We start from the raw sequence: 72,089 nt of genomic DNA on the forward strand, positions 1-72,089 counted from the left end.
ATAGGTGGGTAGTAGTGTCATTCAGAAAGTAGGTTTTAGAGACAAGATTTGGCCCCAAGACAATTAGTGGAAATAGTGCTCTTTCCATTGAATCATATAGCAAGATTTTCTCCCTTATATCTTCACTCTGTGGTCTTTAGAGAGAATTCAGGGGGCCTGTGATTTATGTTTAAATATTTTGATAACTATTTCAATACAAATGCTTTCTTTTGTGATACAACATATTCTATTTTTATGCATTTAAGAACATTGTTCTAAGAAGAGGTTCTTATTTGTTGCTGTCCAGTTTCATCATGCTTAACTTTCAGAGACCCTGTTTTGTTTTCTTGACAAAGATGCTGGAATGGTTCCCCATTTCCTTCACCAGTTCCTTTTACAAATTAGGAAATTGAGGCCAAATGGGATTAAGTGACTTGCCGAAGATCACATATCGTGTTTCCCTGATAATAAGACACTGTCTTATTAATTTTTTTGGACAGAAAAACACCAGAGGGCTTATTTTCAGGGGAGGGCTTATTTTAATGAATATTGACAGCAATTTTAATAAACAGGTAAATGTGAACAAAAAAAAGTACCTTTATTCAATAATGATCATGTCATCTTCTTCAACAACATCGTCATAAGTGTCCATACCCTGAATTCTGTCCTGGATGTCTTGCGCCTCTATTTCCTTCAGAAGGAGTGGACCCAATCTGTCATGTCCAGCACTATAGCTCTCTTTAAATGAACATGTCCAGGTAACCTGCTCATAGTGCCTTGGCGACACAGCTGTCAGTAATTTTATCCCATGACTTCTTCACCCAAGTCACGACTTCTTACATACAGGGCTTCACAAAGTTTCCACGCTGATTTCTTTCCATTCTATTTTCAGTGTAGTCATTGACTTCCATGCGCAAATGGTCCTTAAAAGGCTTGTTTATTGCAATATCAAGGGTCTGGAGATAGGCAGTCATTCCTGTAGGAATCATTACTTGATCTATTCTTCTCTCTGCAAGGAAGTTCTTCATTTCTTTAGTGTGGTGAGTGCTGGCTGAGTTCTTCTTTTATCCTCCATCATGCGCCTTTTATCCTCCATCATGCCCCCTCACTCCCGCTTACATACCAGGTTTTTATGTTGTCCTGCCTCAGCTCTCCTCTGTGGCACTGCTCTCAATGGCGCCAGCAAACAAATCACTTGGGAAGAACAGGATGACGCGCTCACTGCTGCAGCTCTGATTGGATGCAGCTTGGAGCGCGGCGTGCATTTCACCGGGGTGGGGCTGAGAGGGGGGGGAGGACGGGACGGTACATACAGAGGGTACCGTAATGTAGCGTGTAGCATAGAGGATCACCTTCACTACAGTAGCAATCTCAATAGGGCTTATTTTCGGGGGAGGGCTTATTTTCGAGGAATCTTACACAGTAAGGGGAGGGCTTATTTTTGGGATAGGTCTTATTATCAGGGAAACACAGTAGTTAGTAAGTGTCTGAGGCTACATTTGAACTCAGGTCTTGATTCTCAGCCCATGGCTCTATCTATTATGCTACTTTCCCAAAGGAGATCTGTTGGATTTACCCAAATATCAAAGAGACCTAGGAAACAAAAAAGATTAAAAAGTCCTACTCCCAGGCTAATCATTTTAAGTGTAACCCAAGTCACTCTGCTACTGATATGAGGATGTGATGAGGGCATAAACTATATTCAATCACATTTTCAAGATCTTGTCAATTTAAAATCTATAACGTGTCTTGCTCTCCTTTCTCATAGACACCACCTCAGTTCACCTGTTGCTTGAATTATTACAATAATCACCTAATTATCCCTCTGGTTACATACATGATCTCTGCTTCCCATCCTCTTCTTAACCTGCCATCTCATCTCACTTGCTTCTGAATCTAGCTTCCAACTTCATCACTGATTGAAACTGTTCTCTCAAAAGTCATCAATGATCTTCAAATTACCAAATGTAATAGATTTCTCAACTGTCATCCTTTTCAAACTCTATAACTCCAAGAAACTGTAGAATATGTATTGGCCACATCCCGGTAAAACCATCTTGGTAGATGAGCTAAACCAGTTTGAGAATAACCAACAGCCTTAGACCTGCTGGTGAGTTCACATCCCAAGAATGTGAAGACATCCTCCAGCAGAATAGGAGGATGATGAAAATCATTTGATCCAATGGTCATAAAGGTGGTTGAGGCAGATCCTGTAGAGTACTTAGAGTTTGGTCAGATGTCAAAGATGCCACAGTTATCCAAGGCACCCCAGGTCACTGCAAGGTGTCCTGACTTTTGTCCTGCCCCTAGACTTTGATGAGAGAATGAGGTTGATGACTTCATGCAACTCTGTCTTACTAAAATCAAATTCATTCCTAAGTCAAGACATCACCCATGATGCCATTGATCTTCTTTGAAAATGAAGAAACAGCAGCAACATTTAACAAGGCTAAACACTCTTATTCAAGATAGTTTCTTTTCTAGGTTTTCACAATATTCTTCACTTTAGGTTCTCCTCAAGAGAGCTGAAACCCATCAGAACTGCTGATGGGAAATGGAGAGTCTCCTGGAAAGTTGTAATCTGAGAACTCTATAAATGAAGGCTTTGGGAGGGATTTAGTGCTCTTTCCTGCAGTCCTCCAATCAGAGGGAAAAAGGCATTGAGGGAGTTGAAAAGGTATTAAGTATCAAAAACTGAGCCTATTTATGATCTGTGTCTTTACACTGGACTTTATTCCTTACTAATCTTTAGTTCTTAGTATTCTTATTTTCCTTCATGACTCAACTTAAGCATAACATTCTACATGAAGCTTTTTCTAATCCTTCTAGATGCCAATGTTATCTCCCCTCAAAAATTTTATCTATTTAAATTTATTTATTTAAATAGTTCTTGTCCTCAAGGAGTTTATATTCTTTCGGAGAAGACAATATGTTTATGAATGTGTGGGTGCATGTATGTATATTGTGTGTAAAGGTACACGGGTATACTCACATATACACATGTGTGCATACATACCATATGCATATACATATATAATGGAAAAAGGGGAAGGAAGAAGGAAAGGAAGGGGGAAAGGAAGAAAGAGAGGAAAAAGGAAAGAAAGACAAAAGGAAGGAAGGAAAGAAGGAAGGAGAGAGGGAGGGAGGGAGGGAAGAAGAAAAGAAGGAAAGAAAAATTCCCAGTATTTATAACTACTTTTTCTTCCTTCCCTATCTTAGAGAAACAAAAAGAAGTGTCACTATTCCTAAGGACAGTCCTTCTTGTGCATGTATCCTTAATCCCATCTTCTTCTACCTCATCCAATAGTCTGTTTATCTGTTTCTTTCTTTCTCTTTCACACATACACACACACACACACACACATACACTCACACACACACACACACACACACAGTATTGACCTATTCAATTCAGTAAATATCCATTAAGCATTTATCATGAACAAAACACTCTGTTAGCTACTGAGAATATAAAAATGTCTAGACAGCGTCCCAGTCCCAAAGGAGCTTACAATCTCATGGGGGACTAGAAGGAAGGGGAGCATACAGTATATATACAAATAAACATGACACAACATGGAATGTGAGAGAGGAAGTAGAGATCTAGACAAAGTGTTCTTGGGAAAATGGAGAAGAGAGAGAACTACCTTTCATTGGTAAAGTGAAAGATGACTTCATGGAATAGGTGATATTCAAAATGAGCCTTCAAGGAATATTTCAGTGGACAAAGGAGAGAACAGAATATATTCTGAGCATTCAACTCTACCTGTATGGATGAATGGATATAGGAGATGGAAGGATTATATCAAAGAATAATTTAGCATTTCATTTTGGCAGAAAGGAAAAAATTCAAAAGGATAAAATATGAAATATGGTACAGAAGGGTGAAGCCAGAGAATGGAAGCTCTAAATGCAAAACTAAAAAGTTTATATGATATACTAAAAGCAAAATGGAGTAATTGGAGAGTTTTGCAAAGGGGAATGACATTATTAAAGTTGCATATTTGAAAAATAATTTTTCAACTACCATCTCCTTGTTTGCATTGCCAAATTTCTTTTTTTATTTCTTTATAAGCTTTTTATTTTCAAAATATATGCAGAGCCAAGAGAGTAGAGAGGACACATATTTTCTTCTGACCTTTTCCTATAACCCTCAGACTAATTAGCAAGTCCAGCCTCTGAATTAATTCTGAATTGACAGAACCCACAAATATTGGGAATGCAACAAATTACTATTAGAAGATAATTTCAATGATCTCCAGAAAAGATCTCTTTCAATCAAGCATGGAGGGAGACAGGACAAGCACAAGCAGGCCAGCACAGATGCCAGTGCAGGCAGCAAAAATATCCATTATTTATGTATATGTATGTGGGTTCTGTGTGCCAGAAAATCTATGGGAAGAAAATATGGGGAGGTATTGGCTACTCTGACCTGGATGCAAGCCAGTAGATCAGCAGAGAAGTTATAAAACATCCAAAACAAACACAAAAGGTAAACAGTGAACCCCCAAATGCCAGAATTTCATGGGACCTGGTCATACCTATCCAGCCCTGGAAGTGAGTCAGCACTAATTAAGTGCACCCACTGCTACTTATAAAGGAAGTTTGGACAATCTCCCTTGCCCTAAAAGCAGATCTCAACTTTTAAAAAATGAGTAAAAAAGCAAAAAGAACTCTGACCATAGATACCGTGTTTCCCTGATAATAAGACTTATCCCGAAAATAAGCCCTCCCCTTACTGTGTAAGATTCCTCTAAAATAACCCCTCCCCCGAAAATAAGCCCTATTGAGATTGTTACTGTAGTGAAGGTGATCCCCTGCACTACACGCTATATTATGGTACCCTCTGTATGCACCGTCCCCCCACCCCGGGTGAAATGCACGCCGCGCTCCGAGCTGCATCCAATCAGAGCTGCAGCAGTGAGTGTGTCATCCTGTTCTTCCCCAGTGATTTGCTTGCTGGCACCATTGAGAGCAGTGCCGCGGAGGAGAGCTGAGGCAGGACAACATAAAAACCTGGTATGTAAGCGGGAGTGAGGGGGCATGATGGAGGATAAAAGGCGCATGATGGAGGATAAAAGAAGAACTCAGCCAGCACTCACCACACTAAAGAAATGAAGAACTTCCTTGCAGAGAGAAGAATAGATCAAGTAATGATTCCTACAGGAACGACTGCCTATCTCCAGACCCTTGATATTGCAATAAACAAGCCTTTTAAAGACCACTTGTGCATGGAAGTCAATGACTACATTGAAAATAGAATGGAAAGAAATCAGCGTGGAAACTTTGTGAAGCCCTGTATGCAAGAAGTCGTGACTTGGGTGAAGAAGTCATAGGATAAAATTACTGACAGCTGTGTCGCCAAGGCACTATGAGCAGGTTACCTGGACAAGACATGTTCATTTAAAGAGAGCTATAGTGCTGGATATGACAGATTGGGTCCACTCCTTCTGAAGGAAATAGAGGCGCAAGACATCCAGGACAGAATTCAGGGTATGGACACTTATGACGATGTTATTGAAGAAGATGACATGATCATTATTGAATAAAGGTACTTTTTTTGTTCACATTTACCTGTTTATTAAAATTGCTGTCAATGTTCATTAAAATAAGCCCTCCCCTGAAAATAAGCCCTCTGGTGTTTTTCTGTCCAAAAAAAATAATAAGACAGTGTTTTATTATTGGGGAAACATGGTAGTTTTTATGGGGAAAGAGAAGAACAGATTTCAAACCCTGAGGTGACTAAAAGCAGATCATCTCCAGATGAAGCTCCAAAGGATCATATAAATTGGTCCTCATCACACAAGGCTCCCCTAGAAAAAATTATAAAAGATCTTAGAAAAGAGCTGGAAGAAAAATGGGGAAAAGAAATGAGAACTTTACAAGAGGGTTTGAAAAAGAAAACACAGAAATTATCTGAAGGAAATTCATTACAAAATAGATTTAGTGAACTGGAAAAAACATATAACTCCTTCAAAAAAATAGATTTGACAAAATGGAAAAAGAAACAACTCCCTGAAAAACAGAATTTGTGAAATAGAAAAAAAAAATCCATAGAACAAAACAACTCATTTAAAAATTCAGTTATATAAATACAAGACAATCTAAAAAAAGTAAATGAAGAAAATAATTCATTAAAAATTAGAACTGAACAAATGAAAATCAATGACTCAATGAAATATCAAGAATCAGTCAAGCAAAACCAAAAAAAGAAAAAATAGAAGAAAATGTAAAATACCTACTTGGGAAAAAAACTGACCTGGAAAATAGATCTAGGAGAGACAACTTAAGAATTATTGAACTTCCTGAAAACCATGATGAAAAAAAGAACCTAGATATTATTTTTCAGGAAATCATCAAAAACTGTCCTGATGTCATAGAATCAGAAGGTAAAAACAGCCATTAAAAAAATTCACCAAACACTTCCTGAAAGAGATTCCAAAATTATAGCTCCAAGGAATATCATGGCTAAATTTCAGAACTATTGGACCAAGGAAAAAATATTGCAAGCAGCCAGAAAAAAAATCATATGCTGAGAAGCCACAATAAGCATTGTGGACCTAGCAGCTTAAATGATTGAAGGGCCTGGAATTTGATATTCCAAAAGGCAAAAGAATTTGGAATGCATCCCCCCCCCAAAAAAAAAAACTTGCCCCACTAACCTGAACATTTTCTTTCAGGAAAGAAGATGGGCATTCAAGGAAACAGGTGAATTCCAGTTATTTCTGATGAAAAGACCAGAGCTGAACAAAAAATTTGACTTCCAAATATAGAACTCAAGAGAAAGATAAAAAATAATAAGAAAAGAACTCTTGAGAGCTGTATCTCTGTTGTGGGTATACATAGATAGTACATGTATAATTTGATTTTATTGTTATAATATAAAAGAGAAACTAGAAGTAGAAAGGGGATTATGCCCAAAAAAGGGGAAAGTGGAGGCAAAGAAAACCTATTATAATTGAGGGAAAGAAGAGAGGGGGATGAACATTGTGTGAATCTTAGTCTCATCAGATTTGGCTCAAACAGAATATTAGGTATATTTGGTTACACAGAAAACCTTCTCTCATAGGAAAGTGGGAGCAAAAAGAGGAAAAGGGAAGGGGTAGGCTAATAGAAGCAAAAACAAAAATAATAAGGGAAAAGTATAAGAAAGGGAGAAGGGCCCTAAAGAGGAATGGCTACTTGAGGCAAGTGATTCTCATAAGTAAAATATTGGGGAGGAGGGAAAGGGGAAAAGGAAAGAGAAAAATATAATTTGGGATAAATAATATGACAGGAAATACAGAATTAGTAGTTTTAATGTGAATGTGAATTGGGGTGAACTCTCCAATACAGCAGAAACAGATAGCAGACTGGATTAAAAGCCAGAACCCTACAATATGTTGTTTACAAGAAACACAGTTAAAGCAGAGTGATACACACAAAGTAAAGGTAAAAGGCTAGAGCACAATCTATTGTTTCAGATGAAGTAAAAAAAAAAAAATCAGGGATAGCCATCCTGATCTCAGATCAAGCAAAAGCAAAAATTGATCTAATTCAGAGATAAGGAAGGAAACTATATTTTACTAAAGAGTACCATAGATAATGAAGTAATATCAATACTAAACATATATGCACCAAGTGATATAGTATCTAAATTTCTAAAGGAGAATTTAAGAGAGCTGCAAAAAGAAATAGAGAGGAAAACTATAATGGTGGAAGATCTCAACTTTGCTCTCTCAGAACTAGATAAATCAAACCACAAAATAAATGAGAAAGAAGTTAAAGAGGTAAATAGAATACTAGAAAAGTTAGGTATGATAGATCTTTGGAGAAAACTGAATGAAGACAGAAAGGCGTACACTTTCTTCTTGGAATTTCATGGAACCAATACAAAACTGACCATATATTAGGACATAAAGACCTCAAAATCAAATGTAGAAAGGTAGAAATAGTAAATGCATTTTTCCAGAACACAATGCAATAAAAATTACGTTCAATAGAAGGCTAGGGGAAAATAACCAAAAAGTAATTGGAAACTAAATAATCTCATCCTAACGAATGAATGGGTGAAACAGCAAATCATAGATAAAATCAATAATTTCACCCAAGAGAATGACAATAATGAGACAACATACCAAAATCTGTGGGATGCAGCACACAAGCACACAAAGCTGCAAGAAGGGAAATTTTTTGTTTTCTAGATGCTTACTTGCATAAAATAGAGAAAGAGAAGATAATTGAATTAGGCTTGCAACTAAAAAACTTAGGAAAAGAACAAATTAAAATCCCCCCAATCAAATATTAACTTTGAAATTCTAAAAATAAAAGGAGAGATTAATAAAAGTTGCAAGTTAAAAAAACCCTAATGAATTAATAAATAAAACTAAAAGTTGGTTTTATGAAAAAACCAACAAAATAGATAACCTTTAGTTAATTTGATTAGAAAAATCAAATTATTAGTCTCAAAAATGAAAAGGGAGAACTTTCCATGAACAAAGAGGACATTAAAGCAACAATTAGGAGTTATTCCTAAGAAAAAAAAATTCCCAGGATCAGATGGATTTACATGTGAATTCTACCAAACATTTAAAGAACAATTAACTCCAATACTATTTAAACTATATGAAAAAATAGGGAATGGAGGACTCCTACCAAATTTCTTTTATGACACAGACATGGTACTGATACCTAAACCAGATAGGATGAAAACAGAGAAAGAAATTATAGACCAATCTCTCTAATGAATATTGATGCAAAAATCTTAAATAAAATATTAATAAAGAGATTGCAGACAATCATCCCCAGAATAATACACCACAACCAAGTAGGATTTATACCAAGAATGTAGGGCTGGTTCAATATTAGGGAAACTATTAGCATAATTGACTAGGTCAATAACCAAATTAACAAAAACCACATGGTTATCTCAATAGATGTAGGAAAAGCATTTGGTAAAAAAAAATATAGGAATAAATGGGCTTTTCCTTAGGATAGTCAGTAACATCTATTTAAAACCATCAGCAAGTATGTAATGGGGATAAACTAGAACAATTCCCAATAAGATCAGGGATGAAACAAGGTTGCTCACTATTGCCATTGCTATTCAATATTGTATTAGAAATGCTAGACTTGGCAATAAGAGAAGAAAAGAAGATTAAAGGAATTAGAGTAGGTAATGAGAAAACCTAATTATCACTCTGCAGATGATATGATGGTATACTTAGAGAACCCCAGAGAATCAACTAAAAAGCTATTAGAAATAACCCACAATTTTAGCAAAATTGCAGGATACAAAATAAATCCACATCAATCATCAGCATTCTTATATATCACTAATATATTAACATATAATATATATATAATATAATATGACATATCACAAAATTCAATAGCAAGAGATACAAAGAGAAATTCCATTTAAAATAACTGTCTATAGGATAAAATATTTGGGAATACATCTGCAAAGGAGGATCAGGAAGTGTATGAGCAAAACTACAAAACACTTTCCACATAAATAAAATCAGATTTAAACAACTGGAAAAATATCAAGTGCTCTTGGATAGGTCAAGTGAATATAAGAAAGATGACAATATTACTTAAACTCATCTATTTATTTAGCGCTGTACCCATCAAACTCCCAAGAGACTATGTTACTGACCTAGAAAAAGTAACAAAATTATCTGGAAGAACATAAGGTCAAGAATTTCAAGGGAATTAATGAAAAGAAAAGCAAATGAAGGTGGCCTACCTGTACCAGATCTAAAACTATATTATAAAGTAGCAGTCATCAAAACCATTTGGTATTGGCTAAGAAATAGAGCAGTTGATCAGTGGAATAGATTAGGTTCACAGAACAAAATAGTTAATGACTATTAACAATCTAGTATTTGACAAACCCAAACACCTCAGCTTTTGGGATAAGAACTCACTATTTGACAAAAACTGTTGGGAAAATTGGAAGCTAGTATGGCAGAAAGTAGGCATTAACCCACATCTAACACTATATACCAAGATAAAGTTGAAATGGCTTCATGATCTAGATATAAAGAATGATATTATCAACAAATTAGAAGAACATAGGATAGTTTACTTCTGAAATCTGTGGAGGAGAAAGTAATTTGTGACAAAAGAAGAACTGGAGATCATTATTGATCACAAAATAGATAATTTTGATTATATTAAGTTTAAAAAGTTTCTGTATAAACAAAATCAATGCAGACAAGATTAGAAGGAAAGCATTAAATTGGGGAAAATTTTTTACATTCAAAGGTTCTAATAAAAGCCTCATTTCTAAAATACATAGAGAATTGGCTCAAATTTATAAGGATTCAAGCCATTCTCCAATTGACAAATGGTCAAAGGATATGAACAGACAATTTTCAGATGAAGAAATTGAAAGTATTTCTAGTTATATGAAAAGGTGCTCTAAATCACTATGGATCAGAGAAATGCAAATTAAGACAACTCTGAGATACCACTACAAACCTCTCAGATTGGCTAAGATGACAGGAAAAGATAATGATAAATGTTGGAGGGGATATGAAAAAACTGGGACACTGATATATTGTTGGTGAAACTTTGAATGGATCCAACCATTCTGGAGAACAATTTGGAACTATACTCAAAAAGTTATCAAACAGTGTTTCAACTGGGCTTCTATCCCAAAGTGATCTTAAAGGAGGGAAAGGGATCCACATGTGCAAAAATGTTTGTGGCAGCCCTTTTTGTAGTGACAAGAAACTGAAAATGAATGGATGCCCATCAATTAGAGAATGGCTAAATAAATTATGGTATATGGATGTTATGGAATATTATTATTCCATAAGAAATGACCAACACAATGATTTCAGAGAAGCCTGGAGAGACTTACATGAGGTGATGTTAAGTGAAATGAGCAGAACCAGGAGATCATTATACACAACAACAATAAAATTATACAATGATAAATTCTGATAGACATTGCTTTTTTCAACAATGAGATGATCCAAACTAGTTCCAATTGTTGAGTAATGAAGAGAAAACTGTGGGAACTGAGAATGTTCACAACATAGCATTTTCACTCTTTTTGTTATTGTTCGCTTGCATTTTATTTTGCTTCTCTTTGTGTGTGTGTGGCATGATAAGTAAATAAATATGTATATATATATATATATATATATATATATATATATATATATTTCTATCATGTTTAACACATATTGGACTGCTTGCCATCTAAGGGTGGGCATGGGGGAAGGAAGGGGAAATTGGAACCACAGGGTTTTGCAAGGGCTAATGTTGAAGAATTGTCCACGCATATGGTTTGAAAAATAAAAAGCTTTAATAAAAAAGAATATTTTGCATTTTTTAGTAAGGATTGATTTCAAATATACATTGAATTTATATTAATAAAATTAATAAGGATTTTATGAAAACAGAAACCTGATCATAATTTCCATTATCTATTGATTATACTTTAAAATAAAAATGACTATTTTAATAGCAATATATATATACATAAATATATGTAATATATGTGTGTGTATGTGTGCATATATATATACATATATATATAATATGCGCATAGTTTTCAACATTCACCCTTACTAAACCTCATGTTCTGAATTTTTTCCTCCCTCCCTTCCCCCTACCCTCTCCCTTATGTAGCAAGTAATCCCATATATGTTAAACATGTGCAATTCTTCTACACATTTTCCCACAATTATCATACTGCACAAGAAAAATCAGATCAAAAAGAAAAAAAATGAGAAAGAAAACAAAAAACAAGCAAACAAAAAAAAAAGTGAAAATACCATATTGTAGTCCACACTCAGGCCCCACAGTCTTGTCTTTGAATGCAGATGTCTCTTTACATCATAAATCCATTGGAACTTGTAAGAGATGTTTCTCTCTCTCTGAAATTGCCATGTATGCCATGTCAGCTGGTAGGGCGGGCCCAGGAGGTAAAAAGAGGCTTAGCCTCTGAAGGAGGAGTTTGTGTCTTACAGGTATTAAAAGAACTGCTAATAGGTTCCGTGAGATGGCAAGGGGGTGTGTCCTTTTGTTAGATCCCTACCTAGGATGCTGCTTTAACTCCAGGTGCCTCCCTTCTGTGGTCCTACCTAAGCAATACTGAGAGGGCTAGGCATGGGATAATCCTGGAAGAGAGTAAATATAATAGCTAACTTTGAGCCAAACTTGGAGAGAGATGCAGATATATATATATATGCAAACTTGCTCTTGCACTCTCTTGCTCTTGCTTCCTGCTAACCCCTGCTGAGATTACTAATAAAGAAAGACTATTTTGCACTTCAAGATTGGCTCATCTTCATGTGTATCCGGGAATATCCTGAGACTGGTATATATGGCCCTGACAGTCTAGAATAGTGTGCTCTAGAATAGTGTGCACAGATGGTCTGGTACAAGTGGCTCCTAAACGTGGAGTAGGATTGGCCAGGGACTCTGTGAGTTTGGCTGGTCCAATCATGAGAAAGAAGATGAGACCCCAAGACTGATAGTAGGTCTGGGATGGAAGATGGGACAGGTTTCTGTTAGGGTCCTGGATAGAGAGGTGCTATGGAAAGAAGTTTATAGAATAGTACAGCAAATCGAAATTAGATGTGACATCACAGGAAGAAGTACTGAGGAAGAAGCAGCATGTGAACATAAAGAATCAAGAAATATGAAACAGGAGGAGGCAGGAAAAATGAGGAATGAGGAAGTAAACAGAGGGAGGTATGAAGAAATAGACTGGGCCATGGGAGGAGGTAGGGATAAGATCAGGGAGGAGAAGGTGAACAGAGGGAAGGTTGCCTCCGAGGCATGGCCTACTTCCCTGCCCCCTCCCCCTTCCCTGACCTGACCTTCTGCTCTTTATGTGCCCTCTTGTGGAGGATTTGGAAATTTACAGACAGAATTAGGACATATGTTACAGAAGGCAGCAAATGAAGGGGACCAGGAAGCAAAGATTTGGCTAGACACTTGTCCCATGTTTGATGGCCCCCAGGGAAGAATTGTGGCCCCATTAGAGTGGAAGAAATTTAAGGAACTGAAAGAGGCAGTTAATACTTAAGAGGTTGAATCTCCATATGTTAAGAAGCTGTTGGCTCTCCTAGACTCTACCAATATACCAACTCTGAATGATTGGAAGACTATTGCTTAAGTCTGCCTTACACCTGGGGAGTCTCTGTAATGGATAACTCTGTTTGCAGACTTAGCAAAAAATTTTGTAAGAGACATGCAGAGTCATATCCCTCAAGATGATTTCACAAAATAGTAGAAGTTGGAAGGTATGAAAGAAATGAGACCAAAAGCATTATGACGCAAGCAGTGTATGCAGCTGTGTCCCAATGTGCCCAATGAGCATTTAGCAAAATTTAGGCTTCTGGAAAGCAGAGGCCCTCAATGACTAAAATTAAATGGGGACTAGATGAACTTTTCCCTGATTTTGTGTCTCCCTTCTGCAGATCCACCTACACAGTACTGAGTGAGCTAGGCACAGGGTAATCTTGGAAGAGAGTAAGTATAAACAGCTAACTTTGAGTCAAACTTGGAGAGAGATGCAGGCACACATATGCACACTTGCTCTTGGACTTTCTGCTCTTGCTTCCTGCTAACCCCCTGCAAAGATTACTAATAAAGGCTGTTTTGCACCTCAAGATCAGCTTGTCTTCATGTGTATCCAGGTATATCCTGAAAACTGGTATATATGCCCCTGGCAGTCTAGGATAGTGTGTACAGATGGTCTGGCACAGGAAATGGCCTGAATCACCTCACTTTTGAAAAGAGCCACATCCATCAGAATTGATCATAGTATAATGTTGTTCTCTTGGTTCTACTTACTTCACTTAGCATTGGTTTATGTAAGTTTCTCCACACCTTTCTGAAATTATCCTGCTAATTACTTCTTACAGAACAATAATATTACATAACTTTCATATACCATAACTTATTCAACCATTTTCCAGTTGATGGGCATCCACTCAATTTTCTGTTCCATGCCACTACAAAAAGCATTATTTACAACAGATTATTAAGCAAACCTTTTCACCCACTTTGTCTTCAATCCCTTGAATCTGGCTTTTTTACCCAGTATTTCTAAAATTGTTCTTCTAAAGATCCCTAATAATTTCTTAAACCCCAAACCCAAAAATCTTTATTGTGTCTTCATTCTTCTTGGTCTGTGTATATCATTTAAAACTGTATCCTCCTTCCAGAAATTTTCTTCCCTTAGCTTTCAAGACCACTTTACTCTCTTGTTCTCCTCTCTAAATATTTGAAAGGTTTCTATGTGGAAGATGGATGATAATTGCTTTATTTGAATGAAGGAGGAAGAACTTGAGCAAATTTAAACTTAACCTGAGAACAAACTTATAATTAGAGCTATACAAGAGTAAAAGAGACTGGTTTGAGAAATAATGAATTGCCCTTCATTGAAGGTCTTCAAATAAAGACTTAATGACCATTTTTCTGATGTATTGTGGTATGGTTTTGCATTTTGTTTTGTTTTTTCTGGATTTTTAAAAAAAATGTGAATTGTATTAACTAGCAGAGATCCCTTTTAATTCAAAATTCTGGCATTCTGCAACAATGTCCATAACTAATATTATTATATTTTCTATTTTGACTGCTTCTATCATATACCATTGTTCACACAGATTTTTGCAGATTTGAAATGTTCTTTATTCTACCAAACTCATAGGGCTGTTGTGAGATTCAAATGGGATACTAGATTAGAAAGCCCTAAACCTTGTGCAAACATAATGTAATACTAATTCTTTTCTCTAATTTTAGCTGATTGTTTCTCTTTCTTTCTAGATCCATCTCTGGGCTATCACACTCCACTCACATCCAATTTGTATTACAAGCATAGCTCAGTCCTCTGGTCATGAAATATTAAATTCAGTTGGAATTTCTAATTAATCCATGGAGTGATTTAGCAAATCCTGTCATGATGGAAAATGGTGGTTTTGTAGCCTGAAGACTTCCCTCTGCTATTTACTGCCCATGTGACCTCAGGTAAATCCCTTATGTTTCTCAAGTCAGTCACTAAGTCAACACAAATTTATTGTCATTTGCTATGAGGAAGGCACTGTGCTAGGCACCAAGGTCCAGAGAAATGCAAAAATCATCATCATAAGAAATTAGTAGTTTAATAGGAGACAACACAGAAAAAAGAAGTAGGTACATGAAAGATAAATATAGAATAGAATAGAGGAGGCACCAGCAGCTGGGAGAAACAATGAAGGCATCTCACCAACGGTGAAGCTGAACAGAACCTTGAAGGAAACCAGAGGAGTTAAAAAATAGATGTGAAGGGTCAAAGTATTCCAATGATGAGGAATGGTGCAAAGGCATAAATCAGGAGATTGACTGAGCCTCAGTTCTCTCAGCTATAAAAATGGAAATCTTAGTACCTGCTCCCTTCTCAAGGCTGCTGTGAGGCTCAAATGAGGTAACACAAGAACCAAAATTGTTACATAAATTTTAGCTGTTATTTTTCTTCTCCAAATATTCCACCTAGCCCAGACTTTGTGATCTTACTTATTCATTAAAGCCTTAAATTAAAAGTCCAAGAAATGTGACTCTTTTCAACAGTTCCAATGGTCTTGTGATGAAGAGAGTCATCTGTACCCAGAGAGAGGAGATTCTGGGACTGAGTATGGGTCACAACATAGTATAATCACTTTTTTGTTGTTTGCTTGCATTTTGTTTTCTGTCTCATTTTTCCATTTTGATATGATTTTTTATTGTGCAACATGATAACTGTGGAAATATGTATAGAAGAATTATACATGTTTAGCATATATTAGATTACTTGCTATCTAGGAGAGGGGTTGGGGGCAAGGGGAGAAGAAAACAATTGGAACACAAGGTTTTGCCTTGCAAATGAATGCTGAAAATTATCTATGTGTATGTTTTTAAAATGAAAAGCTTTTTAAAAGTAAAAGTTCAAGTAGAGTTCTGTTGTGAAAAAGGCACTGAGTATAAAGTCAGAAGTTCCAATGTTGACATATATTAATCATTGAATATCTCCTAGCCTTAATTTCTTCAGTTGTAAAATGGAAACAATCTTATTTGTACTCTGTCCCACATAGTTGCGAAAAGTAAAATGCTTAATAAATCGTAAAGTGGGAGCAGCTAAGTAGTACATGGTAGGACTTGAGTTCAAATCTAGCCTCAAATGCTTGGCAATTAGTAGCTGTGTGATATTGGGCAAGTCACTTAACCCAGATTGATTCACAAAAAATTAAAAAGTGTGATAAATGTTGTGACTTCTTATAAATAATAATCATGATACAAATGACAGATATATATTTATAGAAACACAAACACCATCTAGAAAGACAAATTATAATTTTTATAATTTTTTAAAGTAAAGAAACTCAACCAATGGCTAAGAATCAACTTAAGAATTTTCCCTTTAAGGATACTTCTTAGCTTCCCCCAAGATTCCCTCCCTCAATATGTATCTTCCTTGAGAGTGTAAACTCTATGTCTTCCTTTGGCTCAGTTCACTTCCACTTCTTAAGTGACAGGGTTGAATGAATTTAATTTCTTTGGAAGGAATTGGATCAAAAATCAAGGTCATTTATTTTCTGAAAAGAAAATGAATGGTTGGTTTTCTAGATGATCGTTCTTTTTTTTTTTTTTTTTTCTTTTTAGCTAAAAGTACAGTGGTTAATACTAGGAATCCAAGGTCATTTAAGCTTACCTTGCCAAATCAGAAAAAAAAGAATTCTTTATACAGGATTTTAATTAGGTTGAGTACAGCTAATTCTTCCTTCAGTATTTATTACATTTCCTTTCCCTTCTGTAATTACTGACAGTGCAATGCTTCTCACACATACAAGTGGAGCTAAAGAAAGTCCTGTGATTAGTCTTATTTGTCCCCATACAAGAAGGAAGAAGGGCATCATTAAAATTAACTCAGTGTAGAGATAGTAGACAATGCTTTTAATATGATAACACGTGTGTTTGCTTTATTTTTAATGAGAAAAGAGGCATATAGTCAGCAAATACAGCCTTTTACATAAGAATCCCAGTAATTTTATACCAAATCAGCTTAGGGAAGACATTGGCATCAAGATAAACAGATTCAATGATCTTTGCTATGTGTTGGTTATAATCAATTAGCAAATAGAACCCCAACTAAGGTCAAGACACTATAGCAGACATTATGGGAAAGGGAAATATGACGAATAATACCTAATTCTGTGCTCTAGAAATTGGGAGGAGAATGGAAAAAACATCGAATTTGGAGATTATTCCAGGATTCTTGAAATCCCAAATTGAATTCCTTTCAAAAGGGAGCTGCTTGGTTGTTTTGAAGGTTTTCTGTGCTTTCCATATCTAGATAGGCTTCTGTGAGTTTTCAGAATCTCAGTATTTATGCTGATGTGAAACAAAGGCTATTTAGTAACCAATGCCTATATTATATCTTGAGTACTCACATGGGAACAAAGGTCCCTTTTGCCTTTAGATGTTTCACATACATCTACATCATGAGTATATTAAAAGATTCTCTTGGATTCTCTTACTACTTGTAAGGGGGCTTCTAATCAATCTAATGAGTTGCCCAATCAACCTGATAATTATAGGTCACTGTGTAAAGATATCAGTGACACCTCTTAGTGTATATAAGTGGACTTCCTGAGAGGGTTTCAGATGGTATCTGCAAAGAATTGGAGACAATTCACATGATTGTTTCCAAGAAAACAAGTTCCTGTGACTCTAAAGGAGAGACTTTCATCAGGAGAACCTCTCCCTCTAAGTCAGTGAGGTAGGATAGTAGATAAAGTGTTGGGCCTGGAGTCAGGAAGATTTGTGTTCAAATTCTGCCTCACATATTTACAAGCTGCATGACTGGACAAATCATTTATAGTCTATTGATAAACAATATTCCTTAGCTTCAAACTTCCATGTAAAGGAAAAGGAATTTTAAATTTCTTAGTCAGGGGCATCTCGGTGGAGCAGTGGAGCAGCCCTTAAGTCAGGAAGATCTGAGTTCAAATCTGGTCTCAGAGACTTAACACCTAGCTGTGTGACCCTGGGCAAGTCACTTAACCCCAAGTGTCTCAGAGAAGAAGAAGAACAAGAAGAAGAAGAAGAAGAAGAAGAAGAAGAAGAAGAAGAAGAAGAAGAAGAATATTTCTTAGCCAGCATGATCTGATCTGAGAATCTTAGCCACTAGACAGAGAAAAAACTTTTTCTGGGCAGCTGTGGCTTTGGGAGTTATCTCATAAGCAACTGCAAGTTGAAGAGTTTAGCTATTGGACCTTTTAGAGAAGGAAGGAGATTTTCTTGTATGCTTCAGAGAAAGTAGAAGATTGTCTACCAATTTCCTATGCAATGTGCTATTTACAGAAAAAATCCAGTGAGCACCAAAACAGAAAAGATCTAATGGGAAGGGTGTGATTTTTTTTCAAAAGCTCCTAAATATTTAACTTCTGGGTGCTTGTATATGTTCTTGTTGTGTGTGGTAGATATTGGGGAGACTGTGTAGGTTTCTATGGGAAAGAAGACCTTTGCCCAAAGTGTCAAAAGATTGCTTCAATTACAACCCCAACTTTAGCATTATATGTTGAATGCATGTTTGAGAGCTCTTGCAGAAACCTGGACAAAAGCTATTCCATAAAGGTAATAGGAGGTTTCTTTGGGATGACTGAACCAAAGAGAAAAAAAAATCTTCTCTTGAATCACTCTTCCACAAGATTAGACTTGGTGAGCCCAGTCTTGAGTTGCTCTGAGTCACAGGTTACATATTAATTTTGTAAACCTGGGTCTTTTCAATGCCTCATTTTTCTAAGATCTCTTCTAGCTCAAACATCTTATGATTCTATGGGGTTACAATACAGTTGGGATGACCAAATGTTTATTGACTTGAACATCTCTTAACAGAAACACATATGAAGTGATAAACAACACTGTCATTATCATAGAATGAAAGCTCAAAGTAGCCTTAGAAATCATTTAGACAATCCCTGTCATTTAACAAAAGAGGAAATTGAGACCCAGGAAAAGTAAGTGACTGACTGCCCATGACCACACAGCCAATAAGATAAAAGAAAACATGTTTTTCTGAATGATATACTGGTAAATATTTAACAATTGACTCTCTGGAAAACAAAAGGGGGGCAGAGGGAGAGACAATTGGGGTTAAGTGATTTGCCCAGGTTCATAAAGCTAGTGTATGAAGCAATATTTGAACTCAACTTCTGATTCCAGAGCTAGTATTCTTCATTGAACCATCTAGCCTGTCCTCCCCTTCCCCCAATCACATACTTTTAAATTTAATCTTCATTATTAACATGTTCTTCATCATTTTTTAAAGTTATAGCTTTTTGCTCATTTAATAGCATTGATAGATAGTATTTGCTCATTTTCAAGGTATAAATGCTCACTAAAGATTTAACAATTACCTGAGCTGGTTCAAGTTGTCTTTGGCACATCCCTGGTTTGGCTCAGGAAGAATTGAATTCAGAGGAAGGAGAAACTATTGTTTTCAGGAAAGTTTCATGAAAGTAATAAGCAATCTGAGCCAGGAAGAGTGGTTGGAATTCAGATAACCGATGCAGTAGGGGTGAGGATTATTTTTAGGAAAATGATAAGAAATAAGAAAAAATATGGAAGCCAAAATATTGGCAAACTATTGGGGTCAACATACTTCATCTAATAGGAGTGGAAAGTTCATTTATGGAAGGAACTGAAGCTCCTTCTGGGAAAATAACTTTTCAATACTAGCTTGCTGTAAAAAAAACCTCACATATTATTAGTGGCAAGCAATCCAGTCCATGGGGCAATTTTTTTATGCCTACTAGTTTAGCTTAAATCTAAAAGAGAGAAATTTGCCTATTTTGATAACTAGCCTTCTATCTCTGCACCAATATGAATTCTTTTGATAATTTTTGTTTTCCTAAGGAATATTTATTCATGTATCTGCCATTCAAGTAATTATTGAAATTATGTCTAATTATGTAGTGATGGTAAATAATAATAATTACCTAGCCACAACATGCACTCTTTTTATTATGGTAACGATTTTGTGGAATTCATTAAGAAATTTTTTGGAAAGAGGGACAAATAGGGAAAAGAGACCATTTTTGCTTTTGCTCAGGTGCTTCCTAATCCTGTTTTATTGCTGAGCATAAAAGAAGCTTAAAGTATTTTCCTATTTCAGATACTGTTCCATAAATATTTTTGAAATATGTCCTTCTTATATGAGTACCCCAAATGCTTTTTCCATAGGGAGAAAGAATGATGCTCTTATAGTGGTCAGATCATATGGGATTCAGAATTGTTGGAGTAAGGGATAATGGAGAAAAGCAAATTACTCAGATCAATAGCTGTGTGATTAACTTAGTAGATGCCTTTGCCTAGAGACAAGTGTGGCAGAGAAGAGCAAACACTTGGGGGTGCTAATCTCAATTGAAATACTAACTAGTAAAGTGGCTTTGAGTAAGTCACCTCATGTATGTTTTTTTGGATGAATGAATGAATTTTAAAAAAATTATTAAATGCTTATTATGTATCAGGCATAGTAAATTCTGGGAATAGACCTAATAAAAATAAAAATAAAAGAGTCTCTGCCTTCAAGGAATGTATTTTCAAATAGCAAACAACTACACATAGAGGGTTATCCAAAAAAATAAAATGTAAGCCATGAAAAGAATTGTGAGGAGTATCCTACACTTTGGAGTTGCTTTGATTTTTATTTGCAGAGTAAGGGAAAGAGTTGGTATGGATGCCTTGAGATGTAGGCTCTAATGTCCTGGCAATAGTTGGATGGGATGTTAAACATGGATCTGAGGCATCCATGTTTCCTCGTTTAAAATAGAAATATCCTATGGGAAAAGTAAAACAGAAAACTAATACTAATTATAGATAATTGTAATACTAATTATAGATATACCTTAGAGAGATTAGTTTGTCAGATGTCCTCCTTGCTGTTTAAGACTAAGACACTTTGTTGATGGAAACCTTGATAGGGAATAGGGGAAAAGGAGTGGGAAAGATAGTTTTGAAGCTTGGGGAAGGGATGGATCTGGCCAAGGTGAAAAAGGGAGCAGCATGACAACAAAGAGGATCCTGGACCAAAAGGGTGGATAAAATAGAAATGGGAAGGGGGATGCTAAAGACAAACTTAATCCACTTCACCTTTTTTCTAGGGACGGAACCAAGTAGGTAATTTATTCCAGATGGCCTGAACCAAGCAAGCTAATAGTTTCAGTGGCAGACACTGAGCTGTCTCTTTCAGGTCTGGTAAGATCAATCAACATTTATTAAGTGCTAGAAGACAAGGAAGAAAGGAAGGAAGAAATAGAGGAAGAGAGGGAAACAGAAAGAGAGAGAAAGACAAGGGAGGGAGGAAAGAAGGAAGGAAGGAGAGGAGGAAAGAAAGGAATGAAAGAATAAAAGAATGAGAGATAGAAAGAAAGAAAAAGAGATAAAGAAAGAAATCAAGAAAGGAAGGAAAGAAAAGAGAGAGAGAGAAAGAGAGAGAGAGAGAGAGAGAATTCTTGCCCTTAAGGAGCCTACATTCTATCAAAGAAAATAAACTAAACATATATTTTTACATGGAATATTACAAAGTAATAATGGTCATTTGCAATCGAGAAAACACAGCTGAAAGACACCAGGGAAATGCCTATGTAGGAGGTAAGCTTAAATTGAGCTTTGAAGTAAATTAAGGAGTTAAAAAGACAGAAATGAGGAGGAAGTAAATTCCAGGCAAGAGGCACAGGGATGGAGATATATAATACTCTAAATTATATATTTAAATATATAATATTTAATAGAATAATAAAGTAAATAATAGAAAAAAGATCAGTCTGGCTGGACCAATGGATGTATAAAGGGAAATTTTTAAAAATCCTGGAAAGGTAAATTGGAGCCAACTCCCTTTCTGATCTATGGTGAGGAATGGGAGGGAGATGGCTTCCCTCTACATGCCTTCTTGGTTTTCCTAGATATCATGGCTTCTTAATTGTATTCTCAAGAACTGCTACATCATCCTCATTTAATGAATGAGAACACAAGAGGCTTGGATAGTCTTAATTAACTTGTTCAGGATCACATAGTTAGTGTGAAATTTGAACCCAGGTTTTCCTAGTGTTCAACACTCTAGCCACTAATACAGGCTAAAACTTTCTTTTTTAATCCCCCTTCTCTGAATTTTACTATCTCTCCCAATCCTAAGGGTGTTTGGCTGATAGGACTGGATATTTACTCTCTTTCCCTTGCCATTTTTAATCTGGCTAAAGCCAAGGAGACACTTTAACTAAATATGTGATAGACAGTACAATTTTCCTAGTCCTAGAAAATGACTGCAGTCTAAACTGTACACAAGAAATCAGCAGAGACCCTAGGGAAATAGAAATAAATCTTTTCAAACCAAATCTAATCTATCAACAGCATTTTTTAACCTTATACTCAACAGTAGATTTAGAAATTTTACCCACAAAGTAACCTTTCCCTTTTATTTGAAGTGAGCTTGAGGGGCATAACAGGTTTAATTTCTTTGCTTCTGTCCTCCTTCCTCCATTTTATACCAAGATTCACTGTCACATAGAAGATATCCCCCAGTGTGTTCACCTATAAAACAGGCAAGTTGTACTAAATGATCTCTAAAGTCTCTTATACTTAGGGGGCATATTGAATTAGAGGCTCAAATCAGACAATGTCTGCAAAACACTTTGTAAACCTAAAAGAACCATGTAAATGTCAGCTGTCACTAACATTATCAAAATTTCACTTATTGAGACCATATACGCTATCAAAACTTAATTATTGTTAATGTTTCTTAACATTAGTTTCAAAAGAATTATCAATTTGGTGCTCTAAGTCATATTAAAGATCATCCAACTCCCTCATTTTACAGATGAAGATACTGAGGTCAAAGGAATTAAATGTCTTGATAAGGGTCACATAGTTAATAATTATCTAAAGCAGGATTTGAACCCAGATTTTCTTGAATTCAAGTCCAGTGCCCTATTCACTACACCATGATACCTCTCATGTTGTCTTCATATGGAAAATGATGAGTTGGACTAGACCAGAACCTCTTAAACTTTTTGCATTTGTGACCCCTTTCAGCCCAAGAAATTTTTACATGACCCCATGTATATAATTATGTGATAGATATACAAGTCAAATATTTACTAATAATAAATCATAATGTCATGCCCCATATTAAGTTATGTGACCCTATATGGGGTCATGACCCACAGTTTAACAAGCTTTGGATGAGACAGTATTTGAAATCTCTTCCAGTTTTAAATCATTACTGTGATTTTTGTGAATAATGATCACAAAAGTACCAATTTGCTTAGCAGAACCCAAGCTAAATTATACTAGATTTCTCATTGGCTGCTTGTAAGTCCTTTTCATTAAAAACCTCCTTTCCCTGTCCCTTATGATCAACCCCCATTTCAGAGAGCCCCCCTTGTCATCGAGATAATCTAACTTGCCCAATGTCAGTAGACTCCTCTGGGAGAAGCATGTGCGACAGGGAGTGTTCCCAATTTGGTGTGGCTGAAAATTATGGATTTTACTGGGGGATGGAGGATGGGTAGGAGGGAAGGGATAAAATGCATTGAGTCAATAGAGACTGTAAAAATCATTTCTCATTTTTATTTAAAATTTCATGGAGGTAATTTCAGAGAACAATGAGAACAGACTGAAGTACCAAACCTTGAGCAGAGGAAAGAGATGGGATAAGGAAAGGGAATGTAATTATGGGCAATGTTGATAAGGGCTCAGATGGAGCAGTTCAACACTTGCAGCTCTTAGGGAGGGCTGGAAACAAATCTACCCAAGTCATGTCCTCCTCCCACATGCCTTTTTTCTCCAGAGAGTGGGGAAGACAACAGGATTTAAATTAGAGTGGTGAGCACTCACTCAGATGTGCTGCCTCTCAGATCCCCAAAGGATAAGACCATGGATGATAGGTGTCAACTTAGAGAATGATTTGGAGACAGGGGAGTGAAATTGCCAAGGTCAAATTGCTCAAGGTATACAATGAACAAAGCAGAACCAAACCAGAGCTTGGGATGAATGGAAAAGAACTGGGATAATTCCTTCCCTTCATTCCAAATGGTCTTTTACTTCCCTATTCCCCATCCCCCAAATCTGCTGCTTAGGTTGGAAAATAGAGGAGTGAGGAAGGGAAGGGAATGGACTCAATCATAAAGGAAAAGGAATATTTGGGATAAAGAGATCAGCCAGGGCATGGAAATCACACCAAAAGATAGGTACTATTATTATGGCCATTTTACAGACAAAGAAAGTTAAGGGATTTGCCCAAGATCACACAGCTAGTGTCTAAACCTAAATTTGAACTCAGTTCTATCTTATCTACACTCCTAGAGCTCAGTTTATTGTACCAACAACTTGCCTCTGTAAAAATGAGGAAATTAGTATAAAGACCTCTAAGGTTCATAACAGCTCTATATCTAAGGCAATGGCAAGGGATTAATGGAAAGGAATGGATGAATAGGCCAGCATAATACAGTAGCAAATAAGTTTGAATCCTAGTTCTTCTGCTTATTATCTATATGTTCTGCTTTCTCTGGGTCTCTGATGCTAGTCCAAGGGTAATTTTGCTCTATATTCTGCCCCATCTTCTAACCTCAGGAATCCAATGTTCCTGACATTATTATCTATGGCATCTATATATGTCTGCAAGGAAGAGGCAGATGAGGCATTTGGGTATTGTGTAACCTCTCATAAATGGGGAAAAGGAGAATGAAAGTTGTTGAGAGCACTGGGCAACAGCTTCCCTTCTTGTTCCCCTTCCCCAAATTCAATTCCTGGAATAAACGCTACATGAAAAAGTCTGGAAGAAATCCAGATAGAGGCAGCAGGAGAAAAGATTACAGTCCTCACTAGATTACAAATGGTAGAATCTGCTTGGGGTATTGTAGGTCAACGGTAATGTCTATATCCTAGGGAAACAGCAAAGCAGAATCCCTGCAAACAGCCACATCAGCTCACCATCTTCATTGGTCTTTTGAAGAGAGGTTCATTATTTGGACAAAGGCTTGAGACAATTCCTTTTGGCTAGCCTGCAATCAGGGAATGTGCCCTGTGGTAATGACACAACATGGTTATTGTTATAGTGGTTGCTCAGTTATGTCTGATTCTTCATAACCTCATTTGAGATTTTCTTGGCAAAGATATGAGTGTCTTGCCATTTCCTTCTCCAGCTCTTTTTACAAGTAAGGAAACTGAGGCAAATAGGGTTAGGTAACTTGTGTAGGGGCTCACAGTTGATAATATCTGAAGTCATATTTAAACTCAAGAAGAGGAGTCTTCTTAAGTACAAGCTCCATGCTACTACTTTGCTGCCTAACTGCTTATTGCTGGAATACTCTTTTCATTATTAGAAGTAGTGCAGGCTAGAAAACTGGACTTTTGAGTTAAATCCTACCTCATACATTTGTGTGAGTATTTTTATTTCTGGCACCTCAGTTTCCTAATCTGTAAAATGGTAATAATAATAATAGCACCAAGGTAAATGAAGATATTTGTAAAACTCTGCAAGTTTTAAGTCACAGAAAATGCTAACTATTATTGTTAGATTATCAGTATGGAGGGTAGCTCGTCTCAATTAATGAGATAGGAACAATAAAAAATGAAGAAGGGAAGGGATTTCCTCAGAGACATATAAATAATATTTGCAAAGTCTAGGACTCTTTGACAAAGACCAGGTCTTCTGATTCCTAGGTCAAACAATCCATCAGCAAGCATTTGTTAAGCAGCTACTTTGTAGCACACAGAATACTTTCTCCACTTGATCATGATACTATTACAAAGTAGAATCACCCCAGTAGATGCAAGATTCTCTAGGGACCTTTAGCCAAACACATGTTCAGCTTTGGAAACAGATTGTGACAGCCAGCTCCCATGCAATTAGATGCACTGGCTCTGGGCTAACATTGGTTGGCAGGAACATCACATCTAGGGGAGTCTGGGAGTGGTCCTAGAGCAAAAGCCAAGAGAACCCAGGTCGGCTTCACTTCAAGTAGGAAATAGCAGTGTAAAAGAAAAGCTAGGAACTCTAGCTGCATGTATGTATGCGTACATATATGACCTGAACCTCTTGTTTGTAAAATGAGGCAGATGAACCAGATGATTATAAAGGTTCCGCCCATATCTCTCTGACACACTACAAAATATTTCTTGTTGAAATAATGCTAACAAGGCACTCATTCCAATTTTCTAATGGTAATAAAGGAAAGATGGATATATGTGGCAAAAACATATTAAAATGTTGTTTGGAGAAACCAAATTATCTTAACAAGAGCAAAGCCCAAAGAACAATGTGTATGATGACTATGATAACAATATAAAAATGGTCAGCTGCAAATAAGCAACAAGATTCTGGTCAGTTTTTTTTCTTTTTTCTTTTAATAACTTTTTATTGATAGAACCCATGCCAGGGTAATTTTTTACAGCATTATTCCTTGCATTCACTTCTGTCCCGATTTTCCCCCTCTCTCCCTCCACCCCCTCCCCCAGATGGCAAGCAGTCCTTTACATGTTTTCTGGTCAGTTTCAGTACCTCATTTAGAAAATGGGGGTTAGCTAGATGCCTCAATGGACAAAACTGTATACCTGGAGTTAGGAAGACCTAGGTTCAGATAGGTTCGTGACCCTGAGCAAAATCATTTTAATCCCATTTCCCTCAGTTTCCTATTCTGTAAAATGGGGATGATCATAACACCTATCTCCTAAGGTTGTTATGAGGATCAACTGAGGCAATAATTGTAAAGCATTTAATACAATATCTCATACATAGTAAGCACCATGTAAACATTAACTGTTGTTATCATCAAATATTCTTCTTTCTCTGAATTTTTATTCCAGAGAAAATCACAATGCCTGGTACATAGTAGGTACATAACATAAAAGCTAATTGATTAATTAGTGTCAAATTGTCAAGATTAATGGATATATTGCTTATTCTATTAGTCCACATGCTGTTTCCAGAAATATATTCAATGACATTTTTTTGAGTGTTTTGTGAAAGCAACATGTATCAATAAATTAAATTATAATGTAAGAATACTCAAAGGATCAGATTTCATCAGCCATGGGAACTCCTGATCTGGCAATTCTTTTCACCCACATAGATTTGTTTACAACTTGTTACAACTTAGTACATATGTCTAAAGGAATTGCTCAAGATGCATACATAGTGTAGAGGCACTACCCAGGGTTACTTAGCTAATAAGTATCAGATATGGTCCCTGAACCTGCCCCAGCATTCAATACACTGTTATGTTGCCTCTTAATTTAAAAAAAAAAAAAGAATCTCAACAAGCCAACTTTTCTAAGAGAAAAATGAAAACAGGCACAGCTATAGGATCAAAAAAATTGTATATCTATCCAGATATTTTGCAGCTGCTTGGGTATATGCTACATCTTTCAAAGAGTTTTTGTAAAAACAGCACTTCAGAAATGTGTTATTACTAGTATTTTTATTTTTATAAGTCCTAATAATACCAGCTCTAATTTCTATATCACTTTAAAGTTAAACTATGAGACACTGCAAATTATCATTTCCCCATTTTAAGGTAAAGAAACTGAGAATTAAAGAGTTTCATTTCTTGTCCAGGTTCACACAGTTTTATAAGTGTCAGAGCTGGGATTTGAATCTAGGTTTCCTGACTCCAGGTTCAAACTTCTTTTCATGATGTCATTTTTGACTCTTGTTCTGGCACAGAGATTCAAATCCAGCCTCAGATTCTAGTTGCGCTATTCTGGGCAAGTCACTTAATCGCCATATGCCTTATTTTTCTCCTCTGTAAAATGGAAATAAGAAATTGGGAATGATGATGTGTGACTATAATCCCAGCTATTAATGAATTTGAGACTGATGGATCTCCTGAACTTGAGAATCATGAGCTGCAATGTGCCGCTTATTAGTCTACATTCTCAGTCTGGAATTAATGTGGAGAACTCCTAAAATGAAGGGGCATGGAGGATACCAGGTTACCAGCCCAGGTCAGAAATGGAATACATTAAAGCTCTTGGACTTATCAGAGTGAGGTCTGATCTGTAAGTAGCCCCTGAATTTCCTTCCTAGGCAAAATAAGGACAATTTATTTTTAAGAAAAAGAATTTTTCTAATGAGAATAATAATAGCACCTATCTCTCAGGATTATTATGAGAATAAAATGAGGTAATAGTTATAAAGGATTTTGCAAACTTTAAAATATAATTTAAATGCTAACTATTATCATTATCAATTCAACAGTATCCTTCTGGACAAAAGTTAATAATCTAGTGAATGGAGAAACTGAAGCATAGGAAGGTTGCTCAAGGTCACATGATAAATCAAGAGCTGAACTGGGGACAGAACTGTTCTCTTAGGTTGTTTCTTTAATCCTGTCGATATCAGCCAAACAATGCCATTTTGAAAAAGGGACAGTTCTGTCAAATTGAGATTCTTAACCAACTATTTATGCTGATTCAGTTTTCATACTCGGATGAAAATGAAGTTATAGAGGTGTTGATAAAGCTGTCAAGGAACCATGGAGATAGTTTGTTTCATTAATATTACGAAAAGAACAGGCCCATAAATAAGAGATTATCAAGTGAAATAAGAGAGTCTCTGTTCCAACTTCTAACAAATCTCATGTGCAAAGCCATGTAATTTCCCCAGACATTCTCCTTGCCAGCAAAATGTATAGAATACAAATTGCACTGGAAAGGAAATTGATATGCAGAGCAAGAAGTTGGCAAAATAATTAGAGCCCTGAGAACTAGGAGTAGAGAAGGATCTCTCAGGGTTGAATTGTATTTAAAAAGTCATCAAACATGGCATCCCAGATATTTTTCATCCCAGAGAAAAGTAGTGATAAAACATTAGAGTTAGAGATGATAGATTGGAAGAACCTTGAGGGCAGAAACTGTTTTTCAATTTGTCTGTATAGTTTCACTTCCTAGTACAGTGCCCTGTAGGTGCTTAATAGGTGCTTAATACATACTTATTCATGGGATCAATAATCAATAATCCAGGGCTAAAAATGACTGTATAGTCCCACTGAAAATTTATGTGACAGCAAAGGTTATAAATAGTGTCAGAAATGGAATTTAAACTAAGTTCCCTTGACTACAAAGTTAGCACTTGAATTGAATCATTCAGTGTTCAATAGCATCCCTAAGCCTCATTTTACAGATGAATAAACTGAGGACCAAAAACTTGCCAAAGGTCACACAACTACTAGGATAAAGTTGGGTCTGATTCTTAGCTAAGTGGTCTCTCAATTGAAAAATGAGGAAGAAAAATAACATAAAAAAGAGAGATTTTTGAAGTCAGCACTCTCTCTACATGACAAATTCCCACTTCTCTATGCTTCAGACTAAATGACTTTTTGAGTTATTCAGATATATATGTGTATATGTATATATACATATATACACACATGCATACAGATATGTATCCATATACATACATATCTCTAGAGACAACTACATTTTACAGTGGATTGCATACTGGGCCTGGAGTCAGGAAGGCTTGAGTTCGAATCTGGACTTAGATACTTACTAGTTGGAGAAGTCATTTCACCCTTTTTGCCTGTTTCCTCATCTGTAAAACAAGCTGGAAAAGGAAATAGCAAACTGGTATCTTTGCCAAAAAAAAAAGAAACCCTCAAAAGGAGACATGAAAAGTTGCCCATATTTACAAATGACTAAACAATAAGACACATGTTTCTATCACCCTGTAGTCAGACTTCTAATAAGAACTTCTCTGAACTTAACCATAGTGCCCCTCAGACACCAGATGCTGAGCTCATCACATAAGCAACAAGCGCTCACAAGCCCTTACAGTTTGTGAGACTCTGACAGAGCTTTGGCTCCTTCAACTATTCAGAGGCAGCTCCAAGACACACACACACACATACACACACACACACACACACACACACACACACACACACACATCAGAGAAAATTTTCACTGGGAAAAAGACTAGGAAATGGATAATTAGCATAATTAGGAAGAAATTTCCTGCACAGATTTCATGGACCTCAGTTAATAAACCAGTCAATCAATCCATAAATATTTATCGAGCATCCGTGCTAAATATGGGGAAGACAAAGAAAAACAAAAGATAATGTCTCCCTCAAGGGGTTACATTCTTTCCCTCTTTCCCTTTCTCTTTTCCATTTCATTATCTGGGGACTGAGGTATTAGTAATACCAACTGGATGTGAATGGAAGCATGAAGATCAGAGGGAAAGCTAGAAAAAAAGAGAAACAGCAGAAATTAGGACAGATCACCATTTTCTCATGTTTTTTACTAGGCTTGATACTTTTCCATCGAGCACCTCTGATTAACCCTGTGAGGAGGTAGATAGAGGCTGATTACTACTTTAAAGCTGCCAGCTGCTTGCTATGATGGAAATAAAAGTCACCCTGCTTGTGAAGATTGGGTGGGGAGTACAGAGGGAGGCTAATGGAAAAGTGCCGCCAGGACAAAAGCAAAGAAATGGCTAGCCTGGGTACCTTCCTTAAATGGAGGTTTGAAGGAAAGTTCTTCATCTTTCAATCAGAGGGAGGAGCCTTAGGGGCAGAGAGTACTGATGAGGTGTGAGTTCCAGATTTCAATTGATCTTTTAAAATGAAGAGGATTCTGGAGCTGATGGAGAAATTTAGAGGGCAGCCAAGTAGGACATGAAAGATCTGTAGTTTAGGGTCTTTGTATGCTCACTTTTGTTTCTCAAATCTTGCAGCTCAGGATAAATAAGTTATCAGAGAATATCCATCACAAGACATAGCATGGTATAATAAAATGATTTTAAAGTTAAATAGAAACAGATTCCTCTGCCAAATATTGACTCAGAAAACCATAAGTTGACATTATGTATGTTGCATTGTATTTTTATTTATTTTTGTTCAATGTTTCCATATTACATTTTTATCTGGTCTAGATTACACTGGAAAATTTCATTGGTTCCCTTTGAGCACATTTGAGTTCGGCACCTCTGGGTAGTAGAAATAATTGTGGACATAGAGTCAAGAAGACATGGATTTCAAAGGGCTATCAAACCATGCATATCTTTTGATCCAGAAATATCTCTACTGAAGAATTGGGAAGAGAAATGAAAGTGATGCAAGAAAATCATGAAAAAGGAGTCAATAGCTTGGTAAAGGAGACACAAAAATATTGAAGAAAATAACACTTTAAAAAAACAGACTAGACCAAATAGTAAAAGAGGCACAAACATCAAGAAAGAAAAGAATGCTCTGGAAAGCAAAATTGGTCAAATGGAAAAGGGGTACAAAAGCTAATTGATGAAAAAAAAAACTCTTTAAAAGTTAGAATTGGGCAAGTAGAAGCAAATAATTTAATGAGAAATCAAGGAAAAATAAAACAAAATCAAAAGAATGAAAAAATAGGAAAAATTTGAAATATCATTGGAACAACAGCTGATGGGGAACATAGGAGAAATAACTGAAGAGTTATTGGATTTATTGAAATTATCACATCATAATCAAAAAAAAAGATCCTAGATATTATCTTTCAAGAAATTACCAAGGAAAATTACCTTGATATTCTAAAACCAGAGAATAAATTAGAAATTTTAAAAATCCACCAATAATTTCCTGAAAGAAATCCCCAAAGTAAAATTCACAGGAATATTTTAGCCAATTTTGACCTCCAAGATCAAAGAGAAAACACTGAAAGCAGCCAAAAAGAAACAATTCAAATATCATGGGATCATAGAATAACATAAAATTTAGCATATTCTACATTAAAGGATTGGAGCTTGGAATATGACATTCTGGAAAGCAAAAGAGCTAAGATTACAACTAAGAATCACCTATCCAGTAAAACTGAGTGTAATCTTTTGAAGGGTGTGCAAGCAAGCAAATGGATATTCAATGAAATAGAGGACTTTTAAGTATTCCTGATTAAAAGAACAGAGCTGAATGGAAAAACTGACTTTCAAATACAAAAAATGGAAAAGAAGCATAAAATAGTAAGTAGGAAAGAGAAATCATAAGGGATTCAACAAAGTTAGACTGTTTATAGTTCTACATGGGAAAATAACATTTATAACTCCTAAAAACTTTCTCATTATTAGGGAAGTTAGCAGGAGAATACATAAACACAAATCAGGGCTGTGAATGGAATGTGATGGAATGATTATCTAGCTATCTACCTATAATTAAGGAATGAGATAGAAGAATGCCTTGAGAAAAGGAGGAAGGCAGAAGTGATATTGAATAAATTATCTGACATAAAAAAAGCCTCAAAGAGATTTTACAGTGGAGGGGGAAATGGGAGAATCAGGGAGGGGAGCATGTGAACCTTACTCTCATAAGAATTGACTCAGAGAGGGAATAATATAGGAAAGTAGGAAGAGAATGGATTGAAGATCTGATAAAAGGGAGGGCAAAAGCAAAAAGAGTAAAAAGCAAGAGAAAATAGAATAAAAAGAGAGGAAAAAGATGGAGGGAAATACATAGTTGGTAATCATTACTGTGAAAAAAAAATTTACAATGTTTCTCTGAAAAACACTTCATAGAGTTATAGCATCTAGAGAATGAAGTCAAATTTGTAGGAATAAGAGCCATTCCTCAATTGCTAAGTAGTCAAAGAATATTTACAGGCAGTTTTCAAAGTAATCAAAGCTATCTATAATCATATGAAAAAATGCTTTAAATCGTTATTAAGAGAAATGCAAATTAAAACAACTCTGAACTACTACCTCACACCTGTCAGATTGACGGTTATGGCATAAAAAGAAAATGACAAATTTTGGAGGGGATGTGGGAAAATTAAAAAACTAATAAACTTTTGGTGAAGTTGTATAATGATTCAAACCTTCTGGAGAGCAATTTGTAACTACACCCAAAAGGCCATAAAACCATGCATACTCTTTGATTAGGCAACACCACTACTCAGTCTGAATCCCAAAGAGATTTTAAAAAGAAAAAGAAATGGGATATTTGCATTCAAAAAATATTTTAGCAGCATCTTTAGTAGTGACAAAGAATTGAAAATTGAGAGGATGCCCATCAATTGGTGAATGGCCGAACAAGTGCATATGATTGTGATGAGATTCTATTGTATTTTAAGAAATGATAAGAAGGATACACTCAGAAAAATCTGGAAAGACTTACATGAACTGATGCAAAGTGAAATGAGCAGAACTAGGAGAATATTGTATAAATAACACAATATTGGATGATGATCTACTCTGAATAATTTAGCTAGTTTGCAATTCAGTGATCCAAGACAATTCTGTAAGACTTATGATGAAAGGTGCCATCCATTTGCAGAGAAAGCACTGGGAGAACCCAAAAGCAGGCAAAGATGTTTTTCTTTATTTTTCTTGTTTATTTTAAACTGTGTTTTTCCCCAGTATGCTTACATGGAAAATGTGTATTGCGTAACTATACATATATAACATGTTAAATTACTTGCCTTCTCAATGTAAGGATGGGGAGGGAGAGAATTCAGAATTTAAAGTTTGAAAAAAATAATGTTGAAATCATTTTTACATGAATTTGGGGAAAATAAAATATTACATGAGATTTAAATACTATGTAATTTTCCAGACATCAAACAAAGTTTAAAAAAAGAATTCCATGGTAATCTCACCTGACTTTCTGTTCACTACTGTTTACACCTCAGCTTATAAGTACTCAATTTATAAAATATTCACTTGCTTAGTTGATGTTTTGCTTCATTTATTTATCTGCCTAACATTTCATTATCTATCCCCCTATATATGCCACCTACCTATCTATCTACCCATTTATCTCATCATGTAGGTAGATTTTTTCTTAATTGGATTAGAGTATTATGGAAGGCACAAACTGTGATTATTTTCCCCCTTCCTTCTTTTTCTTTTTTCATGTGGGGCTTAATCAGTGGTCAACATTTTAAAGATCTTCGAAGCACTTTCTGAATAAACAGAGATTTTTTTAAAGCAAGTATAGTTTGATCCCACAAGATCACATTGCTTTTTCCACACTGATACCACACTGATAGTTGCCTACTTGAGTGCCCGTGGCACTCAGTGCCTGTACCATCATGTACTTAGCATATCCTGTCATAGATTGTTTTTAATCTTCCCATATCTATACTGATATAGCTCATCACATTGTCATAGCACTGTAAGTTTGTAAGTACTTTCACTTATATCAGGGATATAAGTATTCTCACACAATAATAAAAAAAGGACAGAGGGAAATATATACTTGATAATCATTACTGTGAAAAAAAATTCATGCTGAGTTTCTCTGATAAAGATCTGATCCAAACCTTGTTTTATTGACTCTAGGTCAAATATCCTTACTATTCCATAATATTTAACCATTGTTAATCTTGTCTTTCTAAATAGACCACAAGCTGCATGGAGTCAGGGCTTGTATTTAATATCTTAGTATCCCTCACAGCACACACTTTAAATATAAAATGTGATCAAAAGTTATTTGTTGATTTTAATTAAACTTGGAAATAGCTTCTAAAAATTAGAATTTTCAGTGTATTTCCATTATTTTATTTTCTTCATCAGTGGGAGGTATGGCAATGCAGAAATAAATTCTCGTGTTGAGGGCAAAGTTAAAAGACTACTTATGCTGGAGAAGCTGTATGGTGGATTGTATAAACAGTGCTATTTACGGCAGTTTAGATCTTTTGCCTTTAAAACTATCTATATGGTTACATCCAACATCATGAGGGAAAAAAAAGATTATAATAACAGTAGTTTTCATTTATATAGCACTTTAAGGTTTGTGAAGCATTTTATATATGTTATCTCTTTTAATCCTCACAACAACCCTGGCAAGTTTCTGCTATTATTATCCACATATCCCAGATAAGGCAACTGAAGTACAAAAAAGTCACATAGCTAATGATCTCCAATGCTTTGACCATTGTGCCACTTTGAGATATAAGAAGGCACATCTATTCAAGGGATTCCCATACAGATTGACCATAACTCTGGTAGAAGAGAAAAGGCTTCCCTGTTGTCTTCTTTTTGTCTCTGCATTAGGAGCAAATGAATTCATTTCCTTACCCCCAGACTTCAGAAAAGAAACATTTGCATTAAAGCATGACCAAGGTGGAGTGAAAACCTCTAGATACAGCTCAAGCTGTACTTCCCATCATTAAGATCTTGTAATCTATGTAGAAGTGAAGTAAAGAGGTGGTCAAATGGATAGCACACCAGGTTTGATTAAGGAAGACCTGAATTCAAATTCAATCTTCCACACTTACTAGCTAAGGGACCCTGGTCAAGTTATGTAGCCTCTATTTACCAAAATTTCTTCAACAGTGGAAGGAAACTCTTCCTTTCAGGGTTGTTGTAAGGATAAAATTTGTAAATATGCATAAAGCATTTTATCAACCTCAAAAAAGCTTATATGAATGCAAGAGATTATAGAAATAGAATACTCAACAAGGAGATAGGGATAATTATGAATACAAATTCCAGCTGTTTCACATCTCTGCCCAGGAAACTGGGAAAGCCAAGGGCTTGGATCATCTTCTCTCCTGGGGTGTGGTGTGGCAGTGGTGAGGATTAGAGAGAACAGGACAGTATTTCCTCAGAAGGAGGTTTCTCTGCCTGACTCCTCAGTGGGCCCATATTAAGTAATAATGATAATGTTCATTTTCTCCTTATGAGCAAGAATTATAGCTTCTCATAAAGAGCTCCCTTTTTAACAGGGAAAATCCATAATTGAAAATGGCTGAAATTAATTTAATGACCCACTTCTCTGAGCAGGCAATGAGCTGCCTTCCCTTTGTCCTTTCAGAGAAAAAGGAGTGAGTCTGCAGTCTGAGACTCTCTGAGATTAGAGCCTGTAGGGGGCAATTTATGGCCCAGGCTGAAAGGTTGGTTCAGACTACATTGCAAGAAGCACCTTTTTTATCTTCTGCCCCAGTGCCTAGCTCAGCAATCAGCATTGACACAGTGGGCAGCGAACTTTGAATGGGATTTATCCTTAGTCCATTTAGTAGCTTCCCTATCAATCAATGCACAGGTATTTATTAAATACCAATTATGTGCCAGCAACTGTGCTAGGCACATGAAAATACAAATACAAAGAATGAAAAAAATCTCTACTTAAAATGAGCTTACATTCTAAAGCGGGAAACAACAAGGACATATAAATAGACACAGAACTAACATAAACTAAATAAATAACAAATACATACAAAGTTATTAAATAAAAAGGAGGGCACTAGCAGGTAAGAACATCTAGCATTTGGGATGGATATCAGTTTCAAAGGCAACCTGGCATGGTGGAAAGAATTCTAGTTCTAGAGTCAAAGGCACTATTAGAGTGTGGAATTTGCATAGTGCTGGAGAAGGAATCAATATTCAAAACCTGATATACATATATATATACATATATGCATACATATATATATAATGATGATGAGCTTAGTCTATCTACTCATTTCTATGAATTCCCCAATCATGCTAGTTCCAGAGCCCCAGAGTATTTCTAGGCATGTTTTTTCTAGGCAAAGATCCATGCTCCTCAACACCTCCTCTGTTGATCTCTGCATCAAAATTCAACTGAGCCCTATTCCCTTAAGGCAGGTTTAAGCATATAAAGTAGTCCACTGTTGGAAATGATTGGTGGAATTATTCCTTTCATTGTGTTGAAAACAATTTCCCTCCTTTATTTGGCCCATTTCAAGAAAGGCTTAAATGGAGAAAGCCAAGTCTGAAGATGTAGAAAGGAAAGGGAAGGTCAAGGGTAACAAAGCAAAGACTGTAGATCCCCAAACTTTGGGTAGCAGCAGTCATCTCAGAACAAGATAGGTAAAGAGAGGGGAAGGAAAGAACCAGATATGTGATAAGTTTCAGGTTTAAAGAAAAAGTCTCCAGTGTTCCCAAGAAAGGCTATGCATATCATTGCACCAAACTCTTCCCATTTTCCATTTTCAATGAGTGGAACTTTTTAATCTGTGTCATTCTATGCTTTAGAGCAACTCAAAAGTGTTAATGAGGGCCAAGTAGGGTCTGAAACAGGTTGATTTTTTTTTAAATCAAGTTGAATTTATTGAAACAAAGATCTGATTGGCTGGTTGGTTTCCCCACCTGCAATGTAAAAGACATTGAAAAAGCACCAATCAATGATATTCCATTGCACGTGAAAAATTTTAATCTGGAAGAATCCAGAAAAGGGAGAGAGTACCAGACAACAGAAGGATATATGGCTAGGACAAAAAACAGACTGCCCCCAAAAGACTATTTTCCAGATAGTAAGAGTGTCAAAACCTAATAATAGAAAGAATTCTGGGCTAGGAATCAATCAAACAAGTAAGCAATAGTTCTTATACCTCTACTAAAAGTAACTGATAGTACAGTGGATAGCATGCCAAGCCTGGAGTTCAAATCCAACTTAGATACTTCTTAGGGTAAAATCATTTATCCCCAGTTCTTCACAAGCACCTACCTCCCCGACTTGTGGCTGTGAGTCTCAAAATGATATATTTCTGAAAAGCACTTAGCATAGATTATAGTTGCTTGACAAGTATTTACTAATTTCCTCTACCTTTCAAGGCATTGGGAGATAACAAAATTCTAGGACCTGGTTTTCTCTACTTTTTTCTATAATTTAAATTTTTCTCTACAATACAAACTCTACAATTCTCTACAATTCAACTGCTTGAATTGGAAGGGGAAACCAATTCCCTTCTGAGAGCCCTCAGTTTTTTCATTTGTAACACAAGTGTATGTGGGTGAGATAAACTTCTAGGTTCCCTCATGGCTCTGAGAGTCTGAATCTGATTCAGAATAAACTGTTAATGACTTCCAAATGCTTTAATATGTATGAAAAAGTTATTTGTTTTTTAGAATGACTACTATAGTTGCAGCACCTTAACTTTGTGGAATGGATCCATCCAGGGGATCTCTAATGATGGTATTTAAAGGCACCAAAGTAAGATACAAATGATTCCAATGAAGAAGAAATGTGGAGCTGCCTAAAGAGATTATAAAGAGACCAGATGCACCAAAAAATTATCTCCCAACTCAGGTTTTTTTTTTTAAAAAGAACTTGTTAGGTAAAAGATAACTGGATGAATACAGAGAAATAATGAGTATATACAATTGTAACAGTTATGGTAATAAAAACAAGAGTAGAATAAAACTCAGAATCAAACTAAGGGTGATAATAAATGTTAAAGACACCAAAGAAGACTGTAAAAAAACTATGTTGGGTGTGAAAAGGAGGTTAATATACTAGAATCATCTAGTATATTAACTAGAACTGTACCAGAGAATAAATAATAAGTACTACTCAGTTGTTAGTTTTATCTCGGTTATCTCTTCTGAAAAAATAATCTTCAGATTAAAGATAGAACAAAAATAGGTAAGATGGAAATGAAACTCAAAATAAGTGAGATGGTAAGAGAGATCCCAATTGTCCTCAATTCAAAATCTTCAAACACTACAATCCATAATAACAAAAGAACTAAAACAGAAAACCATGAGGTCACTGTCAGTGATCGTTAAAATATTGTAGAGAATAAGAGACATGCCAGAATACTGGCATTGAGCAAAGATTATCCAAAACTTCAAAAAGAGAAGGTGGTGGAGCCTTTAAACTATAGGCATTTTTCATCCAATATATTAGTTATTGTCCTTGATAGCTCCAAGTGTTCATTGCTTCCCTTTCTAAACACTCACAAACTACCCCCTTTAATATTATATACTAGAATTTTGCCCCCAGATTCTCAAGGATTCTGTCAAGAATTAATCCTTTTAAAGATGATCCTGAGATCTCTTTCTACTCTGACTCAATGGAATGGATAATATTTTGAACCAGGAAACATTTGAATAGAGCTCTTAAAATAAAAATAAACAACATTTATTTAACACTTTTAGATTTGCAAAGCACTTTGCATGCCTCATTTGATCCTCACAACAACTCTGTACATAAAAGGGTACTATTAATATCTTTATTTTACCTTTGGGGAAGTTGAAACTGAATTAAGTAATTTGCCGAGGGTCTCATGGCTTATCTAAAAAAGGCAAAATTTAAATTTGAGGGGAGAAAAACTTTTAAAGATTTGAATATGAATCTTTCTGACAACCATTTCAACGTCATCCAATGCACGACTTAATTGCACAGATAGTCTCTTTTCAGAGATCTTAAATTTCCATGCTTCTAAGATCACAGGGAAAGATATCTTTAAATCTGCTAAAGGAAAAAGTGCTGTCAGACGGATCCTATATTATGTGAGAATGGGTGGGGAAATGAACACACTCCAGGAGAGTAGAAAAAATAAGGGAATATGGAAAAGAGGCCTGCTTGTCGGACAGCTGCTTATTTTATAGTCTATGAAAGACTAGGGAGCTTTTGGGGGTAGAGAAGATAGAATTTAACCACCATTTTCTTAGGCCATATGCCTGTCTGCTTGTCTCTGATTCCCTTTCCTGCCTTCCCTGTCTCCAGTCCCCATAGACCTACCCCAGGCTGCCGAGAAAATCATATTTAATTTATTTATTTCATTTGGTCCCGAGGTGCCCTAAGTTGCTCCTTTTCAAGGGCCCTGAGGTGGGTGTACAGGAAAATACAATCCTAATTAAAATGACTGAAACCACCAGCAGGATCCATTAATAAAACATCAGAATAAAACTGCATTAGAAAAAAAGGTAGCCTTTCTCCATCCCCCATCCCTCCATCAGAAGATGGGCAGGGTAAGAAAGATGTAGGTAAGAAAGAACATGAAAGAAGGGTAACATTTCTCATTCCTAATGTGGGAGAAGGATTGTGGCTTAATCATTTCTGGTAGGTAAAAAAAGAAAGTACATTCTGAAAGTCCTGAACTTCAGTTTCTAAATCCTTCTCTCTGCTATTAACTAATTCCTTGGCTTTGTACAAGTCACGTCACTCCTGTGGGCCTCAGTTTCCCCATCTGCAAAGTGGGAAGAAGAATGCTTGTGTTACCGGTGTAAAAGAGTGGGTTTAATTGTACTTTGTACATTTCAAAATTATCTAACTGTGAGTGAGTCAATGTATGCTCATTCTTATATGCCAGGATTTTGTTTGTTCCCATTTGCAATCCTAGAATTGGGAGTTAAAAACCTGGATTTGAATCTTGAAGTTACTACTTACCAGCTATATGACTAAGGGCAAGGTACTCTCTAACTCTGGGCTCTAGTTTCCTCATTTGAGAGAACTGGAAGGAGAAGGAGGAGAAACAAGCATGTTTGTTTATTTACTTATTCATTCACTCATCTATTTATTTATTTATTTGGAGAGGGTATCAGGGTTATGTGACTTGCCCAAGGTCACACTGTAGTAAAAATCTGAGGCAGATTTTCTTTTCTTCATAATAGTATTTTATTTTTCCAAATACATGCAAAGAGAGTTTTCAGCATTTGCCTTTGCAAAACCTTGCATTCCAAAAATTTTTCTCTCTCTTCCCACTTCCCTGCTCCCCTACACAGCAAGCAATTCAATATAGGTTAAATATGTGCAATTCTGAACATATTTCTATATTCGTCATGCTGTGCAAGAAAAATCAGATCAAAAGGGAAAAAACATGAGAAAGAAAAAAATCAAGCAAGCAAACAATTAACAACAACAAAAACATGAAAATACTATGCTTTGATATACATTCAGTTTCCATAGTTCTCTCTCTGGAGGTGGATGGCACTTTCCATCACAAGTCTATATTGGCTGAGGCTAGATTTGAACTCAGCACTATCCATTGCAGCACCTAGCTGCCCCTGAAAAGAAGCATTTATTAATGTTTATTTGTGCCAAGCACCCTGATACACTTTACAAATATTGTCTCCTAAAGAGACCTTAGAAAGCAAGGAATTCATCCCTATCATTGGTCAAATCAGGAAACTGAGGTTAACTGAGATTAACTAAGGTTAAGCTTAGAATCATAAGAATAATAAGTGAAAATTTAAACTCAAGTCTCCAGGTCTCTTCACTGCAAATGCACCAAACCAGGTCTTTTTCAGCCCTGAGTTTCCATTTTTGATAGTAAAGGGTTTCCTTAACTTCTTTATAAGGCTAATTCATATTTATTTCAGGTTTACAGGTTTTTGAAATAACCAGAATAATCAAGGTTAAATATCCCGAGTTAGGCTAAAATTAATAATGTTTCATATTCACAGTGGGTTCCCCTTCCAGTTAATAAAATGATTTATCTGAACTACTTTGCTTTTTATTGATGACAGGGGGTTCTACTTTTCTCCTCCGGTCTTTTCCTTTCTAGGAAAAAACAAGCAACACTTATTGAATTCTAATGTATCATTCTAACAGTGGGTGTCAATAATGGCAAGACAGATGTGAGAAAGAAACATGTGGTCTGTCCCAAAGCCCCTTGTCAGCAAATCTATCCAACTTCACCCCCTCCCCAGGAAGTTAAGAGTTCATTACCAGTAGGAGAAAAAAAGTCAATAAATATGTAGCTATGATTTTAATCCTTGACTGTGGCTAATCCTTACAATAGCTAAATCATTATATTTCCCTGGATGATGCAGGAGGGTTAGTTGGAGTTCAATAGGCTAAGGAGGTGAGAGAAGAATGATACCCAATCTGATCTTGGAGTCTTAACTATGGGATGTCCTGGAACAAAGAGTTTAACTAGGGGGGAAATAAGTACGTATTTATAGGGATTGTGGGGACATTTGGAGACAATGTTGGGGTATTTGGAAAATGGAAAGAAATATTCTACCTATGAATAACAATAAACAGATGATACTAGGTCTGAAATATACTTCTCATACTTTAGTGCTGTAGCATTTAGAGGCAAAAAAAAAACTTAGAAATTCTAGAATTATCAATAGAAAGGACTTTAAAAACCATTGAGTCCAATACTCTCATTTAATAATTTGTGAACAAAGACCCAGAGATATGACTTTGTCAAGATCTTGCAGGTTAAAAAAAAGTCAGGACAATTTCTCCACTGATCAACTCTGCCTCTTCTATCCCATCCCTTGCATTTTACAGAGGAAATAACATGATTTGCCTAAATGTCATACAGCCCATAAGAAGCAAAAGCAGGATTATAACCAAAATCTTTTGATATGAAATCCAATCTCTTTCCCACTACTGAAGTTCAGAGAAAAGGAAGTACAATGTGGATTGAAGCAGTTAGGAAAAGCTAAGATTTTCAAAGAAAATGGAGGGATCATGGCATCCCAAAATCAGAGCAAAAGAGAGAGAAGGGACCTTGAGGTCTATTTAGTCCCAACCTTTCATTTTACAAATGAGGAAACTGAGGCTCAGAGAAGTTAAGTAGGCAACAAGTTGATTTCCTAGAGGGAGGATAAAATCAATAAATAATTCAGAGATATGAGCCTCATAAATGTATGAGAAAAAGATTTTCCAAATGACCTTTCCTTGTGGATAGTGAAAAGTATCCAAGTCATTTAGTAGTAATAAGAAGCATCATTTCTGGACATTCTATATATAATAAAAATAATAGATATCCTACCCTTACATGAGGGGGAAAAGTAATTTATAACAAAGAGCAAATGTTGAGATAAGAGTCCCCCTTATTTGAATCAAAACTTGTATAGGATTAGAACTCTGGAGAAGTATACTTGGAACAAGTATACTTAAAACAAGGTATTAACTCAGTGGAATTGATGAAATAATGGTTCTCTAGTTCACATATATCTAGTATGATATAATGATATAATCACTCTATTTGGCACATACTCAGTATGCTGTAATGATGTAATTGTAATAAGGTATTTAAGGGCTGAGAAAACTGAGGACATAGTCAGATTGGGACAGACTGTGAAGGACACACACTGTGAGAAAAAAGACTTTAGACTATTCCTGACTATGCTCATGGTGATTATCCTGCTGTGACCAAGGCCCATCCGGAGAACCTCCAGAAAGCTAGCCCAGACATCACATTTTAGCGCACTAACCATGGGACACTAAAAGAAACACACTACATTTTGAGGCTGTGGATATAAGGACCTACCCTCAGCAGTTTGACTGACATGATCATAAACTCAGTGGAGAAGTGCCTGTCACACGGAAATAGGGTTAGTAAACCAGTCACTTTCGTTTTTCAGCTGAAATGGGGCAAATACTGAGAAAAGAGCCTTCCCCACCCCAAGGGAAGTGTGTAGCAAGCATAGTTAGGTTAATAAAGAAGCAAGGGTTGTTGGTAACTTGGAAACAGATCATTGGATTCTTCAAAATATTAGAGTGCATGTCTCCTTGGTTCTCTAAGGAAGAAATATTAGAGCCAGATAAGGGGAAACTAGTGGGAGAGCAACTATTTGAATATTATGAAGATAACAGTCCTGATTCAATTCCTGAGGAAACATTCTATATATACAACATAATATAACTGACTTTAAGGAATCCCACAAGTTTTAAAATAAGGAAAAAGGAGAAAGAGTAGGAGGGGGATGGTACTGACAAAGCAGCTGAAAAGCATGAAGAAAGGAGTTAAATACAGTGCTGATGAATTTTTTTGTTTTGTGGAAGGAGGAGCATCTTGATGTCTCTGTTTCTCCTCTCTACTATTGCCTGTCCTTGAGGATTAAAAGGTATGCCAGTAGTTTGGAAAATAGTGTAAATCTTTCAGGATTTTTTTTACATCTTATAGGTACCATGGCAATGATCAGGCTATACTCAAATATTCTTCACTCTTACCTCTTGAAAGATCTATCTCCTTTTCTAATTTTATAGTCACTCACTGGTATCCCTCATGCCACATTTTGCACAACAGTAGAAACATGCTGCTGTTGAGGATGAGAAGGGGACCCTAAAAGTTTGGGGTCACAGACCAGTGTTGTGAGGTGTCTGAAAAGAATTTGCAGGCTTGGATCCATTTCCTAGTCAAGGAGCAAAATTTATTGTAATTATAATGCCATTACAAATGGGCTAAATTCAAAAAGAAATTAACAAAGTCCTAATATTGAGGAAACCCCTTTATCCAGCTTTCCATTATTGATGTGCTACTTCTTTTTTTTTTAATAATTTTTTATTGATAGAATGCATGCCAGGGTAATTTTTTACAGCATTATCCCTTGCATTCATTTCTGTTCCGATTTTTCCCCTCCCTCCCTCCACCCCTTCCCCCAGATGGCAAGAGTCCTTTACATGTTGAATGGGTTGCAGTATATCCTAGATACAATATATGTGTGCAGAACCAAACAGTTTTCTTGTTGCACAGGGAGAATTGAATTCAGAAGGTATAAATAACCCGGGAGGAAAAACATAAATGCAAGCAGTTTATATTCATTTCCAGTGTTCTTTCTCTGGGTGTAGTTTCTGTCCATCTTTGATCAATTAAGGCTCTCTTTATCAAAGAGGTCCACTTCCATCAGAATGATGTACTACTTCTATGGCCCAGGTATGGTCTCCAGAATTTGGTTATCACTGACCAAGAGATTATCTATTTGATACTTAGCAATGAACTGAGGAAGGTTGCAGAGATTCTGCTTCCATCCAATTCAATCCTACCTCTAAAGACCAAGAATAAAGACTGAGGACTTTTGCTTATCCTGACTCTGGCTGATTCTAAGGTATCCAGGGTGCTAACACGGTTATCACAAATGATGAGTAAGGTGAGAAGTTTTTTTGCAGCAAATTTCTCTAACAAAGGTGTACTATACAAAATTTATAGGCAATTAACACAAATATATAAGAATAAGAGATATTACCCTAAAAGACAAATTACCAAAAGTCTCTAAGAATGTCTATTTCTCAAAAAAAGGAAAGACAACTATCAATACAAATTCAAAACTACTATAAAACACTAATAACAATGGAAATACAGATTGGAAAAAATCTGAAGCCTCACCTCACAGCCATGAGAGTGACAAAGATTAAAAAAAGAAAAAAATATAATTATTAAGGAGACTATTAGATGACAGAAACATAATACTCTGATGATGGAGCTAAGAATTGATTCAATCATTCTGGAAAGCAATTTGGAATTATCATCAAAATAATAGTATCTTAAGTTATTCATGCTCCTTGATCTAGAAATATCATTATAAAAGTATACCAACCCCCCATCCCTCCCTTCAAAAATGAAAGAAAGATACCATATGTACCAAAATATTTCTAGAGGTACTATTTTTTATAATAAAGAATTGGACAAAATGGTGGCCCATCAATTTGGAAATGGTTAGAGAAATTATAGTACATATGAATACTATGAAGTTTTAGTAAAACTTCTTAACTATTAAAATTACTAAAGTTATGAAGAGAGCACATTTATTAAAGGTTTGCTATGTTCCAGGAACTGTATTATTAAGGTTACAAATATAAGCTAACAAAGCAATTCTTGTCCTCAAGGAGTTAATGATTTAATGGGAGAAACAGAGAGGCAGTATGGAGATGATACATAAAAGAGAAATAGTTATTAGGAGCTGGAGAGAAGAGTATCTACTCTAGAAACAAGAAGTCTAGAAAGTATAGTCATGAGTACAATGACGTATAGATTAAGACCTCCTGAAACAATGTTCTAGGGGTCCAGATAGCAAGCCACTAGTTGGGAAGATGGGGCCTCAGCTTGTAAGTTTCTATAGGGTATGAAGGCAGTTGTCAAAGAGAAAGAGAAAATTAAGTCTTAAGAGTGTAAACAAAGCTAATGCAGACAACATTAAAAGGGATTAAAGCTTCTGATAAAGGCTTCATTTCTAAAATATATAGAGAATTGACTCAAATTTATAATAGTTCAAGCCATTCTCCAATTGATAAATAGTCAAAGGCTATGAACAGAGAATTTTCAGATAAAGAAATTGAAACTATTTGTAGCCACATATAAAGGAGTTTTAATTCACCATTGATCAGAGAAATGCAAATTAAGACAACTTTGAGATACTACACACCTCTCAGGTTGGCTATGATGACAGAAAAAGATAAGGATGAATGTTGGAGGGGATATGGGAAAACTGGGACACTGACACATTGTTGGTGGAACTGTGAATAGATTCAACCATTCTGGAGAACAATTTGGAACTACACTCAAAAAATTATCAAACTGTGCATACCTTTTGACCTAGGAGTGTTTCCACTAGACTTATATCCCAAAGAGATCTTAAAGAAGGGAAAGGGACCCATACATGCAAAAATGTTTGTGGTAGCCCTTTTTGTAGAGGCAAGAAACTGAAACTGAGGGGATGCCCATCAAGTGGAGAATGGCTGAATACATTATGGGATATGAATGTTATGGAATAATATTGTTCTGTAAGAAATGACAAGCAGGATGATTTCAGAGAGGCTTAGAGAGACTTATATGAACTAACACTAAGTGAAATGAGTAGAGCCAGGAGATCATTGTACATGACAACAGCAAGATTATATGATGATCAATTCTGTTGAATGTGACTATTTCCCACATTGAAATGATTGAGGCCATTTTCAGTGATCTTGTGATGAAGAGAGCCATCTACACCCAGAGAGAGGACTGTGGGAACTGAGTGTAGGTCACAACATAACATTCTCAACTCTTTTTGTTGTTGTTTGCTTGCATTTTGTTTTCTTAATCATTTTCTTTCTTTTTGAGCTGATTTTTCTTGTGTAACAAGATAATTATATAAATATGTTTACATATAATGGATTTAACAAATATTTAACATGTATAACATATATTGGATTGCTTGGTACCTAGGAGAGGAGGTAGGAAGAAGAAGGGGGAAATTTGGAACACAAGGTTATGCAAGGATCAATGACTATTTGACATTCTCCTGTTGGTTTCATTAACGAATGAATGCTCTTAGGATGGCATGGTTCAGATAAGCCAAGCTTTCTGTAGATTTATTTTACTTCCACTGCCATTCCTAATGCTACCAGAAAATTGCAAGTGACCCCATAAGCTACCACTGTAAAAATCTGACTGACTTTTGAGCTTGCACTGCACCAACTCTATATCTAGGATGGGAAACATTTTCTCTTTGACAAAGCAATTTTTTTTTTTGAGGATGGAATTCCCTTGAGCTCCTTGCTTATTGTCTGGGAAAAATTAATTTCATTTTTTCACTGAACCTGCTGTGGAATTTCATCCATATCTGAAACTATAGGCCAACTCTGTTGTTTCATGTTACAAACAACATGAGGACTCTGACATTTATTCATTCTCCATGCTGCCTTGTCACATTATCCATGATCACACAGCTGGTCTTATCTACACTCCCTAAATTTTCTGGGCAAATGTTTAGCGCAGATCTTCACTTAGAAGAAATCTTCACAGACTATGGAGACATTAAGAGATGATAAACCCATGACAATGCACATTTGCTCCATTTACTAAACATCAGTATTCAACATTTGGTGAAAAGATAGGGATTAGAAACATAGACAGGGCAAATTTGCTTTCAAGAGCCCTGAAGAGGGTTTTAGAAGTCTTTGATGTATCAATGGGTACTAGATTGATATAGGAGAGGAACCTGGAAGCCAAATGAGGGATAGGTAGGAAAGGATTGCTTAGAAACAAAGGGAAGATAGGACCTTGAATATAAAGGAAAATGCGTAATTATTTTTCTTTTGGTTCTGCTCACTTCACTCTGTATCAGCTCATATATGACTTCTCATATTTCTATTAATCCATTCCTTACATCATTTCTTCTGAGACTATAGTATTTCATTGCATTCACATTTCACAACTTGTTCTGCTATGCCTCAGTTGATGGGCACCCACTTAATTTACATTTCTTTGCCATTACAAAAAGAGCTATAAATATTTTTTTTTGTAGAGATGGGCCTATTTCCTTTTCCTTTGCTCTCTTTGGGGGCAATACAGTTTAATAACATATGACACTATAAATGCAAATAACTTTAAAAGACTTAAAAACTCTGATTAATGCAATAACCAAGCTAGATTCCAGAGGACGAATGAAGAAACATGCTATCCACCTCATTATAATAATAGCTAAAATTTATATGGTGTTTTAAGGTTTGTAAAGCTCTGTGCATGTTATCTCATTTGATTTTCACAATAGTCCTGAGAGATAGGTATTGTTATTACCCCCAATTTACAGATGAGAAAACAGAAGTTAAATGACTATATACAGTGTCTTCTGAGGCTAAATTGTAGGATTCTATTCAGGCATTCTTAATTCTCAGTCCAGTGCTCTATCTGTTCTCCATTGCATCATCTACAAAAGTCTGCCTCAGTCTCCTCATCTATAAAATGGACATAATAATAACTAACATTGTGAGTATCAAATGAAATAGCATGTACAGGGCTTCACAAATGCTAAAATATTATATAAATTCTAGTGATCATTACCTCAGTACAGAAGGATGGTAGACTCTGTATTAGAGGCATATATTTTTTGAAAATCCCAAAGATGGGAAGGATTGGAGAAAGAATGAAGGATAAAGGTTGGGGCTGGGAAAGAACTAATAAGAGATAAACATGGGAGCAAAAGTTTGTTGAAATCAGGTGAGATGAGAATAAAGTGAATATCTGAGAGAAAGAGATAAGAAAAACAAAAAAAAATCTGAAAGGAAAAATTTTTGAAAAAAATAGAAATATTACCCCATTCCCACCTTTAAATTCATAGGAAAATAGTGGAAATGAAGATGACACAGATATGTATTTACCCCCAGTGGAATGGTGAAAAAACAAGAATTCAAGATTTTCAGGTATATGATAGGAAGAAAACTAGAGGAATGGAATCTTGGTTTCATTATATGGAATCAAATAAGCTATGAAAAAAAATCTACCCATATTGCAAATATTTAGTCCTGCATCGTAAAATATGTATACAGAGTTCTCAATCATGTGAATGTTGCCTCATATAAATGCCCACTCTTCCCTCCAACATTGACTGCAGTGGATAAGCCCTATCCTTCCACTCTGACAATCAGAGCTTTCTAACCCCAAAGGGCAGCTTACTAACTTCATACCAAGGAAAGGGCTGCCTGCTGGCCCTATTTTTGTCCCTTACTGTGAGATTTGCTCTGCTCACTTCTAATGCTGGACAAGAATCAAAATGTACACTGTCGGGGGTTAGTCCTCTTTTGTTAATTAAAGTAGCCCCCAGACCCCAGCTGCTGAAAAGCCTATAAGAATGCTCCAGGGAATGTGGAAAAGCACCACCTTAAAAGGACTTCATGGCCCTGAACATATCAGAATTTCCTCTCGCTTAGAACTCAGTGGGATCATGCACACCCGCCTGCTTGAGTCAAAAATGACCTACTTTCTACCAGGGATGGAAGCTGAATGTTTCCTAGATAAATGGCTAGAGTTGGGCAGCTGCCCATAAAGTTACACTGCTCACTTCAATGGTTGCCCATTTCTCTCAAGGCCATTTTCCTCACTATGTCTGGAGGCAGTGTCTGAGAACATGCTAGATCTTGATTCACCATGAGTCTACACTATGTTGAAGCTACACTACATATGCTGAAACTTCATACCAATGATGAATGGTGACATTGTTGTACAAAATTTTGCATACATATACAAGCTTATTTTACTGTTTGGAAATAATATTTTCAAGTGTAAACAGCCAAAAGATTATTTCTAAGACACCAATTTCAAAAGGTATCTTTTGCTTCTTTCTTGGAAAAAGAGCAAAAACAACTACATTGACCAGAATCATAGGAAAATCCATTGTTGAATTAATCAATCACCTATCAATAAGCATTTTTGAATTGTTCACTGTGTACCAGATACTATGCTAAGTTCTGGGGTTACAAAGAAAAAAGACACAATAGTTTCTGCCCTTGCAATGGATGGGTCAAACTTAGGCCAATAATCTAAAAGTTTAGGTTTGATTTTAGAGTAAAATGCAATACTTGTAGGCCATTTGATAGTTAATAAGAGGTGGTTTCCTCAGCCAAACATAAAAAGTATATTCAATGAGTATGTTCCAACATTAAACTTAGGTAGGAGGGCCCTTTGCTTTTATAAGGAGATCAACAGGATAGGGTATGATAACTCTTAATGCCATGATACACCTAAAAGTGTGAAGAACCCTGATTCCATGTGGCTGACCAGAAAAACAAGTCAATATGGCCAGAGATTACCAGGAAGAAGCCTTAAGAGAGCACATTTTAAGCCTTAAGTCTCTTGGGCCAATCAAGTCTTGACTACAACTTTGTCTGCTTTGGAGGGGAGAACAGCTTAAAGTTAAGAGAAGTGTTGGGTAGGGATTATTTCTTCTTCATAATAACTCTTATATTTCAGGAATTATAAATTCTCTCCTTCAACGCTAGAAGCAATGGAAAAGGGTCAATTTCTTCTCTCTTCCTTCCTTTTTTGGACTTTTTGGGGAAGACCACAAGGATAATTTGAATAATCCAATTTACCTATCCCAGGAGTATGTGGAAGCACAATGGTGAGAGAATATGGGTGGTTCCTAAATCCCAAGACTCAGTTACAATTTCCCACTCAGACACAGGAGAGAGAGTGGTAATAACTAATACTAATTCACTATGAGTCTACATAGGGAATGGAACTAGAAACCTATTTACAATGCAGGAAAAAAATTCTAATTCATTCCTCCCCATTCTTTGATAAGACTACCATTTGAGATTTGGGGCTACAAGGACAGCATTCATTCCCTGTATACCTCTGTTAAAGTTAACAGAGTTTTATTTTGTTTTGTTTCAGCTATAAAAGTCTCTTTCATCAAGTTGTACAGTTCAGGCTAGATTGGTTACTTGGTGCCCCTGAAAGAGTCATGGACAACATTAACTAAAGGATGAACTTCTGCAGTTGAATTTTGGAAATCAGCAATTAGGACTGAGCAGGAAAACTCAAATAGTGGACCATCCACTAGAACAGAGATGATCATGGAACAGTGAAATAGAACTATGTAGTATGATGTGGGGACATCGAAAACAGAAAGGTTAGGGTTAAAGTCGGGAGGGTTAACCCTAAATGCACTAGGCAGTAGAGAAGATTTATAGGAGAGAGGCATTGTGGAAAGAATTGTGGAAAAGTACCCTGATGAAAGGAGTCAACCCAGATTGTCAGAGAATATTCAAGGCAATGCTGAAAATAATTGAGTATCTATGATGTTGTGTTGCTCACCAGAAGCATAAGAATTTTCATGGGCCCATATACAAGTCTGATTTACATCCTTTAACTCAAGGCTACATGCTTACAAGAGAAACTAGTGACAATTCTTGGGGAATATTAAGTAGTGAAATTTCCAGATCATTTGAGGAAACAGCAAAAAGTCAGACAAGTAAACTGTTCCCCCCTCCAAGGCAGACTGAGTTGTAGCTAGTTCTTGATTGGCCTAAGAACATAATGTAAGAGGAAGTATGAAAAGAAGTAAAAGTCAAGATTAGAACCTTAAGTATACTTGTATGAGACTTACTATGGTAGTACTTGCTAAAATTTTTCTATTATCTGATTGATTATTTTTACCCACAAATGTGACCCTGTCATGTCATGTTGGGAGAGTGGAGTCTTAGAAGTTTTTTTTTTTTTTTAAATTTCTTTTTGGGTCACCTGTAATTTTTACTTTTCAGATATCATGATATTCCATGATTTCAACCATATTACATGTCACATTTTTTAATGTCAAAACTGAGATAGTTAGGTAGCATAGTGGATAACCAAGCCTGGAGTCAAAAAGACTCATCTTCCTGATTTAGTGCTTAAATCTGGCTTCAAGCACTTGCTAGCTATATAACCCTATTTTTCTTAGTTTTTTCATCTATAAATGGAAGTAGAGAGGAAAAATGACAAACCAATCTAGTGTCTCTGCCAAGAAAACCCCAAAAGGGGGTCATGAAGAATCACATACTACTAAAAATGACTGAATTGAAAAGTTAAAAGCATGAACCTTGGGTCAGGGAACACATTGGTATTATTTTGAGCATTATATAATTTAGCTTACTCTTATCCTTTAACCACTTCTGGGTACACTCTCATTGTCTCCTTGAAAGACATGCTGAAATAAATAGATGATATATTAATCCAACTGGCTAATTCCACATTGTAATCTGGGCAACATATTTTTTTTTCATCCACCTGGTTTTTATTGTGTGGATTACTAGACCAACCTCTTTTTGAATAGCTATTGATCTCTTTGAAGAGGGCTGATAAGTGTGCCCAGGCTTTATGTAGTTTATACAGTGTTTCCTGGAATGGGCAGGAGGGTGAGAGGATAACAAAACTGGCATCATCTTTAATGGATTTTTCTTCCATTTTGCATTCCGTGCATGCCAAAGAATACTTTATTTAAGGCTAGAGGAGATATTAGAGGTCATAGAATCCCTAAGACCAAGGAACAGAGAGATCAGTTGTCATACTCATTGTTACACAATATAAAAGTTGAGATACTTCAGGTCTTCCTGATTCTAAGTCCAAAGTCATATCCACTACAACATGATCCTCCATAACAATATGACAATGACAAATTCCATGAGGAACATATATTTCCATTTTATGCCTTAATATTTATACCTAGAGGATCTATATCATAAGATATAAGAAATATGTGATTTCATTTATCAAAGAATCCTTTAGTTCTGAAAATAATCTTAAAGGAGAGACTTTAAAAATTCTCTATGGTAAAAATAATCAATCAGGTAATAGAAAAATTTTAGAAAGTACTACCATAGTAAGTCTCATACAAGTATACCTAAGTTTCTAATCTTGACTGTTTTTACTTCTTTTCATAATTCCTCTTACATTATGTTCTCACCCATTCCCATGGCTTCAATTGTCACCTCTGAAGAGGGCAGAGGTTAAGCTCCTTGCCCAGGTTCCATAGCTAATTAGTTTCTGAGGCAACATTTGAAACCAGATTTTCCTGATTCCAAGTCCAGTGCCCTACTAATTATGCCAGATTATCTTTCAACTCATCATCTTCTCCTAAATCTTTCCCTTTCCTGATGTAAACATTTGTATTTCTCTTAATGCCATCACCATCTTTCTAGACACGAAGGCTAGTAATCTTTTCTTTCCCTTCACTTCCCTACTGAAGTAGCTGGCAGTACAGTGAGGCTGGGTGAGTTCTTATTAGCTATTGAGCACATCACTTAACATTGTCTGCCTCAATTTTCTCAACTGTAAAATGCACATAATAATAGCATCTACTCCCAGAGTTATCGTGAGGGTCAAATGAGGTAAAATTTGTAGAGCATTTAGCACAGTGCTAGATATCTTTAAAAATGCTTGTTCCTTCAACTTTCTTTCCCTTTCTCTCTGTAGCCAAGCAGTTGTCCAATCTTGTTAATTCCATATGCACATCTCTTGCATCTATCTCTCCTTCTGTACTCCCCTCACTATTAATCACTGTAATTGAAGCCCCTATCTCTTTTAACTTTGAAATATTGTAATGTACTCTTAACTTGTCCTCCCATTTCTAATCTACACTTTCTAAAATTCATCTTCCACTCCATGGTACTCCTCCACTCAAAAGCCTTCAGTATATAAACTTGAAATCTGGTTATTTGAGAGCCTCCACAAAATGGCTCTAATCTTACTCTATTTCACAGCCTAAATAGTCCTGCCAAGCTAAACTATTCTTTACCCATGATTTAGCCACTCTCTCTTCTCTCTCCATATATCTTAGATAATACTAATTCCTTCTAAGAGCTCTTTCCCCATTAGAATGTAAGCTCCTTTTGAGCAGGATTTGTCTTTTATTTTTGTATGTATCCCCAGCACTGTGGCTGGCACATAATAAGCTTTTAGTAAAGCTCTTAGTGAAAACTTATTTTCTTCTCTTCCTTGGCATTGACTCCTCCCTTTCCTCTTCCTTTTGAAGTTCCTAACCTACTTTGCTTACCATAGGCACCTAATAAACATTTGTTAGATTGAACTAAATATATTACTTCTGGAACAGCTAGCTGTTACTAAGATAGACTGCAATAAGGAAAACATCTTCCTGAGTTCAAATCTGACCTCACACACTTACTGACTCACACACATACTTAGCTGTATGTACCAGGGCAAGTTACTAAATCCTGTTTGGTACTCTCTTTTGGCTAATGAGAGATTCTTTTTGGATCAGTGAGAACCCTTTAAATTAAAAAAAAAAATAACTTCATATAGCTGAACACCTATTTCACTTAATTATAGGGCAGTATCAGTTTTTTATTTTTATTTTGATCCTTCCAGATTTTTGTCACAGTACTTCTTCACTTGAAGGGTCTGATTGAATAGATTCAATGATAATTCCATTCTACATGACTTGCTCATTTTGAGTCAATCATCTTCCCTTCTAGGTATGGTCTTCATATCCCTAGAACCTCAGATCTTTATCATGTTGTTTCAGTGTAACTGTTAGGGCTAAAAAATATCATCTCTCATTTTGTTTCTTAGGTTTCACTACAGATCTGCCCTGTGGGGCTGACAATCTGCAAGCCTATAGGAAATTTACCCAACAACTTTTTTTTTTTCTCTCACAGCTGATCTGACAACTGCTGTCACTAAATTGAGAAATAAATCCATTTCTCCTGGGAAAAATGACAAAAAAATTATTCTGGAAGCATCTTCCTATAATGTTAAAGGGAAAAACAAAATGACAGTCAATATGCAAATGCAAAACTAATCCCATTGCAGGGGAAATCTCAGTGCTAGGCTGGTGCAGACATTTGCAGGAAGCTTAGTTCAGCATCCAGGACCCTGCTATGTATCAGTGATAGTGGCTGAGTAGAAATTGTGATCTTGGAATTGACTTCAAAAACAAAAACATTTTGTTTTTCAGTAAGATTATAGAAAAAGATGTTAAGAATGCTCCCTCCCACAGTCAGCTTGCAATAGTAGGAAATTATATCAGAGCCTTTTCAAATACTGTGACTATTCAAAATAATTCTGAAACACAAATTGAATGAAATTCTTCTAGAAGAAGGCACAGTGCCATTTAACTCCAAATCAAATAAATTTTGAATACTTCATAATCAATAAGTTGGTTCCATATTATGTTTGGAATTCATGACATCAAGTGTAATTAAATTTACTTTAATTCAGTGATTTTATAAGGTAGCTACTACTATGTACCAGGCACTATGCTAAACACTGGTGCTATCTACACAAACAAAAGCAAAACACATCTTCAAGGAGCTCATATTCTACATATGGGGAAAGAAATGTAACATCATATATGCTAGAAAATTAAATGCAAATATACAAAGTAACTTCAGGAGGAGACACTAACAATTCTAGGGAATCAGAATAGGTTTCCTGGAAGAGTTGGCATTTGAGCTGAGTTTGAAAGAAGCTAGGGATTTCTACGAACAGGAAGAGAGATTGAAAAAGAGTAATTCAGGCATGGGGTACAGCCTACGTTCCAAGAATGATAATAGCTGTAATAATAAATATCTTTAATAATAGATATCTTGACAAATATAATTCATATCACACTTGTCTCAGAAATATCAATTTTGTATATTTTTTAAAGAATATGAGTAGAATTATGTCTCTTTCAAAGAAGAGTAAAATAGGAGCTTTGAGAAAGTAAGGGACTGATTATAGAATCTCAAAAGTTGAATGCACATCTCAACAGGAATCTTCTCTGAATTATCTCTAATGAATGTTCATTCAGCCTATGTTTGAAGATCCCCAAGGATGGGAAACAAACTACCTCCTAAGGTGGCCCATTCTACTTCTATATAGTTTTAAATAACAGAAAATGTTTCCTTCTATCTGATGGGTTGAGATCTTTTTTGGATACTGCTTATGTCATTCACTTTATAAGCTACGCTTCTCACTCTTACATCATTTGTAAATTAAATAAATGTGCCATATATGTCTTCATCAAGCCTTAATACAAAGCACCAAGCTCAGAGTACTTCTTCTCCCAGGGTAGGCAAAAGTAGATAATTGAATAGGTTAAAAAGGCCATTTTCTGCCTCATTTCTTACCTAGCCTTAATCATGTATGAGATAAAATGAGACCTGAGAAAGACCTTAGCTTAAAAAAGCCAAGGTTCTCACTGCATCCAGAGCCATGGAGGGGAAATTGAAGCTGATGACTTTGCACATTTTCTTCAATTACGTCCAATTCACTGACATGTCATGGCATCATCTAATGTCATTGTCATGCTGGAGAACAAAGAAGAAAAACAACAACAATGATGACGACGATGACAAGGATGATGATGATGATGACAATACAAAACACCAGACCAAGCAGTGAAATATCTAGGTTCCCAGGCTATTCTTGTCAAGAGAGAGGGATATGATAGTATAGGTAAGCTGATTCAGAGTTGATTAAATGACCAGATCCAAGAAGTTCATAATCATTACTTCTAGGGTCTGATCATTTAATCAATTCTGAATCAGCCTACCTATAAATATCTCTATAACCTTGCAAGAATATCATGGACTTCTTGGGTCTGATCATTAACCAATTCATAATACCCTTTCTATATGATAAGAATATTATAAGAAGCCAGCAGTTCCATTGCTAGTCACATACCCTAAATAAGTCATTGATAAAAAGAAAAGTTTATATACATCAAAATATATCAGCATTTTTTCTGTGGTAGCAAAGAAATCTAAAGAAGTAATGTCCATAAAGTGAAGAATGGCTAAGCAAATTGTAGCACATGAGTGTAATGAAATATTATTGTGCTATAAGAAATAACAAATATAATAAATAAGGAGAAGCATGGAAAGACATAAGAATGGATGGTGAATAAAAAAACTATAATAATAATAACAATGTAAATGGAAAGAATAACAAAAAATTAAAAATAAAAAGTCAATATTACAAAAATACAAAGAACAATCATAACTCCAAAGATGAGATATAACAAATTATTTCCCTTTACCCCTTTGCAATGTTTGATGTCCATTGGGGTAAAAAAGTATATATATATATATACTGTCAGATTTTTTAAAATTAATCTTCCTTATTTCTCTGTCTCTCTTTCTCTGTCTTTGTGTGTATGTGTGTATATATATTTATCTCTCTCTGTTAAGTGATAAGAGTCACACAGATAGTAAGTTCCTGAGGTCAGATTTGAATTCAGGTCCTCCTGACTCCAGAGCCAATACTCTATTCACTGAATCGCCTAGTTCACTCTTCTCTGTTTATTTAAAAAAAATTCTTAGTTACATGGAATGGGAAGGAAATGGGAGGAGAGAAAATTTGCAATGTAAGTAATATGAAAAAATTTTTAAAAATCAATAAATTAAAATATGTTTAAAAGAATATATTGGGGGACTGTTTCAGATTCTTTAAAATGTGAGTTAAAAACAAATGTGAGAGTTTATCCTTTCTGTATAACTCCAATCCTTAACACGGTACCTGGAACATGATGAGTGCTTAATAAATGCTTATTGACTATTGACTGATTGCTTGACACTAAGTATTCTATTTCTAGAAGTTATATCAATCTACTAACCCTATCGTAAAAGAAAATGAAGTTATCCTGGCATTACCTGCTGTTGATGAAAACAGACTTGCTTTTAGTGTACTACTTTCTTCCTTCCTAATGGCCTTTTTTAATCATACAGAAAATTGAAGTCAAGGTCATTGACAGATAGTTTGACGATCATACTTCCTTCTTCCCTTAGGAGAAAAAATGAGATGTGGGTCAATCACTGATTCTAGAGAAACTTTTTGATTCCACAATTTTCCAAAGATGATTAATAGTGATTGAGCAATCAAATCTGTCAGATGATTTTATGGTTTGTCAGAGACTTATGACTTGAATTCATGTGAAAGACCCCCAAGAGATCTGTTTCCAAATCTTCATTTCCTATTGCTTATCTAACAACAATACCTTAGACAATGTAACAGGCTTTCTACAATGGAAACAAAGGACCCTATAGCTTATGATTGTAGGTGACATAAAAGAAAAAGGTTGAAGTTCAAATTTGGCTTTAAACATTTACTAGCTGAGTGATTCTGGGCAAGTCACTTAACTTCTATTTACTTCAGTTTCTTTAATAATGGAATAGAGATAATAATAGTATCTACTTCCTATGTGAGAATTAAATGAGATATTTGTATAAGTGCTTAGCATAGTGCCTGGCATACATTAAGTGCTTAATAAATGCTTGTTTGCTTCCTTCCTTCTTTTTTTTTAATACACTGTGTTCAGTCTTTATAGGGATCTACAAGGTTTAGGTTCTGCTATTCCTGAAGTGGGAGAGAGATTAAAGAGGTAGACAGCATATTCTAAAAGAGAAAGAATCTATTACATAGTTAATGTCACATTTCCATTCTCTACACATTAAAAATACTGACTTTCATACACAAGTCATTATATTGACATGCTCATTCACTCAACTTGAACAAAATTGAGTTGTATTTCTAGATGATGGGATATAGTACACTAAGCTATCTCTATTTCTCCTCAATCCTTCTTGTTATTGATCTGCTAGATATGACATAAAACTTGGGATCATAGAGGTAGACCTTCAAGAACCTTCAGAAGGTATCTAGTCTAATCCCCTCTTTTTTATAAATAAGGAAACTGAAGTCTAGGAAAGTTAACTTGGCCAAAGTTATACCAATGGTAAGCATCAGAAATGGGATTTTATTAGAAATCATCAACTCTAATGGCAGAGCTCTTTCCAGTGACCTTTAAACTTTTCAATGTGTCCTTTCCAGCGGCACTGGCTAAGACTGTAACAACTGTACTCAATTCTTCTCCCCTCTCCCGCCCTGCTTTGGACAAACCTAAATTGGTTCAAAAATGAAGAATAATCTACCACTTAGGCTTTATCAGCACTATATTGTATCCAACTGAGTGACCCTGTGCTTCGGTATCAAGGTGTTTCCTGACAAAGGCAGAGAAAGAAAGAGTGCTCATTCCTGGACAGAAAAGGCCCTGTCAGATTCATATTATTCTCTTACTCAGAGATACAACTATACTCATTACTAATGTTGAACCATTGGACATTGCCAAGGACTTTGGTGGGAAAAACTTTACTTTCCAAGTTTTCAGGAGATGTGACTACATCTATGAAAACAAGTGCCAAGCTTTATCGCCACAGGAGTTGCTTTTCAGGATGATAGCCACAGAAGAGTGCCTGGAAGGACTAATGATATTAGGAATGTAGCCTTCTAAGATTCTTCAGCTTATGTGACTGATAGTGGCAGTTGGTTAATAGTGGATGTTGATGGGAGTGTGTTTTCTTTAGCCATCCATCCACTCATGGCTGCAGGAAGAAGATAGGAAGCAGGGCTTGAAATAGAGGTGTCATTCTCTATTCCTTATACCCTCTTAGCACCTGTATCCAGTCTACTGCTAAGTCCTGTTGATTCCACCTTCCTATCCTCTCTAAAACATGCACCTCCTCTTTTCTGACATTGCCATCACACTGGGGCAAAGCCTGATCACTTCATTTACACCTGGACTATTGCAGTAGCTTAATGGTTGATCTCTCTGTGTCAAGCTTCTTTCTAACTTCCACATAGCTACCAAGCTAATCCTCCTAAAGTGCAGATCTTCTCAAGTCATTTTCCTACCCAGTAAACTTCATTAACTGGCTCACTTTCATCATCAGAATCAAATATAAAGTCAAGTTCAAAGTCCTTCATAATTTGGTCCCCTTCTATCTTCTTAGTCTTCCCATCCCTTTTTCTGTACCATATACTCTTAATCCAGAAACACTGGCCTCCTTGTGTTCCTTGAATCTAGGTCTTTTCACTGGTTATCCATGCCTGGAATCTTCTCCACCCTCATCTCTACCTTTGTGCTCCTATGATTTCCTACAAGTCTCAACTGAAATCCCATCTTCTATGAAAAGCCTTTCCTGTTCCTCCCTAATGCTAGTGGAGTATATCTATATTCAAAAGAAAGCAAGAATATACATCTTTATTCTCTCCTCTCCTTACTCTTCTTCATGAGAAACTATTGACTGCCAGATAGGGGATGTAAGAGATTGGGTCCAGAGACTGGTCCAGAGACTCTTCTGAGAGAAAAGATATCAATATAAAATTATATCTATTTGCTCCCTTAAACATTTTAGTCTGGAGAAGATAATTTTAGGGTTCAAGCTAAATTCCTAATCTCTATTCATCAGCAGGAAAGAATTTCCAAGCTTGATATCCAAGGCTCAGCATCCTACAAAATAAATATCAGTCTCAAAATGAACACACATAGCAAATAATAAAAAACCCTATTTTCCCAAGTATATAGCAAAATAACAATCAGAGAAAGTATACATATGAGAATATATGCCAGATAATACAGATTAAAGGAGCTCTCCCATTTGGAATAAGATACTTTGGTTCTACTAAGAGAGTCCCAGATTTTACCTTAGTGAAAATTCCCCAAAATCACTTATCTTGCAGCATTGTTATGAAGATCAAATGATCTAATATTTGTAAATCACTTAGCATAGTGTCTGGTACATATTAAGTACTACATAAGCAATTATTTTCTTTCTTCCATTAGACTTTGAACTGTGATTATTTTCCCCCAGTTATTGGGTGATTTCTTTAAGGAAGAGATCTAGAGATCATTGTATCAGAAGATATAGATGATAATTATTGCTCTGATAAAGGGCTCTCTTTAATGACTTCAATAAACCTATTCTATAGCTAATGCTTCTGTTAGCTTTCATGCTTACAGGGTATAGAAGAACTTTTGAGAGAAACAAACCAGATTCTAATATTCACAGGAGAAACTGTTGGTGGAGTCAAATAAGTCATGGGAAATATTAGAGGTCTCTTTGAACCCAATGTTCAGAGATCAGGCTCTGACATTTGGGCTACATAGAGTTGGGGAGACTGAGACCCATGTAGGAGAATTATTTACCCAACAGCACAGCCATTTAATTAACAGAGCTAATGCTGGAATTCATATCTTATAACCTATACCAATCCAACAATCTTCCCTCTCTACTATAGTCAGCCCTGTATCTAGTGGGTTTCTTTCACTCTTTTCTGGATCTAGTTTGAGGCTCCAGTTGGAGACATATGTTTTCCCTAGGCTTCACCCTAGTTATATATTCTCTAAAAGCAATAAGTTCTAAAATGGCATCCTGATGAAAAGTTCCTTTAGCATGTGATTTAAATGCACTTGTACCTCATTTTCTATTCCTGCCCCCAGGAGACAAATCCTGGTGCTTGATTGACAGTTGGATTTGTGCAGCCTTGTGGGGTCATTTATTATTGAGTTTGGTTATCTGCTTTAAAAAAAAAAAAAAAAAGGAACACCACCATGAGTAACATACAGTGAAGAGAAACATGGCAGAATTACCTTTTGAATAAAAAAATCAATGTAAACCAGAGGCAAGAAAGAAACATTTCAATATTTATTAGTGAATAAGTAAGCATGGGACAGCATTTTGGATGATTGTCCTCTGCCTTTAAAGGCATAAATGGGGCCCAGGCATTTGGTAGTCTGAGTTTTCAGAATTAAAATATAATTGCTTTTCTTCTTGTATTTATCTTGAATCATATTGAATAATATATTAAGGCTACTTAGGACTTTAAAAGTAAAAGGGTTACTAGTATAAATGAGGGGGGAAAAGTATGCCAGGAAACTGGGGTGATCAGGGGAGCTCCTCACCAATAATATACAGGTATGGAGCCACAGGGCAGAGTCATATTCATGCATGAGTGAGAAAGAGACAGAGAAACAGAGGAAAAAGACAGAGACAGAAAGAGAGAAAGATAGAGGGGAGGGGAGAAGAAAGAATGGAGGGGAGAGAGAGACAGAGACAGACACAGAGACACAGAAAGACACAGAGACAGAGACAGAAGAGAGAGAGAGAGAGAGAGAGAGAGAGAGAGAGAGAGAGAGAGAGAGAGAGAGAGAGAGAGAGAGAGAATAGGGAGAAGGGAAAAAGAGAAAGAATTTTCTTTTTTTAAAGTCTACTGAATGGGCAGTTCTCTTTTCACTCCCTATCTTTGACACAACACCTAGAAATGACCACTTTCCTAATTATGCATATACTTTACATGGAGCAGGCTCTAATCCAAAAGATCAGAGGATTTCCCCAAATTACCCCTTTGCAGTGGGAAAAATAAATAATCAAGATCTAAGCTGGGTCCCCAGCTTTGCTTTTAATTGGATGACAAAGTATAAATCACTCTATTAGGGTCTACTATAGTCCTGATCAGTTGCCTGCTGGCAAGATATAAGAAACCCCAATATAAAAAGTACCTTTTGAAAGTCCCTTATCAAATATTAATGTATTTATAATATATACAACATATCATGGAGTCCAGAAACTATCTCATGAAAGTTAGTAGTTAAAGAAAGTTCAAAGAAAAGGGCATGCTAATGCATTGGTTTTTTTATTTTATTTTATTTTTATTTTTATTAAAGATTTTTATTTTTCAAAACATATGTGTGAACAATTCTTCAACATTAGCCCTTGCAAAACTTTATGTTCCAATTTCTCCCCCTTCCCCATGCCCTCCCCTAGATGGCAAGTAGTCCAATATATATTAAACATTGGTAGAAATATATGTTAAATGTATATATTTATACAATTATCTTGCCTCAAAGAAAAATCAAATCAAACCAGAAAAAAGAGAAGCAAAATAAAATGCAAGCAAACAACAACAAAAAGAATGAAAATGCTATGTTGTGAACCACACTCAGTTCCCACAGTTCTCTCTTTGGGTGTAGATGGCTCTCTTTATCACTAAACAATTGGAACTGGTTCGAATCATCTCATTGTTGAAGAGAGTCACATCTATCAGAATTTATTATCTTGTAATCTTCTTGTTGCTGTGTATAATGATCTCTTGGTTCTGCTCATCATATTAAGTCTCTCCAGGCCTCTCAGAAACCATGCTGCTGGTCATTTCTTACAGAACACCCATTCAGTTTCCAGTTTCTTTCCACCACAAAAAGTGTTGCTACAAACATTTTTGCACATGTGAGTCCCTTTCTTTCCTTTAAGATCTCTTTTGAGATATAAGCCCCGTAGAAACACTTCTGGATCAAAGATTATGCACAGTTTGATAACTTTTTGAGTATAGTTCCAAATTGTTCTCCAGAATGGTTGGATACATTCACAGTTCCACCAACAATGCATCAGTGTCCCAGTTTTTCTACATCTTCTCCAATATTCATCATTATTTTTTCCTGTTATCTTAACCAATCTAAAAGGTGTGTACATTGATGCATTGTTGAAGGATTTATGAATTGGTCTAAACACTTTAAAAGTAATTTGAAAGGATACCACAAAAGTCACTATACTACATAAACTCAGTGATACTACTACTAAAACTATATCCCAAAGATATCAAAAAAGTGAGAAATGCTCATTTACAAAAATATTTATGATAGATCTTTTTGTAATAGCAAAACAAAACAAAACAGAAATTAAGAAACAAAAAGAGAAATCCATTATGGAATACTTAAACAAATGACAGTACAGGAATATAATGAAATGTTATTTTATGATAAAAAATTACAAAGTGAATAGTTTCAGAGGAGATTGGAAAGACTCGAATGAACTGATGCAAAGTAGAAATGAAGAGAATCAGAAACAATTTACATAATGACAACATTATTTTTTCTTTTTTTAATAATAACAATAACTTTTTATTTTTTTCAAAATACATGCAAAGATGCTTTTCAACATTCACCCTTGCAAAATCTTGTGTTACAAATTTTTCTCCCTGTCTTCCTCCTACCTGCTTTTCCTAGACAGCAAGTAAACCAATATAAGTTAAACATGGGCAATTCTTCTAAACATATTTCTACATTTGTTGTGTTTCATGAGAAAAATTATATCAAAAGGGTAAAAAACACAAGAAAGGAAAAAAAGCAAACAACAACAACCACAACGACAATGGTGAAAATATTATGCTTTTATGCGCATTCAATGTCCATAGTTTTTTCTCTAGATGTAGATGGCTCTTTCCATTACAAGTCTATTGGAATTGCATTGAATCACCTCATTGCTGAAAAAAGCAAAGTCCATCACAGTTGATCATCACATAATCTTGTTATTGCTGCATACAAGTGGTTCTATTTACTCAGCATCAGTTCATGTAAATCTTTTCAGACTTTTCTATAGAATATTCAATAATATTCCATTACATTCATATACCATAACTTATTCAGCCATCCCCCAACTGATGGACATCCATTCACTTTCCAGTTCCTTGCCATTGCAAAAAGGGCTATGGCAACATTTTTGCACATGGGAGTTCTTTTCTCTTTTTAATGATCTCTATGGGATACAGACCTGATAGAGACACTGCTGGTTCAAAGAGTATACACAATTTGATAGCCCTTTGGGCAATAATTCCAAATTGCTTTCCAGAATGGTTGGATCAATTCAAACTCCACTAATAATATATTAGTGATAATGGCAATATTATAAAGAAAAATACTTTTCAAAAGTTTTAGAACTCTGATCATTAAAAATCACTATTCTATTTGAAGTAGTTTATATGGCTTTATTGAAAAGCCCATTAAACAACTACTTCACCATATGGAAATTCTCTCCATGCCATTGGATTTGAAAAGTATAAAATTCTTAATGAACTCAAAGAAGAACAAAAATTGGAGGCTTTGAGATTGAATCCAAAGATCAAATCAAACTAATAGATGTTTTAAAATACTCCAGTCTCCTCCAGGTAAAACACATCAAACATGAAAATATACAGGGGAAAGCAGAGGCAATGGATGTTAAATAGACCAAAACTAATGGGAAAGTGCATTTAAAGGAATTAATATTTATTCAATACCAGTCCTAACACATACCTTTATCACAGGAAAATGGATGATAGTGGATTTAAAAGACATTTTTTTTAAAGTCATTGTACAATGATAATGAAAGAGAAGGTTTATATCTCATCACATCTATGAAAAAACAAACATTTCCTCATTATAAAAAGAGCAGTGAAAGATATCTTCAGAGGAGATGATAAACAAATTAAGGATTAAGAGAAATACTTTGGAAAACACAGACTTTACTTTCACAAAAGACTGATCACAAATATACAGTGATAGATTTTTCTAACATAAATGAAAATGGCTTATCATCTAGCATCTAGATAGTACAGTGGATACAATACTGGATGTAAAGTAAGGAAGACAAAAGTTAAACTTCAGGCTCAGCTACTTTCTAACTATGTCAACCTGAACAAGTAATTTAACCTCTCTCTGAATCAACTTCTTGTTCTGTAAAATGGGAATAAAAATAGCACTTAAATCCCAAGACAAGGATCAAATGAGATAATGTATGTAAATAGAATGCAACATTCTACATAAGTGCTACCTATTATAATTAAAGTTATCTCCAAATATGCCCCTTGAAACAGGTAAAATTTAAGAATGGAATCAAATCACACAGTAAGAATGATATCCACAAGAACTTAGTCAATTATATGTTGATTTGCAATGAGTTTACAGATGAGCTTATCTCCTAATACTTTTATTCAATTTTTAAAAAGAATTATGCTATCCACTTGCATAATAATCCACCAAAAATAGCTAAAGAGTGAGTTGTTCACATACTATTTCAAATTTTAAAAAAAAGATGAGACAATAATGAGAGAGGAGGAGGACAAGGAAAAGGATATGAAGGAGAAGGAGAAAAGCATTAGGAAAAGAGAAAGTGGAGGAGGAAAACAAGAAAAAGAACAAGCATGAAAACAAGAGCAAGAGAAAAAGAAGAAAAAGCAAAAAGAAGAAGAAGAAGAACAACAACAACAACAACAAGATCATTTGACCCTCCCAATAATACTGGGAGTTAGAATCTCCTGGAATCCCCACTTTACATATTAAAAAGAAAGGTAGGTAGAAGGTTAAGTTAAATCCAAGATCACACAGTTAACAAGGCTAGATTGAACTCAGATCTTCTTATCTACAGAGCTAATTATCCACTAACTCTATTTGCCAAAGTTTATATTATCACTGTAACCCTATCTGCTACTTGACTTATATCAGATTTACCTAGAATAAATGCATTTATATTCTAATATTTTATTCCACTATATAAAGTAATTACTTTATCTACTTATGCAATATTTTGCCAAAAATTAAGTAAAAATAAAAATTAAAAATAGCAAGTTCTCCCAAGATTTCTTCCATCAAATAATATGGTTAAGATGGTTTTTACATAATAATGAATCCCCCCAAACCCTCCTAGAAATGCTTTAATGCAAAAGGAATTGAATCATAAGTTGATGTGATAACTACATGGACTGAAGTCATGAATGTTTTCATAATTGGATCATAACAAAGTAGAAAATGATGTTAGAGGTTACAGGCAAAATTATTGCCAATGATAATTCCAAGCTCTATCAACATATGACCAGTACGGGGAAATCATAAGAAATAACTTCATCACTAAATTTTGATTAGACAAAATTAGACAAGGAGATGCTAAAATCTGATGAACTTGAGGTCACTGAAAACTGTCACAATGCAAACTTCAGAAATTCTACCTAATAATGAAATATATGGTAAAGACAATATGAATGGAAAAGGAGATAGGGATACTTATGCTGGAATTTTGAAAAATCAGATTTTTTTTTGGAAATTTGATTATGTGAATCCATATAGAAAAACTAGCACTTAAATGGTACTTTAAGGTTTGCAAAGCATTTTATATATGTTAACTTATTTGATCTTCACAACAATCCTGGGAGGTAGGTGCTATTATCCTGATTTTACAGTTGAGGAAACTAAAGCACAAAAGATATTAAGTAATCTGTCTGGGCTTCCACTGCTAACTGAAATATTTAAGGATTTAATTAAGGATTAAGAATTTGAACACAAATTTTCCTTACTCCAAGTCCTATACTCTATCCATTGTGTCACCCAAAACTCATTATACCCCTAAAGAATAATTCACAATCCCTGGCACTTGCTATAATTATCATGATTGAATAAACTCTTCTATGTACTTGACAGAAAGTATAAAAAAAAATTTCAGAACCAGCACTCAGCACTATATGAGATGGCCATTGTCAAGGTAGAAACTACAGGAGAAATGTAGAGTTATCAAGAAATATCTCTTGAAATGAGATGTTAACCATCATGGAATATGCAATTTGAGAGAGATATTAAAGATCTCTTAAAAGGCATTTTAAAATTTAAAATTACATCAATATCTAGTTGGTTTTCATAGTAGAAAACTTGAATAGTACCATCACTCAATTAAAAAAATCCAAAAAACAAAAGAGAAATGTATGAAATGGAATCTAAAAAATAAGTGCATCAATAATTCTTGATTCCCTTATTTAGCAATTGAAAGCAAAATTCAAAATGTTATGCTGCTACAGTCAAAGTCAAATTCAAAACAAAATAAGCAACTCACCATCCATCAAAAACTTGACAAAGGCTTTAGGTGAAAGAAATAAGAGGAAGGGAGGTAGAGGAGAAGACCAGAGAAGGAAGATATGAAAATTTTCAGGTGATATACATAACAAGAATTCCAACACAATGAAAATATAAACTGGACCAAAAGAAAAGTAAAATGAATAACAGAACAGTTTCTCAAGGAAAGCTGATAAAACTCTAGCTAATCTGCTGTGGCCAGCAGTGAGCCAAATAAAATTCATTCTTATTGCCTCAAATGTTTCACAGTAGTTCATGAACTACTAACAAAGCATTTTACCAACTTCCTCTCAGATACAATTTTGATCCCACCTGTCTTAACTAAAGGTATCACCTTTCTACCACTAAAAGCTGAGAGTAATAGTGATACCTCCAAATAAAAAACAATTATATGCTTGTGCACTTTATACAAAGTATTCACAGCTTGTATCATGAAAAAAAATCTATAATTACAAACAAAAAATAACTGAGACAAAAAAGTTTGCCAAAAATTCCCAGCAACCATTTCTGTAATTGTTGAACAAGCTACTCAAAAGCACCACAACATTTACACTACCCTCATTAATTATTATAAGGCCTTTGGTTCAATTCTCCACTCATAGTTTACTCATATACTAGAAATACATAAAACAGACTCAAAGAGAATGAGTACACTGAAGGATTATGAGTCCAAATGGAAAATCACTCTACTTAAAACATGCTATCAATGCAATATCATAAACCAGTAATATAAAATGTAGTATTTTTCAAGAAGATACTTTAACTATAGCTTTGCTTAGCTTTAAATCCTACATCACCTCTTTTAAATAGAAGTAATTATATTTTCTAAATTACAGAAAGTGTTGTAACAAAATATAGCCTTAATCACGGGATATGCTATATATATGATATATCAATCACAGGATGACATCAAGTTATATAGCTCCATATAGCCATATAAGCTTGAGCAACTTCTCAATCTCATAGAATCTTTCTCCAATGACATCATAATGTTAATCAATATAAAATTCTTGACATACAGCTAGGAGAAATAGAAACTGAAGCCTTTATCCTTGAATTCCCACATTAAATTTAATCAATAGATGAAAGCATCACAAATAAATAGCTAGGTCTGTTCTAGGCAAGCTATGTTGCACACAAAAGGAGAAAGCCATGACTGAGTATGTTGAGACTTACTGGCATTCTAAAATCAAAATTCAGTGGGATGAAGATTTGTAGAGTAATTAACATACTAAGCAGTCCTATTTTTAATGCAGAGTCTTGGAACAATTTGGAAAGTATGCAAACAAAAGCCCATATAATGTTAACAAACTCAGGACTTATAATCTCAAGGCAGCTATAAAAACAAGTTAATGTTTCCTTGGCAATAAAAGAGGAAAATTAAGTTGGAGAAAATCATGCAATCATTTTGATTGGGTCCTCTACAAATTTACATTACACAAGTTCAACTGGGCTCTCACCACTGTTAGACAATTTTATTTTGCTTTCCTTATCAACTAACTGTCCCACTTTCTACAGTGACTTTCAAACTTTTTCATCCTTTTCAAAATCTCCCACCCTTGCCCCAACCCTCTCAGCTGAGAACCTTTCTTAAAAATTGGGGCAATTTCCCCTGAGTTTCCTTTCCCCCCTTCTTCTTCATTTCATATTACTCATGTCTTCTTCCACTATCTCTTTCTTCATTCCTGTCTCAAATGAAGAGGGGGCTTTATTATTACACAAGCTATCTCATTCCATCTCATCTTTTTCAACAGAGTTCTACCCTGTCATCCCCTCTCTTTCACTTATTTTCAATATCTTCCTATCTATCAACTCCTTCTCTGCTATTTACAAACATCTTCATGCTCCCCATCCTCAAAAAAAAATCCTCACTTGGTATTCCTATACCTGCTACCATCCAATATATCATCTGCCCTTTCTGGCTTAACTCCTTGAAAATTCTTTGTAAAATAGGTATCTTCACATTTGCTCCTCTCACTGTCTTCTTAAGCCTTTATAGTTCAGCTTCTAATCTCATCATTCCACCAAAACTGCTTTCTTTAAAATTACAAATGATCTCTTAATTGCCAAATCAATGGCCTTTTCTCAATTCTTTCTCTCAACATCTCTGCAGCCTTTGACAATTGATTCCTTTCTTGATATCTTCCCTCTAGGTTTTCAGGACACCATTTTCTCTTGGTTCTCCTCCTATCTATCAGACTTTTGTTTCTCATTCTCTTGTTGGATGCTCCTCCAGATCACTCTCTCCCTTTATTCATAAAATGTCCAAAGGGGTCTGTTCTGAACCCTCTCTTTTTTTTCTTCCATCCTACTTTATTAACCATATAAGTTCACATGGATTTAATTACTTCTAAATGGATGATTCTCACATCTACCTATAATTCTCTAACCTTTCTGTTGGGCTCTAATCTCTACCCCCATCTAATCTGTTTCCAATGCCTAGTAATTTCAGCTTCGCAACATCTTTTGAATATGTCCTCTTCTCTCCTTGGATACTGCTTTCATGGTGGTGCATGTCTTCATCACTTTTTGCCTGCATTATTATAACAGACCATTGGTGGTCTTCCTGCCTTAAGTCTCTCATCACTCCAATTCATTGTACATTCAACTACTAAAGTAAATTTTTTAAAGTTTAGATGGAATCATTTTATTTTTCTATTCAATAAACTCCAGTGACTTTATCAACTCCAAGATCAAACACAGAATCCCTCCACTGGGTGTTCAAAGCTCTTTATAACCTAGCCCCTTTTATCTTCCCTGTCTTCTTTCTATTTACCGTGAATTCTTCAATTCATTGACAGGTGTCCTTGCTTTTCCACAATCAAGACTCTCCATTTCATGTTTCTGGCTGTTTTCCACATCTGTAATGTTCTCCCTCTTCATCCCTGGCTTCTGGCTTATCTGGCTTTCTTTAAGTCCCACCTAAAATCCTATCCTCTACAAGAAGTCTTTCTCAACCCCTCTTAATTTTAGTACCTTTTCTCTGCTGATTTTTCCTATTTTTCTTGTATAGAGCTTATTTATATATGCTTGTTTGCATATTTTAACTCCATTAAATTGTGATTTCCTTGAGGACAGAGACTGTTTTTGCTTCTTTTTTGTATCCCAAGTATTTAGTTAGCATCATGCCTGGCACATAGTAGACACTTAACAAATGTTTATTGGCTGTTTATTGACTGAAAAGGATTAACAGGCATTCTCAGAGCACTTGATAAACAGATTAAAAGCTACAGAAATACTTTTGGAACAAATAGCCATCTTTCACTGAGCAATAGTAAATTCTGAGAATAGGTCCATACCACCAGATTTGTTGTCTATAACTGAAAGCAACTTACCTCTGGAGGGAGATCATTAAGTAGCCAAGATCAATGAGTGGAATCAGAAGGCCCCACACTTACATGAATTCAGCCAAGATGTTGACATATCAAACACAGAAACATGGTAAAACTTGATAAGTCATATGTAATTGTTTATAGAGGTGGAATGGAGAATAGAATTTATGATGATCATTTAGAATTAGATTATCACCACAAGAAATTGCAGAAGGGTTAGTTGTAAGGAGATCAGACTTAATGATCACTACAGATTATGCAAAGAAATGGTACAAATAGAGCAACAAATCACTGATTTCAGAAGCAACTTTTTTTCTTCAGGTACCTGCTGTCTTTTCCTTTTCTAACTCCTCCTGTGCTCAGCTTCTGTCTCATTTTCCTGACAAAAAACAGGGTCTCCTTGTGCTATGTGACTCATTGCTGCTTAATGATGAAAAATTTTAAAATCCACTTTTCTTTCAAGTTTATTTCCCAATGGTTTTTAACATATATTCTGTAATCCATAAACAGTTCTCTAATTTATATTTTCTCAGCTCCATCCTTCAAAACTCTGACAATAGTAATATATAAAGGAGGTGATGAACCAAAATGCACTGAAATCAACTTATTATAAAACAAAACTGTGCTTTCAACCAGGTCTTCTCTCTGTCTTTATCTGAGAGACAATTATCTCTCAATTAACTCCTCAGCACAGCCTCAAGATGCTTTTATTACTCAAATATCCTTTTTCTTCTTGCTATTGCTCATCCTTTGTTTCAGAAGAGGACTCATGAATTGTATTTAAGTGAGGCAGAGTAGTGCAAAGCCTTCATCCTCAATTTCTCTTCCAGTGTCATTGAAATCCAAAGCAAGACAAAAGCCAAGACAACTGTCTTTTTTCCCCCTCTTTTTGGCAAATAAGATGTCCATATGCAAAGAGACAATACTTTGCAGGAGGATAAATCATTTCAGGACCATTTCAATCTGAACTCCATAAAATATAAAGATGAGAACAAAATGATGATGATGATGATGATGATGATGATGATGAAAATACTTTTTTACATGATTTTGAATTGGAAAATAATTGAGAGAAATAGTAAGGTGGCTGATAAGGTGATAGTGGTCTCTAAAGGTTGAAGAAGTCCTTAAATCATTACCAAGATAGCTTCTTATAGGAATGATTTTGCAGGCATATGATTTCTTATGATTCATTGGAATTCATCATACTTGGAAGACCATAAAGGAGAGTAGGTGCTAGAATTATTATTTGAGCTTTAATTCAATAAATATAATTTATTTTTCTATAGAGGCCTTCATATAGAATATTGCCAAAGGCTTTACACTTTGACAAGATCTAATTTAAATGACTTAAGTTATTTGCTTTCAGACCAAATGGACTTTTGTGAACATTCTGGCTTTCCCTACATACGAAATGAAATGATATACGGTCATTCTCAACATAATTTCTGTCACCACCATTATCTTTTCTCGCTCCAGCTCTTCTGTTGAGCATCAGATAACATAAAATGATAATTGCAGCAGTATTTCCCTCCTGGAAGGAATGACTTTTTTCTCTTTGAATTAGTGTTAGAATGACCTGCTCTCGTTAAGACCATGGGGAAAAGGGGCAGCAAAGGGTATATCTTGCATAGACACAATTATTTTGTCTTTTATCTCCTCCATTAAGATGTGAATTCTTTTGGGGACAAGGT

The sequence above is a fragment of the Antechinus flavipes genome, chromosome 1, assembly GCF_016432865.1.
Source record: "Antechinus flavipes isolate AdamAnt ecotype Samford, QLD, Australia chromosome 1, AdamAnt_v2, whole genome shotgun sequence".
Classification (NCBI taxonomy): Eukaryota; Metazoa; Chordata; class Mammalia; order Dasyuromorphia; family Dasyuridae; genus Antechinus; species Antechinus flavipes.